Source organism: Triturus cristatus, chromosome 5_1 (genome assembly GCF_964204655.1).
Source record: "Triturus cristatus chromosome 5_1, aTriCri1.1, whole genome shotgun sequence".
NCBI lineage: Eukaryota > Metazoa > Chordata > Amphibia > Caudata > Salamandridae > Triturus > Triturus cristatus.
In genome coordinates this window covers 846996553-847068641 of record NC_140587.1, presented here as the reverse complement: position 1 = coordinate 847068641, position 72089 = coordinate 846996553, and positions in this window count along the sequence as shown.

The window sequence follows — 72089 nt, the reverse complement described above, 5'->3', positions numbered from 1 at the left end:
GCATTTAAAAAACCTTGCAAATTCACTGAAAAAACCATAGGTTTCACACATGTTATAGTTAGCGGAAATTTTACTGATAAAAAACCAATGAAATTCCCCCGTTATAGTTAGTGCAGGCAACTATAACTCACGCGACCGCAATCTTCTGCTGATGACATATGTGTCTTTATGAAAAAAAAATATTTGTAATATATGTATAGCTAAAAATGTATGGAAGAAGACATGGGCAAATAAGTGTCTAAATACAGTATTAGCATCAGCAGAGGATTGCGGTCGCGTGAGTTATAGTTGCCTGCACTAACTATAACGGGGGAATTTCATTGGTTTTTTATCAGTAAAATTTCCGCTAACTATAACATGTGTGAAACCTATGGTTTTTTCAGTGAATATATATATATATATTACCTACTGGCGGTCGCTAGTAGGTAGATATAGTTAAGACATATTATCCATAGAAAAATTGTAACATTCTTTTCCCAATAACTTTGGCGTCGGTTGATGAATCTTCGCAAAATTTTCAAAGCTCGTGGGGCGCTCCGGTCAGCTCCTATGTTAAAAGTTTCTCGGTGATTCGGCAAGCAGGGGCCGAGAAAAAAGGGGGTTCCCAAAACGTGTTTTCTCCATGTTAATTCCCATTGGAAACTTTAGACACGGCTACAGTCCGAACTGCTGAACGGAATTACACCAAATTTGGCGAAAAGTAGCTCTTGGTTCAGAAAGATCCCTTTTTGTTAAATGGTGTAAATCCGTTGAGTAGTTCATGAGAAATTAGAAAAAGAAAAAGGTTCAATATTTGAGCGGAGCCTAACGACACATCTCATCGTGAGATCTGATTGCCTGTCAGCATTTCATCCTGGAATTGCTGGAAGCCATCTTGGGACCATTATACATGATAGTACCCCATTGAAATGCATTGTAGTGAATCGAAGATTTTGAGGGTTACCAAAAGGAGAACTATAAAGGGTGATAACAGACTTTACTTACATTAGAATTCATTTGTTGATGGTACCATACTAATTTCAGGAATTGTGGTGTGTTCTAAGGTGATTTTACCCTGTGAAAAACCTTATGCTGGGATGTCATGAATCATGTTTGAGAGAAAACTGAAGCTAAAATGAGAGCATATTTTCTGTAAATTCACATTATCTTTTTCAGTCATGTGAGAATGAAATCTGTCATTCTCAGTAAATCATGTACATCCAACAAGGGCAGAGACTGTCAGTTGATTCCTTTGTGTTCTACTGCAACTTCCCAGAGTGTTCTAAAGAACAACTAGAGCGCTAACAGCCTTACTTATGACAAAAGTAAGGCACACCTGAAGCCATCTTTATTGGAATAAACTTGTAACTCTTAAAACATTTAATCTAAAAAGGAACAAGATGAGGGGGTTCATTTTGTCATAGAAATTATGGTTAGTGCTGTAGAAAGAAAAATTAGGACATGTTTCAAGTGTGATCTCATATATCTTCCTGTTATATTTCAACAGGAGCAGCCTGTCAGTTGATGCCTTTGTGTTTTACTGCAGCTTCCCAGAGTGTTCTTAAGAACAACTAGAGCGCTAACAGCCTTACTTATGACAAAAGTATGGAACACTGCAGCCACCGTGATTGGAATAAACTGGTAACACTTAAAACATTTAATTTAAAAAGGAACAAAATGAGGGGGTTCATTTTGCCATAGAAATTATGGTTAGTGCTGTAGGAAAAAAAATTAGGACATGTTTTAAGGGAGATCTCAAATAACTTCCTGTTATATTTCAACAGGAGCAGCCTGTCCGTTGATGCCTTTGTGTTCTACTGCAACTTCCCAGAGTGTTCGAAAGAATAACTATAAAGCTAACAGTCTTACTTATGGCAAAATTATGGCACACCTGAAGCCATCTTGATTGGAATAGACTGGTAACACTTAAAACATTTAATTTAAAAAAGAAAAAAATGAGGGGGTTCATTTTGCCATATACATTATGGTTAGTGCTGTAGAAAGAAAAAGTAGGACATGTTTTAAGTGAGATCTCAAATATCTTCCAGTTATATTTCAACAGGAGCAGCCTGTCAGTTGATGCCTTTGTGTTCTACTGTAGCTTCCCGGAGTGTTCTAAAGATCAACTAGAGAGCTAACAGTCTTACTTATGACAACATTATGGCACACCTGAAGCCATCTTGATTGGAATAGACTGGTAACACTTAGAACATTTAATTTAAAAAGGAACAAAATAAGGTGGTTCATTTTGCCATAGAAATTATGGTTAGTGCTGCAGAAAGAACATTTAGGGCATGTTTTAAGTGAGATCTCAAATCCTCTTCTATTTCATTAGAAAATTCTGACATGCAGACTGAAACAATCACTTTCAATACCAGCAGTAGACTTCCAGTTAACTCCCTGGTGAGCAGTAGCTTTATTACAGTGATCTAATGAGCAACTAGAGTGCTAACATTCAGGATTTATGGCAAATGTGTGACACATCTGAATGCCTTCTTGATGGAATCAAAGTAAAAAACTGAAAGCATTTCCTACTGAGGAGACTGCAGTAAATGAGGAAATTAGGAAACTTCATAACAAATAAGTCTCCCAAGATGGCCACCAGAGAAAAAAGAGCCCAAATGTAGCACAAATATCACCCAGATGTAGCCCACATATAGCCCAATGACAGAAGTGTGCAAAACACTTTTTATTTTTAGTTTTTCTGCAGTTTTATATAGTGCAGACTGGTCAGGTATTGGAGCTTTACATCTTACTTGGACCCCTTATTGCGTATTTTGCACAAAGTACATGAGATTGATCTTGCGAAACATTGAACTTTATGATTCTGTTAACCTGAAGTTGCTCTGAACCGGTCTTTGTAACACCCGTTTTTACCTACTGGTTTTAATTAATTCTCACTGTATTGTATTAGGAAAGAGGATTTACTGTTTTTATGTACACTTTTATGATCTATGTTTCTAAATCAGATCGAATAAAGTTTAATGAATTCTATGGCAGGACGGAGGCGAGGATTATGCATATCTTTCCTCACTTTATTTGCATAGAAGTTCAAAGAAAACGTAACACTACAATCATTAAACAAAAGACTACACTACCCATGAACCATTAGGGGGGTAGTCTCCAAGGCAACTATAGTCCAATCATATCACAGTCCATTGTATATAATGTCGTGACGTCCCTTCCGCTTCCTCTTTCTTCACTGCTCGTCAGTTAAGTGCATTCCATACATTCTTGGCTTAATCTGACGTTGTTGCTGTTTGTATAGCGGTTTCTTGTGCATGTTAATAGCATTATTGCCTTGGTATTGTTTCCTATTCCCTGCGCAGCAGGCTCTTGCCCGAGAGCGTTCTCCCCCTTGCAGTTTCTCCCGCTGTGCGCTCTGGGCGCGGTGAGATCTTGTCAGGCGCGTCTGGTCCGAGCGAAGCAGCTCCATCGAGCGCTCCCGCTGGTCTTTATGCGCGTTTGGGAATCCGGTCACTCCTTTAGTGTCTGCTTGATTCCCGTCCAACCCTCGCCTAATTTCGACACCGCTACTCGGTGATTACCCCACACGGCCACGTCAGTGACCAGCGCCACCTGGTGGTGGTAATTGGTATTGCACGCGCAGTCTATTCTTGTAACAGCTTCAGGGAAAGCCCAGCTGTTGGAGCACCGGCGAGGGGGCTGCCTTAAGGATTTTAAGGGCATTTTTTCTGTGCTCACACCCCCTGCTATCATGTCTTCTCCAGAACGCCATTTTTACTCCTCCTACCAGGAAGTGGAGGAGGAATGGCCTCCCAACTTCTCCTTCCAGCAGTGGACCAAGCCCTCTATCTGGCTATTTCTAGGGCGCTGGCTCCTCTTAGGGATCAGGTTGATAAGCTGGCGAAAAGCATCTCTGGGGTGTTCAGTGACCCCGATCTGGTTGTGGCAGGTCCCAGTAGCTCCCAGATGGGGAATAAAAGGGACGTTAAGCATAACATGGGGCACTTGGAAGGATTTGATAAACTTACGGAGACCTTCCTCAAGAGTGAGCGAACGCTAAAACATGCACCCTGCCGGGAGGAGGAGGATGAGGAGAAAATTGTAGACCCTGACGGCGGGTTTCCCATAGAGAGAGAGGGTGTATCGGAGGATGATTTCTCCTCCGATGAGGATAAGGGCTCGGGGCGTCCCTGGCATCCAGAGTCCCACTCCTCTCAGTCCTGGGTTGAGGACGGGGTCCACTCGGACATGTTCGAGCCTACCCAAATTTACCATCCTAGGTCGGCGGAGTGGCAGAGTATGTGGTGGAGAAAATCCATCAACCCCTTGAAAGGGAGGTCAGGCATAGGATAAGGGGAGAATGCCCCAGGACCTCACTGAAGGGGAAGGTGGCACATACGCCTGAAATTGATGAGAAACTATGTACCTTTTTCTCCAAGTATATGAGGGATCCCAAGAAAGGAATTGATAGGTCTTGGACATGGTAGGGCTCTTGACCCAAATTATTCAATTGGCAGAGCATTCAAAAGAGTCAGGATCCCCTTTGTCCACGGATATTGTGGCTGGTTGGGCGCACTACCCTAAACCCTAAAACACTACCCCCTCCACTACCCAAACACCACTGCACTACCCTAAACCCTAAAACACTACCCCCAGCACCACACCCTGCACTACCCAAACACCACTGCATTACCCTAAACCCTAAATCTACCACCAGCACAACCCCCTACACTACAGACACACCACTGCACTACCCTAAACCCTAAACACTACCCCAGCATGACCCCCTTCACTACACAAACACCAATGCACTGCCTTAAACCCTAAAACACTACCTCAGCATGACCCCCTATACTACACAAACACCACTACACTACCCTAAACACTAAATCTACCCCCAGCACGACCCCCTTCACTACACAAACACCAATGCACTGCCTTAAACCCTAAAGCACTACCTCAGCATGACCCCCTATACTACACAAACACCACTGCACTACCCTAAACACTAAATCTACCCCCAGCATGACCCCCTACACTACACAAACAACACTGCACTACCCTAAACCCTAAAACACTACCCCCAGCACAACCCCCTTCACTACCCAAACACCACTGCACGACCCTAAACCCTAAAACACTAGAAGCCAGCACAACCCCCTACAGTACACAAACACCACCGCACTACCCTAAACCCTAAAACACTACCCCCTACACTACACAAACACCACTGCACTACCCTAAACCCTAAAACACTCCCCCCAGCACTACCCCTACACTACACAAACACCACTTCACTACCCTAAACCCTAAAACACTACCAAAGAACGACCCCCTACACTACCCAAACACCACTGCACTACCCTAAATCCTAAAACACTACCCGCAGCACGACCCCCTACACTACCAAAACACCACTGCACTACCCTAAACACTAGGGAAAAAAACACCCCATGCCCAATCCCCCTTACCTCTCACTCCTCGTGGTTCCTCTCTCCTCGTGGTTCCTGCTTCACGTCGTCTCTGAGGGGCGGTGCACTTCGTTGTGAGGAAACGGAACAGCCTCTGTTTCCTTACAACAACGTGGATCATCTACATGATTTTTAGAACACATTGTCATTTACCATACATACCTTTACAACAAAATTTCTTGGAAAGGCATGCGTGGTAAATGACCATGCGTTCTAAAAAATGTGTAGTAATGACTTCACGATGTACAACGCATGGGTGGTAATGCATGCGTTGTAATGGTATTGCGAAGTAAAAAAGTTGTTGTAACGGCTGTTTACCGATCAAAGCTGGCCCCTGTTCTTCAGTGAGAGGTTTATTTGATTAATAAGGAGGAAGGAATATGTTTTTTTTTTACTGAAAAGTGCATTCCCAGCTGTTGTATATTGAAAGTGTATGTGTGGCCTGGATTCACTTCCGGTGAGAAAGTGGAAGAGTCTGTTTGGATCTAAAGGAGTTCTGTTGTTGGACAGGGCCGGCGCGACATGTCATCAGAAAACATAGCTAATGGAAAGCATCCTCCCTGAAGTGTGGAGCAGTGCCATGAGAGGTCAACGAGTGTGCGTCCCACCGCAGTATGACCGTATCGCGTGACCCATGTGCCGCCTCCAAGGTACGGGAGGCAGAAGCGGCATCGCAGGTCCTCTTGAAGACCGTTGTAGCACTAATTCAACATTTTGGTACTAGGGCATTTTAACTTTGTTGTTCCTGCCAGAGAGAAAGAGAAGATCCTGTGTTATTCAGTGCCCTTGTTACCTTTTTTGTGGGTTGTGGTGCTCGTCACTTCGCTGCCCGGCCGATGCACACGACTGAGCATCCCACCTGGGGTGCCATCTGCAGGGCCTCTGCCCTCGGATCACTGGTTTCGGTTTCTGGAGTGGCAACATAAACAGTTTCTCCCAAAGGACTAGCCTGAACACTTAGGTGAATATCCCCTGCACCAGCATTCCACAGAAATTCTTTTCTAGCTCTCCCATGTCGACGAGGACGTCATAATAGCACGGCTCCACTCGCGACACCGTATGACGTCATTGGAGCCATAAGAGGACCTCGTCGGCTTGCTGACGTCAGTTCCACCCATTTTTTCTGTGACACCGAGGCAAACAAGCGGACCGAGACATTTCCACATGTATACATAGTATAATAAATATATATATATTCGTCGAAAAAACCATAGGTTGCAGGCACGTTATAGTTAGAAATTAGCATTTAAAAAACCTTAGAAATTCACTGAAGAAACCATAGGTTTCAGGGGCGTTATTGTTAGTTGGACATTTCACTCGTACAAAACCATAGAAATTACCCCGTTATAGTTAGTTCAGCTAACTATAACTCGCGCACCAGCAATGCACTGCTGATGACGTCACATATTACATCAATCATGACATGGTCAGTGACATCACTCATGACATCACTAATGACATCTCAAATTACATCACTGATGACATCATCCAGTGATTGTGTGTTTTTCTGAAATTTAAATATGTTTTATATATGTATATCTCAAGGTTGATAAAAGAATAAATTTAGCTGGTTTTTTGAGTATCAGTATGAGTGTCTGAGTGTCTATATGGTTTGGTGGGGGTATTACTTAGTGCATAGATGCATGAATGAGTGACTCACTGTTTGTATGTGTTGAAGACAGCATGTGTGCAGGACTGTATAGGTGGATGAGTGTGTGTATGGGTGTGTTAGTGAGTGAATGACTGTCTCAATAGTGTCTTTATGAGTAACTACATATGGATTAAACTAGTATATGTGAGTATTGGTGAATATAAGTGAGTATATGTGAGAGTGAGAGATTGGAAGAGTTTCTGTTCAAATAAGTAGGTGTTTCTATAAGTGATTGTTTAAGAGAGTAAGTATGTATAGGTTTCTGTAGAAGTAAGTGTGGTAGAGTGTGCATTACTGTATATGCAAGTAAATGGATATTTGATACTTTGTTTGTATGTGTGACTATGTGTTTGAGTAACTCTATGGATGAGTGGCGGTGTGTAACAGGACGTATAGGTTTATGAGTACATATGATGAGTGAGTACATGTGTGAGTGACTGTATAGGGACTGTTGGTGAATGAGTGGATGTGTGTGTAGATCTTGGAATTACTGAATAGGAGTGTTGTAACTGGTATTGGTATGTCCATTGTTTTGAAAATGTTAGTTTGTATTTTTGAGTGTGTGTATCAAAGGTTATATTAGGGTGAGAGGAGGTGTGCCACTCTATCACAAGGATGATGTCATCAGTGATGTCATTTGAGATGTCATCACTGATGTCATGAGTGATGTCACTGACCATGTGATGAGTGATGTAATATGTGACATCATCAGCAGTGCATTGCGGGCGCGCGAGTTATGGCTGAACTAACTATAACGGGGGAATTTTTATGGTTTTGTACGAGTGAAATGTCCAACTAACTATAACACCCCTGAAACCTATGGTTTTTTCTGTGAATTTCTAAGGTTTTTTAAATGCTAATTTCTAACTATAACATGCCGGAAACCTATGGTTTTTTCAGTGAATATATATATATGTATAATAACACACGCAGGAGTAATAATCATGGTACAGTGCATAGAATGGACATGGAGTTAGTAATAGCCTAGACTGTCACCAAGGGTGCTACTTAAAAAACATTGAACCAATAGTACTAAATGCTAACAGCATGCTTGATATCTGGGACAGAGACTGCAAGAGAGGTGGTAGAACCAAAAATACCCTCATCTATCTGCATCATCGAATGAATATCCTTCTGTAACATAATTGCAGTGGTGTCACAAACTGTCCTCTGTAGCTTAGGGGCAAAAAATGTTGCACAGTAAGAACAACACGAAGAAAGACTCTGCACCAAAATACAACATGCAACCATAATCATGACAAATTAGATTACTTATTCCAGGAGCCAACCCCAACTGCCAAAAAGAGACCAACTCCAATTTCCACTCTCTATTCCCTTAACATTTTCTAAAATGTCCAGAATTTGTTGGGTAATATTCTTTTCCATGTTTGTGATGCCGACTACACACTGATCTCCTACTACAGTGCACACGCCACCTCTCTTAGCTAGAATAAAATCGACTGCATATCTTGTTTGCTCAGAGTATATGCACATACTTTCCAACTGAATGGTGATGTTACGCAAGGCTGCTATTGTAGAGTTAGACAATATTTGCAACTTACAACCAAAATATTCTCTAGCCATTCCGCCCCTTGCCATAGAGGTACCACTGAACGTAATAATGGAGGAGAATATATATCAAAAGGTGATACCATTACTATAATTGTTGACCTCTAGATCTGTGACACCATTTAACAATTCCTTTGTTAACGTTCTTTTAACCCATCTTACATTTTGCTTACTGTTCTTGCAAGGCACCCCAAGAGGTAACACCATTCCCAAAGCCATGTCCTCGGTACCATTATAGACATTGGAGTACGTACCATTGGTAGAAAATAAAAGCCTGGGTGTGCATAAAGCAGACCTTGGAAATCTACCGGAGCATAACTAGTAGTCATCCCCATGGTGCTCGGATCATCCTTTCTCACTAAAGACATCGTATTCTTGAACAATATAAGTCCAGAACAATTTATGTACAAAAAAGCATCAGAACTATTTACTATTGGGCAGCACGCAGGATAGTACCCTGCTTTTCTGGTAACGGTCAAATCTTGGTAATGCCAAACTGTCAAAGTGATATTTTGTTCCTCCATATACAAATTGTCACAATACATATTAGTGGTACAATCCAGGTATCCCATCCCTCATGGCTTTCTAAAATACGAGCAGGGACCGTGATATCCCATCCCAAACTCGCTTTTCACTTCTATGAATTGGGGTGGGTGAACATATGTATAATTTACCAGTGACAATGGGTAAGCAGTCCACGAACTTGTAACAGAGTCAATAGGATAACAAGCTGTACTTTCACTGAAAAATTTCCTGTGTGTCTAAAAATACATTGCTTGGTATTGCTCTCTAGTTGCGATCTGAAGAAACAACCTGGTCTAGGACATACGATGGGGTATTATAATAGCACTCCAAAACCCAGAACATCCCCCCTAACATCAACAGGAACAACAATATGAAAACAGCATAAAATATCTTCTTCTTAACCGACCAACCAAACCCAGTCTGCCCTGGATGTGGGGCAGCAAAAGGCTGTTCATCTTCTACAATGGGATGACCAAATAGATACATATTTACTATGAACTTGGAATGAAACCACCCGAGGAAAGGTCATGTAATGGAGACAACAATGGAGAGAGCAAAAGGAAGGGGAAAAGAAGAAAGGAAAAAAAGACCCAAAAACCCATTGTCCGTCAAAGCCTCAATGGTAGGCTTCTTTTGTCCATCCCTCAATGGTGCTATTGAGCACTTTGCGGTGGAGCTGCATTGTTGTAGCCCATCTTGAAAATGTTCAAGTCTCTTAGGATAGGGCACCCTCCCTCCTGGGAAGACACCTTCAACTTATCCTGTCCTGCGTCACGGACAATGCACCAATCTTCCTGTCCCTAATCTAACATGGGTATCACAGACAAGGGGCATATGCTCTAGTCTTCATCCATGAAGTCCATGCCTACTACTCTGACTTTTCCCTTGGTGCACTGTCCCTCTGTCAGGGACGCAAATTGTACCTAGTCACTCAAGCAACTGACTCATCATGGAAAAGAATCTTAAATTCAGAGAGGGCCGGGGACTGAGACTCAGGCTCCTATGGACCAGATGGAGGGGAAGCCTGGGCAGCTCCTATTTCTGGGGGAACTGTCGTATTCAAAACAGCATCGTTCTTCTCCTCCGTCTGCACCCAGGTCAGTGGGCATCATAAAATTGAACAAAACGTGGAACTTTCTCCATCTCATGGTCCCCTATGACATCAAGGACCCACTTGTCATAGGGAAGAAGCAGTGGGACTCACCGGATATGCGATGAATGGAACCAGTTCTCCTGGCCGTCCACTTTCACTGCAGTCCTGGTGGAGAGGAGGACCTGTAGAGGCCCTAGCCACATCAGCTCCAAACACCCCTTCCTCTGGTAGTTGGGAACAAGGATATAATTGCCAGGCTAAAATGGTGTGCCCAGGCCCCTCGAGCACTGGAGGCAAAGCTTCATCTATCTGTTGGTGAATAGAACACACATTTTTAATTAACTCGTACAAATAATCTACAAGCAGTGGGTAGTCTATTTCTGAGAAACATTTGGGCCTGGGGATTCCCCAAACATTTGTGGGGCAACCAAAACCACTTCATATGGGGGTAATCCTATTTTAGAATGGGCTGTCACTCTCATGGACAACAGGGCAAGGGGTAACTCATCTGGCCATTGCAATCCTGTGCTCTCCCTGATCATTGCCAGCTTTAGCTTGAGAGTACCATTGTACTTCTCAACTAAACCTGCTGACTGGGGGTGGTTTGCTGAATGAAATTTCTGCTTAATGTGCAACGCCAGCTGAATCACTTTTGAGATAAAATGACTTCCATTGTCACTCTAAATCAAACGGGGCAAGCCAAAGGGCGGGAAAAAGAGCCTTTGCCATTGCTATGGAGGCATTTTCCTTAGTAGGGTAAGCCTCAATCCATTTACTGAATGCACAGACAACTACCAGCACATATTTCAAGTTATTAACTTGTTCTATTTCGATGTAATCCATTTGGAGAACCTCGAAAGGGAAGGAAGGTGGTGCAAAATTACCAGAAGGTGTAGGGATGCCTTTTCCAGGATTATGCTTTAGGCAAACCATGCAGTAATTTACCAGACGGGCAGCTACTTTAGGAATATTGTCATTTTGCCATACAAGAGACAATAGCCTAAATATCCCCTTTGCACTAATGTGGGCTCGGCCACGCGCCATTGTAACTACGGGGAATACATATGTGTCCGGTAACATCCATCTTTGCTTTTCTGATTGATCTGTCCAGCACCCCTCCTCATTTAAGTGCCCTGTACTCTCCTGCCACCTTGCCAACTCCTCAATTGCCACCTCACTCTGTATCTCTTTCACATTCTCCAGTGTGTCCTCAAACATCCCAATGTCAGGCACCCATCTAGCTGGTCCCGCCACAAACATTCTCTTCATCTTAGACCTGGCCATTTCTTTAGCTGTCTGATCTGCAAACGCATTTCCTCTCCCACATCATCAGTAATCACTTTATGGGCACTTCACTTCACTATTGCCAATCGTTTGGGAAGTGTCATGGCTGACAAAAGCCTGTCTATCAGGGGGCCGTGCTGTATTTGTTTGCCATGGAAAGTCAAGAATCCCCTCTCTACCCCGAGCCGCCCAAAATTATGGGCTTCTCCGAAGGCATATTGGCTGTCAGTATAAATATTGACAGCCAACCCCTCACTCAACTCACATGCTTGCAAAAGAGAAACTAGTTCTGCAGCTTGTGCTGATTGGTAGGGAACACTTGATGTCTCAACAACAGTGCGCAGAGTAGTAATGGCATATACTGAGGTGGTAGTACCATCTGACAATTTGAAACAAGAGCCATCGACATACAGTTCCCCAAGCATGTCGGAGGAGGGAACACCAATCAAGTCAACCCATCCCTTCGTCTCCTTTTCTGTCCGAAATAAACAATCATGGACATCTCTGTACTCATCTTCTGAAGGAACGGGTAGTAATGTGGCCAGATTCAGCGTGACACATCGTTTTATGGTAATATGGGGGGCAACTAAAGTCAATTCATAGCCAGTCAGACGAGAACTGGTAAGGTGCTGCGTCTTTGTTTTGTTCAAAAGTGTGTCCACAGCATGAGGTACCATTACTGTGAGATCATGGTTACAGACGAGTGCTGCCGATTGTCAATTAGAGAGCGCCATGGCCCCGCCTGCTCTTAGACAACTTGAGAGGGCTCTAGCAACACGGTCAAGAACAGCAGTAAAATAAGCACATGACCTCTGCTTACCTCCAAAGGCTTGTGATAACACAGAAAGCGCACACCCAGCAGTTTTGTGTACGTACAACACACAAGGCTTCTGGTAGTCAGGCATACCAAGCACAGGCGTAGAGCAAAGCGCAAATTTTAATTGATCAAAAGCGTCCTGAAATTCATGCGTTCAGGGTAAGGGTTCATGCACATCTTTAGTTATTAAGCGAAGCAGAGGTTTTGTTAATAATGAGTAGCCGGTAATCCAGTAACGACAATACGAGGTGATGCCTATGAAAGCATGCACATCCCTCTGAGTCGCAGGAACAGGCCTCTTAACAATTGCATCAACTCGTTCAGGTGTTAGAGGGAAGAGAGAGGGAATCCAACTGACATTTCAAAGCATGACTGTAGATACTGGGACTTTCAGTATACCCCTGAGGAGCTCGACAGAATTGGAAGCTCCTACCAGCCAGAGTGAAGCCAAAAAGTTATCTGCTATCTGGATGGATGGGGATGCTAAAGAAAGCATTTTTCAAATCAATCACAGAGAACAATTTGGCTGTGGAAGGAATCATCATTAGGGGCCATATGTAGGTACATTTATTTTACCGACTCATAAATACCGAATTTTACCGAATCGGTATTTATGAATCGGTAAGTTATATGTAGGTAATCATTCGGTAATAATTACCGAATCGGTAACAATCGGTATTCAAGAATCGGAATTTACCGATTCGGTAAATACCGAGGTGGTATTTACCGAATCGGTAAATACCGAAGTGGTATTTACCGAATCGGTAAATACCGAATCGGTAGTTACCGAATCGGAAATACAAAAACACATGACTGGATGAATCAGCCAATCCTGTGCAACTAAACCCCACCCAACCAGGAAGTGGCCACACCTAGGCAGGTGCACACAATCATCAGACTCTGGAGAGGCTGGGAGTGCAGAGGAGAGGCAGGGAGCCAGTGCCTGATTGTGCAGCTCAAACTCACAATGTCCAGCCAGGAGACACAGAGAGATGGAGGGGAAAGGAGGAGAAAGCAGAAATTTACCCCCAAGGAACTGCAGATACTAGTGGAGGAGGTGGTGAAGCAGCACCAGAAGCTGTTTGGGAGGCAGTCCCTGCAAGTGCCTGAGTCGGAGAAGCGTAACATATGGCTGGGAATCCAGGCGCAGGTCAATGCTATTGGAGTGACCCCCAGGGACATTGAGGTACTGAAAAAGCGCTGGTACGACCTAAGGATCGTCACAAAGAGGAAGATGGGGGAACTGCAGAAGGAGGCCAGCCGGACAGGAGGTGGAAGGAACAGGGCACCTGCCCTTACCGAACTGGGGGAGCTGGTGGAGTCCACAATAGAGCCCGAGAGTGTCGTGGGGCTTGGGGATGCCGACAGCTCTGCCAGAGCCGCCACCCAACAAGGTAAGACGCATGCACAGCAATGTTGCCCCCCCTACCCCTATCCCACATCCCCAATTGTGAAATGCGTATCCCACTCCAGTCCATGTGTTAGTGCATACTGGCAATGCATTATGGGAGATGTAGTCTGGGAAACCCCAACCATGAACTGAATAGCACAGAACAACAAGGCATGGTACACACATTAGCGAAAAGCACGCAGAGGACAATGTGAGAGTGTAACAGAAATGTATTGTGATGCTTGCAATGCAGGGCTTCATGTACACTGAGCTGATGTTGCATTTCTGTCCACAGATGATACATTGCGCAGGACTGCACATGCAACAGGAGAGAGGGCACACCGGCAAGACAGTTCAGGGCTGGCCAGCACAAGTTCTGCCCAGAGATCAGTGCCACAGCCAGCATCACCACCACAGCCAGCATCACCACCACAGCCAGAATCACCACCACAGCCAGCATCACCACTCATGCTTGAGTCACCGGCCACATCACCGCCTGCATTGGTGAGGTCGAGGAGGCGTGCTACTGCCAGGTTGCGAGTGTTAGAGTCCTCATCTGACGACTGCAGGGGCCCGGAGCCAACCACTGTGCCCCAGGATGGGAGCCATGCCACTGTGCCCTCCACCGCACACACAGGTGCCAGACGGCGCCGCAGGTCTCGGGTGCAGAGTCCACCAGCACACGATGAGAGCCATGGGGTGTTGTCGGGGCTCGAGGGCAACATGTTGAAGATACAGCGCCTACAAACAAAGGCAGTGATGTCAGTTCAGCGCCAAATGCGGGGACTGAAAGCTACATTTGACAACATGGACAGGGGCATCAGCGCTATGGCGGTGGGGATGAGTGAGATGGCTGCGGGCATGCGGGACATGTCCCAGTCCGTCATGCTGTTGTGCAGCAAGTATGACGCAGACAGAGCTGCACGGCGCCGGGAACGGCAGAGGAGAGATAGTCATACGAGGGCACTCAACCGGCTGGCAACTGCCACTTCACTGCTCTGCAGGCACTCTGTGGCTATGCAGGAGGGCCTGACACACTGCAGCAGCGACGTTTCGAGGGGGATGGTGCAGGTCACCAGTGCACTGGAAGTGCTACTGACAAGCCAGGCGGCCACAACTGGTGCTGGGGATGCTGCGGAAAGCATCGAAACCAGCAGCAGGAGCAGCATTACCCCCCCGGTCCCAGATACACGCAGGAGCAGCAGGCGGCATGGAGCTGCCACTAGTGAGGATGCACAATCTGTGGCATCCCACACTGTAGTGCGTGGCCGCAAACAGTAATGCTGCACGGCATAGCCTAAGACAATTGGGTGACGTAACCCTGGACTTGCTAGTAGTCATTACACAATGTTGACAGAATGGCTTTTTCTTGGTGTTGTGGCGTAGTGCCGCATTATTAAACTACGTCATGACATCCAACAACTGGCTGTGTCCCCTTACTTACTGCTGTTGGCACTCCAGCTGCGTTGGCCTCTGGCTGTCCTGACTCATCCTCATTGTCCTCAAAATCTGTTAGTTCCACCTCTGTACCTCTCTTCGTGGCAAGGTTGTGCAGCATTGCACAAGTGGCAATGATCTTGCAACAGATGATGGGTGTGTACTGGCGTGCGCCTCCTCTTTTGTGGAGGCAGCGGAACCTGCTTTTCAATAGTCCAAACGTGCGCTCCACCACGTTGCGTGTAGATTTGTGTGCCACGTTATATCGTCTCTCACTCTGGGTTAATGGGTGTAGGTAGGGAGTGAGGATGAATGACCGCACGGCATATGCACTGTCGCCTAGGTGAGTATGAGAGAACCATCAGTCACATGCCTCAATGCACGATGATTTGCACTTAGTAGAATGGAGCGTCACTGTTACTTACCTAGCAGGTATCCTTCTCCAAATTCTCCCGCAAGCAGTCGTGTGTAGATCCTACTGTTCTGGAAGATGAAGGAGTCGTGCGTGCTCCCAGGAAACTTAGCTACGATATCAGTGATGATGTTCCCTGCATTGCAGATCACCTGCACATTTATGGAGTGGGTGGACTTTCTGTTCCTGTAGATGTGCTCAGTGGCAGCTGGTGGGCAGATTGGAATGTGTGTGCCATCAATACAGCCTATGACATGAGGGAACTGTGCCATGTGATAAAAGTCTGTTTTGGTTTTCTGCTGGTTCAGCCTGTGTGTTTGGGAAGCTGATGTAGTGGTGCATTCTCTGCATCATGGCATCCAGGAACTTCCTGAAGAAACGGGACAGGCAACTCTGGGATACACCGCCCACCGCAGCTATCACCCCCTGGTAACTGCCAGATGCGAGTAGATGTAGGCTGCAGAGCACCTGCACATGTGGTGGTATGGCATGCGCCCTTCTTGTTGGCTGGTCCAGGAGTGGGTGCAGGTCCCTTATCAGGTCCATGATGGTTTGTGGGTGTAGCCTGTACCTTTCATGTATCTCAGCCTCAGTCTGTTGAAAGAGTGTGATGCGCTGTCTGTAAATGCGTTCCTCCCGTCTCCAAATCCTCAGACCTGCTGCCTTTAGACGTAGGCGCCTTGCAATGACATACAGAGCGGCCATGTTGTCCATGCTGTTGCATTTTGGGATTGCTTATATGCACTGTTGATGCTTACCACCTGCTTTCAATCTGTGTTAATTACCGACTCTTAATTACCGAATTTCATGGATTTCTTAAATACCGAATTTACCTACATGTCTTTTCTCTTTTTACCACTTCATATTTACCGATTCGGTAAATATGTATTCGGTAAATATGAATCGGTATTTTAGAATTCAGTAATTATGAATCGGTATTTACCGATTCATATTTACCGAAAACTGGTTTTTGGCCTCCTACATCTCACTTGACTAAATACCGGTCGGTAACGGGATATTTACCGAAAATCGTCCGTTACCGACCGGTATTTGGCTTCCTACATATGGCCCTATGTGTGCTAGGCCCTGATTGGCATGTGTTCCTAACTTATATGGCATCTATCTTTATGGTGTGTATTTGTATTTGTAGTTGAATTTGTAAGGCGCGCAGCTACCCACACGGGGTCTCCCAGCGCCGATAGAGTTAGTGATTGCCCGTCACAGTTGTTAATGAAAGAAGAGCCAGGTTTTGAGGTCTTTGCAAAATTTCAGTAGAGATGGTTCAAGTTTCAGCGTAGCAGGGAGAGAGTTCCACAATTGAGGGGCAGCGCAAGAAAAAGAGCAGCCGCCCATTCTCGTCAGTTTGAAGCGAGGAATCAAAAGGTTGCCCTGAGCTGATGATCTGAGGGGGCGGGATGGAATGTAAGGTTGGACCAGGGCCTTAAGGTAGCCTGGAGCCGACCCTTGCTTGATTTTATGCAGAAAGCAGAGGGCCTTGAATTTAACACGGTTTGTTATACGGAGCCAGTGAAGATCTCTAAGAAAAGAAGAAATTGGAGTTCTCCACGGGACCTTACAGAGGAGGCGCGCAGCTGAATTCTGTACAAGCTGAAGTCTCCTCTGAAGCTCCTGGGAAACACCTAGGTAGAGCACATTGCCATAGTCCAGGCGGGAGGTGACCAGGGCCTGGACCACCTGGCGTCTTGTCCATACTGGGAGTATCCACAAAACTTTGCGGAGCCACCCCAGGATGGAAAAGCAAGTGGCTGCTACCTTGGCCACTTGATGTCGCATGGAGAGCGATTCATCCATGACAAAGCCAAGATTGCGCACCTGGGTCACTGGAAGGGGTAGTGGGCCCATTTCTGCCGGCCAATGTGCAAGGCCCCAGAGGTGCTTTTGCTTGCCCAGAATGAGTACCTCTGTCTTATCTCCGTTCAGTTTCAGGAGGTTCGTCTGCATCCACTCTGCCACTCGGCTAAGGCCTAGTTTAAGAGCGGATGGGGTGTTAGCTGCGGCCGATGAAAGGGAGAAGAGAATCTGGGTGTCATCGGCATATGAGTAGAGGGTGAGACCGGAGTCTTCCACGATGGTAGCTAGGGGTCTCACATAGATATTAAAGAGCATAGGGCTCAGCGAGGACCCCTGCGGAACACCATATGCAGATGAGCGAACAGAAGAAGAAGAGCCAGCCTGAAAGGTACGGTGAGCTAGAAAAGAGGCCAGCCATGCAAGAGCAGGGCCAGTCACTCCAGCCGTATTACAGGCTGGAATATTACAGAGCACTCGTACCCCCTCAGGCCATGTGTGCTTTATTGGGACAATCTTGATAAGCTGCGCCTATCTGTGGGATTGATCAAGAATTTCCTGCCCATGTGTTTCCCAGCCAGCCATGCACCCTCCCACCTGTGAGTCATCAATTAGGGATGATATGGTCGATTTAGGTAGGGCTCCCTTTGGAGCGATCTGTGCTCCTCCGGTGTCTGTGTTTTTTCTGGCCAAATGAAAAATGTTTGCAAAGTTTCAGTTCATGGCGTGTTTGTCGTGTGAGGGCTCATCTGTACATTGGAGAGAATAAACCATGAGCTCTTTCCCTCTGCCTTGATGGCCATGGGAGTTGCAAAGATCAGCTGGTAGGGCCCCTCAAACTTGACCTCTTTCCATTTCCTTACAAAAGTTCAAATTTGTTCTTTCTGTCTGGGCTGGGGCGTTTGATATGGTAACTTGACGTTGGTGCACTTAGTTGTGCTGTGGTTGACCTGTTTGGATAAGAACCTGGCATATTTTAATTAGTTGTGAAAGATATACATGCAATTCATCTGCCAATGCTTTGGAGCTAGCCTCAGAACTTAACCTGGTCCTAGTTTTGGGAATGAGTGCCCCCATCAGTCTATCAGTGGTGTGGTATGAGATGGTGATCACTGCTAGTTGTGTTTCTTAGTGCAAATAAGGCTTGGGGCAAACAGTGGAGCCACGTATTTTTAAGGTTAGCACATATTTTAATAATTCTGTTTTTTTAACAGGCCATTGAGCCTTTCTCTGATGCCGATACATTAGGTTTGATATGCCAATGCTAATTTATTTGTAATTCCTAGCAGGGTACAGATGTTGTCGAACATGGTGCTGACAAAGTGCATCTCATTGTCTGAATGAGGAATGTTGGGCTCCCCCACATAGGTAATACCACCCTAACCAGGAAAGTTGCCGCTGCTTTGGCGTCACAGTCGCGCAGGGGCTGGCTTCGATCCATCTAGAGTACGGACAGATGACTAAAATCAAATACCTGTAATTAGTGCATCGGTTGATCATGTCGATAAAGTTGATGTGCAGGGTCCAGTTTGTCTAGGGATGGACGATGCTATAACCTTGAGTGTGGGTTTAGGTGAAAATAATTGGCAAATTGTGCACTTGCTTAGATTCATTGTCACCACCTCCATAACGCTGGGGATAAACCAGTTGGTCTAATGTTCCACCAACATGTTTTATTTTGCTGTGTGTGCTGGGAGGTGTAATTGGGGCCATGCTATGTTGACTAATCTCTCAGGCCTCTCGTGGGTGGGTGCCGAGATAATAAGGTCTTGTGAGGTCTATGTGCAGCACTTGCCTACCTATAGTGGTTTATCATGTGGTAACTTCCTTTAATGCAACTCCCGCAGAAATGTTGATGTTTCTGTGTATGGCGAGTCCTGAGTGGGTTCGTTCTCTGCTGCCTGCTGTATGGGAAGTACGTGTGTCTCCCCAACTGCTCTGTAAGCTACCCTCTGTGTAATCTGGTCAGCCCGTGCATTTCCCCTTAATACGAAGTCCTTGCCACCAGTATACGTGGCACATTTTACGCGTTTAGGATCGTCAATGCATCAGTTAGTAACTCAAGGAGGTCCTTGTGCTGTCCAATTTCAGGAAGCTTCACCTTTACCACCTCTCTATGATGGAATGCACTGTGGTGGTGATGTAGGCGGAGACTGAGTAAATTGTTACCCTCTTCGTCGTTCTTTGGGTGAGGGCTTCAATTAATGCCATCAACTCTGCCACATGTGCAGAGAGGTGTAGTAGGAGAGTTAGCTGCACGTTGACCTATAGTGTTTCTGACAGCGTGTGGTTACGAGCTGTCGCTGTTGCTCCCCTCCCTCCTTGTTTCTTACCACTATCTCCTGGTCTATCACAGAGGAACCGTCGATGAACAGTGCCTCACTGTCTAGGATTGGATCCTCTTCTACCTGGCTGTTCCCATCAGGGGTGTATGTTTCACAATCATAAATCCCATCCCCTTCCTGAACTTTGTTGGTTAAGAAGGTGGCTAGATTTGCAAGGTGACATCGTGCTACTTTTAATGGCGGTCTGGAGAGCATTGGTTTTTAACCCAAAGTCTGTTGTGTAGTCAGGATACTCTTGCTCTTTTGAATGGCTGCAAACACTGAATGTAGACAGTGTCAGCGGTGCCCTCATTATGAATGGGTGCCTTTATAAATGGAAAAAGATGCTGCTGCCACTGCTTGCTCACATGTGAAGTAACCCTGTAGGACTGAGTGTAAGTGCCCGCTGTAGAACGCAAGAGGTTTATGCCCCAAGGGATACTTCTGAGTCAAGAATGCTGGCATGACTTGGAAATCACTGTGGTTAAATAAGAAGAATTCCTTGCTATAGTCAGGTGTACCTAGCACAGGGGAGTGTGTTATTTCCGTTTTAAGTTTGCAGAAGGTATTGTGCATCTCGGGTGTCCACGTCAGATTCTCGCTGCCGGTTTTAGCCTTTTTCATGGTCTCGAGTAGTGGGACGATGAGTGTCCTGTAGACCCACTGATGGACGTAATTGCAGCTTTTGCATGCTCCTTTTTTAATGTGGTGGTGGAATAGCTCTAATGGAGTTTGCACGTTCTGTGGTGACCTGTTGGCTGGCCCTTGAAATCAGTTGTCCTAAATAGTTATTCTTCTGCAGCACATTCTGCACCTTCCCCTTCTCCACTTCATAACTCTTCTCAGTGAGTGCAATAAGGAGAGCTATCATGTCCTTATGATATATTGCTTCAGAGGGGTTGCATATCAAAATTTCATCTGCGTATTGTATCAGGGTGCTATTCGACTGGAAGTTGGCGAGATCCCTCCTGAGTATTCAATTGAAGATACTTGGGAACTTGCAGTATCCTTGTGGTAACCTCCAGAACGGCAACTGAACCCCTCAAAATGTACATTCGGTCAGGTACTGTCTGTCAGGTTGCAGCGAGATGCTTAAAAATTGTGTTTTTGATGTCTATTATAGAAAAATGGCTTGCGTCTGCCAGTATATTAGTTAAGATGATGGAGGGTTCTGGCACTATTGGAAATTCTGGAATCACGATGTCATTGAGAGGGTGTATGGCCGGTACCAGGCGTCACTTACCCCTTTTACTCTTTTTGACTGGGAAAATTGGTGTATTGCAGGGGATACTACTATGTAGAGGGCCCCCTGATCAATCAGTGCCTGAATTGTGGGCACTATACTCTCACCGACTACCCTAGAGAGTGGGTATTGCCACACTCTGAGTAGGGTGGCCCCCTTCTCTCAGCATTAGATTCATAGGTTTGGTGGTATTAATGAGACCCACAACATACAAGCCCTTTGCCCAAAGTTGTGGTGGCACTTTTGACAAGTCCTAGTCGTTGAAGGCTGTCCGTATCGCCGTGGGCACCAGAGCCTTCATTCGGAGCTCTACCTTAAACTCAGTCGAGTCTTCAAAAATGATTTCTGAGGTTCCTTGGCACTCGCTGAATAGCTAGTCATCTGTTACCATCTGTACGCTGAGACTGGGTTTTACAAAGATGATGCACACCCACATCACGTTTGCTTGATCGATGGTCAGCAAGATCTCATATGCAGGCTGTATGTCAACTGCCTCTAAGTGGAACAGCACTTCCAATTCACTGGACAGTTTTAACTTCTGTCCCAACAATGTTGGTATGTTAGTGATGATCATGTGGACTACGTTAGTGAAGGCAGTCGGGTCGGTGGGGGACGCCTTCATTGATTGGTCTAAGCTGTGGGGGCATCTTAGGGATATGAGTCTTAGGGGTGAAACTCCAGGGGTGGAATAGCTCATTGTCCCAATGTCAGAGAAGTGAATGGTCATGTTTAGTTTGGCCCTTAAATCTCATCCCAAGCGATTTGTGGGAGATGAGGGATGATATAACAGTTGTCCCTTCACTCGACTACCTCCAACGTCTTATTCTAGTTTTTTTTTTAATGGGACCCTCATCACTGTACCCAAAAACCCCTGAGTGTCAATGGAGTCATTGGATAGGGGGATGAGCTCTTCCATTAGGCATAACTTGGGTACTGCAGTGTCTATTAGGAAACTGTACGTTTAACTATTTATTAGCACTGTTACGGTGGGTTCTTCCTCTGACTGACGTGTGATTGATGGTTCAGGGGACATGTGGGTATGTGTGTGTTCCCCACCCACTGGGTGTTGAATCGACCCTTGTTGTCACCATGACCTATCTATCTTGGGGCGCTAAAGACAAATTGCAACCATTTCACACTACTGGGAGTTATGTGATATCTGGCAACTTTTTCTGTACTACTCTCTTGGGTCTTCCTGCTACATACTTCATCATTTCTGAACCTCTGCGGCAATACCCCCATCAGTGCAACCACCTTCTTGCCATTGTGGCTACAGCCGTTCTTCCCAACACCACCCATTCCTGGCTGTTTGGCAGTGACCTAGCAGTGGTACCTTGGTTCCATCCTAGCTTCTCTCTTTACTTTCCCTCTCTCTTTCCCTACCCTTATCATGCCTGTTCTCTCATCTTGTGAGTCATAGCTGCATGTAAGGGAAGTTCCAGTTCAGATTTCCTCTGACATGTTTGATTCAATCCTCTGCTACTGCCATGTCCTCGGGCTCAAATGATTCTTACCTTGGCCAAGGCCGGTCATAATGGTCCTCTCTCCGGTGTCCAGTATGCTGACAGGTTGCAGAACAGGTACGCACAACTCTTGCCTTCCTCTTTTGCTATTCCCTGGGCGTAGGTCTCTCTTTGCCGTGAAACCATGTGCAGCAACACAGGTCTTCATCACTGCTCCCCTCTTGTGCACATTAAGGTGCTCTCCTGCTTTTCCTGTGCCGTGGGTGTGTGAGCACCAGACTGCCTTGATAGCTGATTTCTTGGTCAGCTCTACTCCTTTGACGAGCAGAAAGTGTGAGTCTGTGCCCTACTAGTAACCTTTCATCTATCTCTGTCTTGTCCCAGCACTGTCCTTTATCCCTATCTCCGCTTCCATTGTGAGGGGAGCACGGCATTCTGTGCTCTTGGTCTAATTCCCGCTTGTTGGCCCTTTCTTTCTCGAATAAGAACTCACACCTCTCTTCATTATGCAATCTGGACTGTTTGTGACTCTAAACTACGTGCTATATTGTACTGGTTTCCCTTTCATGTTCACCCTCCATTACCTCCGCAGCTACCTTGGCAAATGCTGTAGCCCCACACTCATTCTCAATTCTCAGGAGTCTGGGGCTCCCTTTCTGCCCTGAACTCACTGAACTACTGTTGAGGAGCACCACAAACGTCCGTGACACATGCTTAAGGTCACCTGCCCCAGAGGGAATGAGTATTCTACCTGCTCTTGAAGTGTCACAAGTTGTGTGAGGTGGACGAGGAATCGAGTTTTTGGGGACCTTCCCAAGGAGCTTTGGCTGTGCTGGAGGTGTCCAGGCCTGCTTAGTTTTACTTCTCTCAGACTAAGAATTGACTAACTTTCTTTTTGTGGGGGTCTCATAGGCTTCTATTACTACTGGGTTTGAGTAACCTAATGCAGTGGGAGCAGGTGTGAACATGTCCATCCCAGCATATGTTTGAGGAGGTGCTGGTGGTTAATTTCTAGCAGCATTGTACGGCTATTGCTGTTGGCCTCCTAGAAGATGGCCTATAAAGCTAATAATGCCTCTCTCTTCTGTCTCTTCTGACCTGTATGTTTGGTTATGTGTGTCTTAGTGTGCTCGCCTCAATTATGTTCATGTCAAATGTTCCCTCCTTAGGCCAGGAAAATGTGTGAGTGCCAGTCTTGGCAAACCTTATTTATACTTTTTACCTGCATGGGGAACCTATTTTCCATGTGTTTTAGTGGAGAATCCATGGCAATTTTAATAATCTTGCTAATATAATTTAAATGATGTTTTCCTAGTTCGGTTTGTCCAATAATAGCAGCAATTTATACTTCACTCTTCTAAATTTACGTAACATGAGTGCAGTGCTTGCAAGTTTCTTTAAAAAACAGTGAAAATTAGCATTTACAAGCATTTACATAAAACAGGACAAGACAGTGACACAGTATTGTAACAGAGGGCGCATCTGTAATGGGTTAGCACAAAACTTGCATGAACTCAATCTCAATACTTTGTATTTTTAATCACAGTCAATGCAAATAAAATTTACATACAACAATGCATTTCATCAATGATCGACAAAAAAAATGTATTTCGCCCAAAATAAGGTCAATGGTTCATTGCAATTTGTTCTCTAGAATAAGAAGACAAGCATGGAACACATTACTAAGTGAGCTTTAATAGTCTGCCACTATCTGCACCTAGAGAAAGGTGGTAGTCACAGATACCAAAAAGTAGTAACTTGGAATTCAATGGCTCTTCTAGGCCCCACACACGTTATGCTCAGTTTCCTGGGTCTAAGTTTTCCCTAAAGTCTGAATTACACTCTGTTTCACACTCAGGTGCCAAGTGTACTCTCTGTGTCACGTCCCGATGTCCAAGGGACCAACGCTTCTCACTCCTTTCTTACACTAATAGTGTTAAAAAATCAGTTAGTACTGAGAAATCATTTTTAACAAAACAAATATGAGACTGATAAGCAACTAAAAGCAACTATAAAAAAATATGAGACAGAGGTGCCAACTCCGCCCATACAGGATAGCTGTATCACAAAAATAGCGTCCTGAGAGCCATAAAGGACTGTACAATAAATGTTCACCTATCCTAGTGTGCTGACTATAAAAAAAAAAGGTGCTTTCCGCGTGATTGCCTCAGAGGCCGCCTTAGGACTGATACAGTTGGGACATATAAAAATAGGTAATATGCCAGACTCTGTCAGTGGCAGGGCGCTCAGGTTATCTTTTTATGTTTCTCCCTAGTTTGCCATATGGCAAATACATTAAAAGACAATTTTTCAGGTTTGGATGTGGTCTCTTTCCTTTGTGACGGCTGCTTCAGGAGGGACATCAGACCCGTGGATTCAGCAGAACTTCCAATCAATTGTGGTGTCTACCCACCTTTGTCAATGAGCAACATGAATCAATCCGGGTGGGCTCACCTTCCTTCAGCTGTAGACGGGTATGAGGTCCCAATCCTCATAGCTGGCTTGCCAAAATGTTTCTCAAGTTCGAATTCCTTAAAAAACAAAGACAATAGGCATTTGGCAAAACAGGAACCGTTTTGTTTAATTAAACAATGCGGCCAGGAGAACAGTTACAGACATGAGATCTGAGGACTGTCTCAAATTACATTGGGATCACACTAGACTTTTATAAATTTTTACATCGGACACAAGCATATCAGACGTACCATATATGGTGAGGAATTTTGGTTGCTGCCTTAGAGTCATAAATGAATGGCCCAATGGTTACTATAGATGAGTCTCGACCTTATATGGACACGGTGTGGCCAGTGGTGAATGTGTCCAAATGTCCAGCATGGGAAGAGTTTGATCACTACGTGTGCTAGGCCATGGTTGGCTATGTGTTCCTAACTCAAGTGGCATATGAGTTTCTTGGGTTTTCTGAAGCACGTGTACCCCCTCGATACGTGTGCCTTACTGGGGGCATTCTCCCCTTACCATTGTGATGTCACTGCACCTATCTGTGGGTTTGATCAAGAATTTCCTGCCCATGTGCTTTCTTGCCAGCCATGCACCCTCCCATCTGTGACCCATCAATCAGGGATCTCCGTCCTAAGTAGCAGGGCCTGCCTGATTGCATACTTGCTTGTCAAGGTAAATGCGGAGTACAGGACAAGTTATTTTATTAATAGGGATGATAGTTTATTTTCATCGATAAATGCATTGATATCTATATCAAAACCCCGTATGAAAACTGAGAATTAACGTGGAACTGTGAAAAGCTTGATCAGTAGGTCATAAGAATGGCTGTTACAAAATCTCTCTGTTTATTCAGTGTCTTATTTCTTACACCATTTGTAATAAAGTTAATGAATACAAATGTCTGTGAGTTTAGTGTCTTCTGTGTCTTTGATGTCAATATGTCTTTCTCTAATTTCGTAGGAAAATTAATTCATATTCGAATGACGTTCAGTTCAATTAGGTATAGTCCCATTTCTTTGCTTCTGGCCTCTTGACAAAATACTTCCTCTGATGGTCTTACAATGTATGAGTCATCGCAGGAAGGACTTTATACCCTCTACCCGATTTAGAGAAAAACCTGGCTGTAAGGGACAGAAAAAAATACTGACCTCCGTCGCCCTGGTATAAAACTCCCAGCATGTGGGACCATTTGTTTTTTTGTTTCTCACTGCACTGTCCTTCAAACGTTTTGTGCATAGACAGGATTCACCAGAACAGCAGTTCCTGTCAATGTACAGAGATGTCCAGAGGGCCAGGGGACAACTGTAAATCTGGCGGGTGGTTATCACCCAGGATGTTGGAGGTGTTGTCCTCTGCCATCCTGGTGGAGTAAACTCCGTCCTTGAAATCCCAACTCAGGCCATAGTTTTTCTTGCTTCTATCATGAGATTGTAATGAAGCCTCTCAATTATACTGTGTTTGTATGTTCATAAGGGGCCCTATGTAATAGTTTCAGTTTTGATAAAATCACCCTAAATATTAGATGGCTCTATGTTACGGGGAAACAACATTTCCATTTCAGGTGTTTGCTTTTGCAAATCATTGTTTTCAGGTGTTTTAATCTGATTTGTTTATTGAACTGAACCAGAATTAATAATTCCAGCACTGATTTGCTACACAAAAAGAGGTCTTTTATTAATCCCATTTCTGGCCCTGTACATTCCCATGGCTTTTTGATGAAGAGCAAGTATATAGCTTTAGAAAAGTAAACAGCTTTAAAGTGTCTTGCAAAAGTTATAATCATCTTTATCATTAGTCACATCTGCAGGTAAATGTAAAGGGGTAGAAACATTTGTGAAGTACGAGACAACTCCATAAAGGGCTTCACATGTTGCTGGGTTGTGTCCCATGGTGTAATGTTTTGTGCATTCTGTGCCATGTCTGTCAAAATACCTTGGAAACATTCAATCATTTGGGATCTTTAGATCTATATGTTAGTGCCTACATTTAAGCCATTTTTATCACTAAGAGCCTCATGTTACAAAATCACAAGGTTTATGACCACAGAAGTACTTATCATTATATTTAAAACCCTTTTTATGATTTGGAAATTTCTTTATACTAGTTAAAGGACTTTTCCAATTATTTCTGAATTGCATATAGGAGGGTTCATGAAAGAGATTACCTCCCTCCCCGTTCCAATTCAGAAAGGAATTTATTGATAGTTTGTGACTACAATTGCTGTTGCAAACCACTGTTGAGGTAACAACAACGGAGTGAGGGTGGTAACTCATTTGCAAATGAGAAGGTCTGCCCTTAAGACAGAATGATGGCAGCATGAGGGGGAGATGGTTAAAAAAACTGCAAGCCAAACAGTGCAACATCTCTCATATTAAGAAAGCGACCGGGTAACGAGTGAAATGTTTTAGCTATTTACAGAACTGCTGGCAAAACAGTGCAGTATCTCAGCTGTTTAGACAGCGAATGGGTAAATAGTGAAGACTTTCTGCAATTTACATAATTGCCAGCCAAACAGCACAGAATCTCTACTATTCAGCCAGCAGTTGGTTAAATATTTACATTTTCCTGCTATTTGCACAGCTGCCAACTGCACAGTGCAGAATCTCTACTGTTCAGCTGGCGGGCAGGTAAATCATGAAGGTGTCCTGCTATTTGCAGGGCTGCCAGCGGACAGCCCAAAATCTCAACTTTTTAGTCAGCAACAGGGTAAATATTTAAGTTTTCTGCTATTTCTACGGCCATCAGCCGTACAGTGCAGAACCTCTACCAATTAACCAGTGCCTTGTAAATAGTGACGTTTTTCTGCTATTTGAATGGATCCCGGCTAAACAGTGCAACATCACTTCTCTTAAGGTAGTGGGCCAGTCAAAAATTTAGTTATTCTTTTATTTGCATGGCCGCCAGCTGATCAGTCCAGAATCGCTACTACTTAGCTAGCAGCCAGGTGAATAGTAAAGTTTTTCTGCTATCTGAATGGCCGTGCGCCAAGCAGGTTGTTTGGATACGATATCGGATTTGAAATATCAGGAGGTATAAATAATCATTCTTAACTCATTATTTAAAAGGTAATTTGTGGAATAATTCTTAATTTTACTTATACTTTAGTTGTGGGCTATTAGATTTGTAGTGGTGGAAAGTTAAGCAATAATTAATTAATAATTTAACAACAATTCATCATTAAATATTTACTTAATTTTAAATTATGTAAAATATGGAATACTGACATTGTATTAATATTTTAGTTTAATTTAATTAATAATTATTGTGTACTTAAATATTAGTTGTAAATTAATTATTTAATTGACTTTTAGATATTTAAATCATGGAATATCAAATTATTTATTTGCATTTTCATTGCAGCCTCCTAAGTTTATAGGGGTCTAGACTGTGATGTTTATTACGTAATAATAAATTAAGAATGAATTATTAATCATCAATTAATTATTTAATTGATTTTAAATTTAATAATTATGGAATACTTATTTTTAAGCTATATTTTAGGTGCAGGCTTCTAGGTTGTTAGGGGTATAGGCAGGAAGTTAAATAATTAATAATTGAATGACAATTATTTATTTGTTCATAATTATTTTAATGAATAGTCATTTTGTAAATTGATTCATGTCTTTTTATTTGTATTACATATAAATCATATGTGTGTGTGTGTATATATATTTATGTTAACAATTTTTATAGTGAGAATTTAATATTTTTTACATTCATAATTTTACTCAATTGTGTACTGGTTTTGAAGTGAAATACATTCCCTACTCTTGGTGAGACAGCATTCACGTGCTGTTTGGAGTGGGAAGAGTAAGGACCCTATTACGAGTTTGGAGGTCTATAGAACTGTCGAACCCGTGGTGGCGGTCTGACCACTGCCAAACTGCGGACCTGCTTGCAGTATTACAACTGGGGCGGTTAGACGGCCACAGGACTGCTACAGCGACCAGTGATCCTGGATCCCGCGACGTTTACACAGCAGTTAGAGACTGAAATATGCTAGTGGTGTCGAAACAGCACCGCTGAGCATATTTCGAGTTGCCTCTCCACCACCCTTTTCATGGTTGTTAGCCCGCCATGAAAAGGGTGCCCTAACAGGGCTTCCTGCCACCTCTTGGCCTGGAGATGCATGCAGGGGGCACATGTATTGACCCCTGGATTAGCAACCCCAGTTCCTGTACTGTGCGGCATGTATTTCACACCGTGTAGTGAGGTGCAGTTGGTGCTCTGAGAGCAGTGGTCTGCATGTTAGGCTCTTCTATGAGCCTAACAGACCGCCACTGCCAGACCAGCACATGCCCACCCGTCAGACCAGGATTAAAGTAATTATCTGGCAGGCAGCAGCACCAGGGCTCTGGCAGTCCTACAGCAGACAGGGCATTGCACCATCTGCTGTAGGATCGCCAAAGTTGAACCAATGCCCTAAGTCTCACCCCTCCAAAATCCCATGCTCTCCCTAGTGTTTCACAGGCTGGAGTAACAATAGTACATTTTACATCTCCAAAGTCTAACACTTTCTCTATTGTTGCACTATTTGAAGTGGGACTGGAAAGAGAATAGTATATTTAATATTGTGAGACTACAGGAGTTTTAATATTGTTGGTTAAATAGAGTTTATAGCATTAATTATTTTACTTTTTTTATTTAACAATTATTTGTTTTTATTTAAAATTGTATTTCATGTACATAGTATTTTTTGTAAATGTATTTTCTTTTTTCTATTTTTGATATTGTGTACATTAATCAATCTACTTTATCTTATGACATATTGTGCATGTTTTATGGTTATATTATGACTATTATGTTTGACATATATATCTATATATGTATATGGGTATAATATAGTTATATGCAAATGTATATGTGTATGTGTGCATATATATATATATATTCACTGAAAAAACCATAGGTTTCACACATGTTATAGTTAGGGATTAGCATTTAAAAAACCTTGCAAATTCACTGAAAAAACCATAGGTTTCACACATGTTATAGTTAGGAATTAGCATTTAAAAAACCTTGCAAATTCAGTGAAAAAACCATAGGTTTCACACACGTTATAGTTAGCTGGACATTTCACTCGTAAAAAACCAATGAAATTTTCCCGTTATAGTTAGTTAAGCTAACTATAACTCGCGCGCCCGCAATGCACTGCTGATGACGTCACATATTACATCACTCATGACATGGTCAGTGACATCACTCATGACATCACTGATGACATCTCAAATGACATCACTGATGACATCACTGATGACATCATCCAGTGAATGTGTGTTTTTCTGAAAATTAAATATGTTTTATATATGTATATCTCAAGATTGATGGAAGAATAAATGGTATATAAGTGTCTAAATGGATGATTTGTTTTTGAAAAATTGATTGTGTAACTGACTGATTAAGTGTATCTTAGTGAATACATGGCTTAGTGAGTAATGTTTAAATATGTAAATATCTGTATCAGTCTCTCACTTTGTGTATAAGTGGCTGCATGGGTTGGTGAGTAGCTACATGAGTGTCTATATAGGTTATTAGTTGGTTTTTTGAGTATCAGTGTCTATATGGTTCGGTGGGGGTATTACGTAGTGCATAGGTGCATGAATGAGTGACTCACTGTTTGTATGTGTTGAAGACAGCATATGTGCAGGACTGTATGGGTGGAAGAGTGTGTGTATGGGTGTGTTAGTGAGTGAATGGCTGTCTCAATAGTGTCTTTATGAGTAACTACATATGTTTTAAACTAGTATATGTGACTATTGGTGTATATAAGTGAGTATATGTGAGAGTGAGAGATTGAAAGAGTTCCTGTATGAATAAGTATGTTTTTCTATAAGTGATTGTTTAAAAGACTAAGTATGTGTAAGTTTCTGTAGAAGTAAGTGTGGTGGTGTGTGTATAACTGTATATGCAAGTAAATGTATGTTTCTTTCTTTTTTTCATGAGTGACTATGTGTGTCAGTAACTCTGTGGATGAGTGGCATTGTGTAACAGGATGTATTGGTGTATGAGTACATATGATGTGTGAGTACACGAATGAGTGACTGTACAGGACTGTTGGTGAATGAGTGGATGTTTATGTGGTTCTTAGAATTATTGAAGAGGTTGTTGTAATTGGTATTGGTATGTCCATTTTTTTGAAAATTTCAGTCTCTATTTTTGAATGTGTGTATCAAAGGTTATATTAGGGTGAGAGGAGATCTGCCACTCCATCACATGGATGATGTCATCAGTGATGTCATCAGTGATGTCATTTGAGATGTCATCAGTGATGTCATGAGTGATGTCACTGACCATGTCATGAGTGATGTAATATGTGACGTCATCAGCAGTGCATTGCGGGCGCGCGAGTTATAGTTAGCTTAACTAAATATAACGGGAAAATTTCATTGGTTTTTTACGAGTGAAATGTCCAGCTAACTATAACGTGTGTGAAACCTATGGTTTTTTCACTGAATTTGCAAGGTTTTTTAAATGCTAATTCCTAACTATAACATGTGTGAAACCTATGGTTTTTTCAGTGAATTTGCAAGGTTTTTTAAATGCTAATCCCTAACTATAACATGTGTGAAACCTATGTTTTTTTCAGTGAATTTGCAAGGTTTTTTAAATGCTAATTTCTAACTATAACGTGTGTGAAACCCATGGTTTTTACAGTGAATTTGTATGGTTTTTTAAATGCTAATTCTTACTTATAACATATGTGATTCCCATATTTTTTTTTATTGATTTTGTATGATTTTCTTATTATACATTTTTATCTTAAATGTGTTTTTTTTTAAAAAAAACAAGTTTTTTTTTAACTTTTTATTCTCTTAAAACACTATGTTTTAAAAAAAAAAAATATGCAATATATCAAGTTTTCTCTTTTTTTTTTACCAAACAGGTAAGATATATTAGTATAACATAGAAAATATTTTTTTTTTTTTTTTTTTTTTTAGTGCGCGTACGGTAAGCGTACGGTAAGCGTACGGTTTACGCAATGTTTGTAATTTATCTACTCTGTTTGCGTATAGTTACGCAATTTGCGTAGCCGCGCGTACTGTGCGTGGGGCGCGTAGGCGTGTACGCTACACGTGCACGTTACGCGGAAGTGTTGTAGAGTGACTGTTTTGCGCATGCGCGCGAGCGCGTCTTTTTTACGCGCATGCGCACTTTTACCGTAAGCGCACCGTAAGCGCACCGTAAGCGTAACGTAAGCGTAACGTACGCGCACGGTGGGTCATGTGATCATGAAACACAACTTTTGATTGGTTGAAACTACTTTCAGTTCTGGAACTCTCCTACACCACACCCATTCCCCTCATTTCTGCTTGTGATCCCTTAGGAGAAGGAGCTGACTTGTCTTTGTGATACGATGGCAGAACAGCACTCTTCTGCTGAGAGTGAGGCTAGCAGCACCACCATCAGGCAGAGAAAGAGGAAACAGAAGGGCCCTTTTATATGGGAGTATTTCAGTTTTCCAGAGGGTGAGAAAAAAGCCAATGCTGCCTTGGTGACTTGCAAGCTGTGCCAGCGTGTACTTTCACGAGGTAATCCCAACAAGAAGTATTCCTTTGGGAATCACACTATGTTGAGACACCTTGAGGATGTGCATCCTAGGACACATGCACGACATACTAGGGGCAACCCTTCAGTAAGTCGAGCAAGCACAACCACAGCAGCTCAGCCGAGTCCTTCTTCGGAAGCTCAGCAGAGCCCTTCATCTGTGGGGGCACATTCACCTTTTTCTGAACCTCTGGAAATGAACCCTCGGTTTGGTAGGGTTACTATGCGGTGTTCATTTTGCCATGATCTAATTGTTCATAGGGAGACCAGTGTTTCCCTCATTAACAACAGAATAGATCAGCACAAATGTCCAACCAGCTAATGTTCCCATACTTCCTTTCCTCTGTCCCTACATGAACACAACGGCTCTTTTAAGAGCCAACCTTACCTCTCAACTTTTTGTTATTTTTTTTTTTTTAAAACACTAAAAATCAATTACCACATCTCAAGATCCTTGAGGAATTAATAACTAAATACTAAAAATCTTTTTGAGATAAAGTGGAAGAAAGAGACCTTCTAATTTCTCAGTTACCTGTCCCACCCAACAATTTAATTTTTAATTAAAATGTAATTGAAATTACTTGAAAAAAATGGTTGGGTTTTTTTGAAACTTTTCTTTCACAATCTGAAAAAAAATAAAAAAGTATTAATATTTAATAAATCAATATATTACACAGTACACGTATTTACATGTTTTTCCCCAAAAATGTTTTGCCTTTTTTTTGCTGTTTTCAGAATATATTGCATTTCACTATAAATTGTGAAAGCAATTGCATTCATCATTTAACAGTGGGCAAAAAAAAAATAACAATCTCAAAGATTGTATAAAAAAAGCCCAGAATCTCTTTTAACTTAAACATAACATTATAGAAATGCATAATATTCTAAAAAAATATCAACTAATATCAATACTTATTTCTTTAAAATACCGTCTGACATTTTTGTTTCAGAAGTATAATCACAAAAATATATCTCAAATAACTCCACAATACATCTGGTTCCATTTCCTTTAGGCCAAATAGTAATTTTAAAATTCTTTTTTGATTAAATTTCCAATGGTAATCCAATAAAATTCTAAAGTTTAAATTGTACAGATCTCACAGATTCTCTGTAACATTTTGGTTTCCGAAAGATTAATTAATAATTAAATAAGTCCACAATACAATTGTTTACCTTTCCTCATGGCCAAATAGTAATTTTAAAAATCTTTTTTTATTAAATTTCCAATGGCAATCCAATAACATTCCAAAATTTAAATTGTGCAGATGTTACCGATTTTGTCTAAATTTTTGGTTTTCCAAAGCTTCATTAAAAATTTAAAAAGTCCACATTACAATTGGTTACCTTTCCATTAGGCCAAATGATAATTTGAAAAATCAGTTTTTTTTAAAAATTCCAATGGTAATCCAATAAAATGGTAAAATTGTTTTGTACACATCTTGCCAAGTCTCTCTAAAATTTAGGTTTCAGGAAGATTAGATAGGAATTTGCTAAATCAAAAGGCAAACGTTGCTTGAAAATCAATTGGGAATCATTACACAGTGTCCAGCCTTTTTCACATTTAAGATAAACTGTGTAATGTCCAGAAGTAACAGTAGGTCCTTCATGGACAATTATTGCAACTGTTACAAAAGTTTTTCCTGAAATTGATAATTGCTGTCCTGTAAACTTCTTTATTAAAGTATCCAATTTTGAACCATCAGCTTTACATCGTTGCATTATTAAAATTACATATTGTCCGTATTCCTTTAAAAGTAACGTTGAAAACATTTCAGATTGACACTCACTGCATTCCATGTTATGATTAGCATCTTTAACTAATTTAGCAAAAGTGACTGTTTTACTTTCTGGCAATGTTAAATAAATAAACCTTTCAGAATCAACATTAGAGCCACATGTATTGTAACAGTTTTCACAACTATGTTCCCATTTATAAGAGAGACCAAACAAATTTTCAATGGGAACCCCTTCTTCTTCCAGTACCTGAAGAAAAAACATCAAGAATTCCTGTGCGTCTTGCTGTACATTTTGAGAAAACTGTGTTCATCCTGAACCTACATCTAAAAGTTTTCTAATTTCAGTAGCACTTTCTATTTGAGTTTTATCATGACTCAGCTTTTGAAAAAGGAGACTCAACTCAGAACAGAATCTTTTTCTCTGATTTACTATTATCTGCTCTTGCACACTTTCCAGATAAAATGCAACATTCAGCACTACATTAGCGTAGCAGTTGACACCAGAGCTATTTTCAAAATGACATCCTACAACCTCTTCTTCATTTTCCTTTTTCTTTTTGCTTGCAATTACATCACTCCTCTTTTTTTTCCTCTTCTCTACATCTTCATTACAGATATTCTCATTTCTCCTTTTACGAGAAACTACACGTTTCTCCAACACAGGATACTGACCTAAATGAGGAGCATAGGTTCTTCTTAATCTATTATACTCCTTTACACAATTTGTATCAGCACTAACTTTTGAGTCATCAAAGTCTATCATAAATAAACCAGATAATGTTTTCACTCGTGACAAAGCTACATAAGCCATACCTTCTTTGAACACAGTTGAACCAATGTTCACAAAAGCACAATCGACAGTCAATCCTTGAGACTTGTGAATAGTTACAGCATATGCTAGCGAAAACGGAAACTGCTTCCTACGTACATATAAGTCTTTCACAAGCATGAAACGAACTGAACAACGACAAATGTCTTTAACTTCTTGTATCTGATCAAATTTTATTTTTAAACATTCAATTCCATCTTTTTTCTGATAATTAATAAAACCCACAACTCTTCCCATAGCTCCATTAACTAAACCTTTTTCAACATCCAAATTTCTCCTTAAAAATACTCTACAGTTCATGCAAACATATAGATTTTTTTCTAATCCAGCTGTTTTGGAAATGTTCTTCTCTAGTGAATCCAATTTATTTTTCAGTGTGCCTGTTAATGTGATAGTAATTCTTCCATCCTCAATTTTGTCCACTGCTTCCAATTTCCTGATATCTTCCTTTTCCAATTTTAAAAGCTCCTCATTGAATATTGAGCATTCACGTAGAATTGGCATTAAGCAGATGACACTTTTCTTTTCTGCAATGTTCTTGTATATCTTCTCTGCAACTATTTCTTCCTTTGGAAATAAATTATGTAGCAGCCGACTCTGTAATGCTTTCGTGCCAGCTTCAGTGAGTAGTCCAATTCTGATATCTTTCAGAATACTTCCATATTCTTCATCGTTTGCTTGCCTCATATTAGTAGTAAGTTCCTTGTACTCAAAGAAGGACCAAATATTTGCATTACCGATGCTTCCCAATGACTTCTTTGTGTCTTCATGTGTCACAGTATTAAACACTGGTTGTCCTTTAACTGGAGTAAGCTGTAGAAGATCCCCAAAAACTATGACATGTTTTCCACCAAATAACACGTCATAGTCTGTCCTTAGAATTTGCTGCATTCTTAAATGCACAAAGGCAAGCATTAAGTTTGATACCATGCTCACCTCATCAATAATGAGAACTTGCATCTTCTTCAATACTCTTGAAACTTCCAAGCATGCATCTCCAGTTAGCTTGTTGTATTGTATTTTGTTCTCATGCTCCATTGGTAACATTAGCAAACGATGTAAGGTGATTCCTTTTATGTTATATGCTGCTAACCCAGTTGGAGCAGTAACCACACAAGACAAAGTAGAATCCGTTTTTTGCTGTAGGTAGCTTCTGATGACTTTTATTAGGAAACTTTTTCCAGTTCCAGCTTGTCCGCTTACATACATCCTGATTGGATGAAATGATGTGCATGAGCACTCTTTTTTTTCATGTAGAAATCCGTGATCAATTTTGCTTCTGATTTCTTCATAAATTTGTTGCTGCTCTTCATTCAGTTGTCTTTCCAAATTTTGTAAGTCTATAAATTCTTCTTGAGCTTGATTCATAGCCGTTTCCACTTCATTCATGGCTATTGATGCTTCATTTTCAACGATTGGTTGTCCTAGGGGATCTTGACTGAGTGTTCCTGAACTTTGGCTGTCTTGAGAACTGTCTCTAGCTACTTCAGCTGCAATTGTAGTTTCCTGTTCAATTTCTTCATTTAACATTTGCAGATAAGTTGTGAATGTACTGCATTGTATGCTGTCTTTGCAAGCATTAAATGAATCTTCATAGCTTTGAAATTCTCCCAGTAGTTCATCCTCTGTACGCCATGGTTTAAACAGCTGTAAAAGAGCCAAGTAGTAAAATTCCTTTTTGTCAGTAGTGTCGCAACTCAGCTTCCTGTGATTTATCAAACTTCCTTTTGTTTGCTTCACCAAACATCCTTCCTCACCAATGACTTTATATTTTCCATTGTTGATGTCTTCTGCGGCTTTCCGTGAATAAATGTAGTTCTGCAGCACTTCATAGAGACACATGTTCTCCAGATGATGACTTCTTTTTGGATAATATGTGTCCAACATGTTTGATTTCAAAATATCTGTACTTTCTGGGTCATTCTCGGCCAAATATTCAATTTCTCCAACAGATTTCAGTACCCGATTTCTCATTGCTGCAAGGCCTAAACTTGCCCAAATTATTCTTCTTGATTTCGAGTAGAGACTTGCAGAAGATAACCTATCTGAACATTCGTAGGATCCAATTTCTCGATGCAATAACATCTTTAAACTGAAACTGTACAGCTTCTTACTGACAGTCTTCTCGTGAGAAATCTCTTCCCACATTTCTTTCAATTCAGTTTTTTCAGATTTAGTAATGTAAGACGTTACATATCGAACAACAGCAATGGAATTGTCAGCTACATACTGTATATCCATGTTAGCATTCCACATGGATAAAATGACTGGGTTGTAGTCATTTATATTTTTTGATTCTTCTTTTCTTTTTAGGTTGTAGGTATTCTTAGGTGATTTTCTTGTGATAGTATGTCTCACAGATGACATAAAACTGTTTACTCTTCCATTTGAAAGAACAGGTCTAGGAAATCCAAATCGACATTTAGTGTAGTATTTGTCTTTGCTCTTGTATTTCCGTCGACAGTATTTTCCACACCGATGACTTTGGAAACGTAAAAGTTGCTCCTTTAACTTTTTCTCTTCTGTGCTTTTTGGTATAGCACATGTTGCATATTCTTCAATGTAAGATAACACTGCTTCATCAGCATCTGTTCCAAACTTTGGGGCATCCTTGATCCACAACAGCATATGAATATGAGGAGCACCTCTTGCCTGGTACTCTTTTCTCCAAAAGAAATCCACTACTTCTCCTAGAGGTGGATTTTTTTTATTGCAGATGAAGGACATCATAGCCTCAAATCTATGATTGAAATATCTGCAAACATTAACCGGATCCAATGAGCACAGTTCTCCTGCTGTCTTGTATTCGATGTTTTTAATGTTTGAATTTGCCTCTCGTAGAAAATCCAGTAAATCATCCCAAGCGTACTCAGCACAGCTTAGGGTAAGGAACCATGTTGGTGTTCCTAAATTCCGTAACATGCATTTTAATTCACCATGGCGTCGGTACCAATATTCATTTGTCCCACGCTGACAAGCCATCAGATTGATCAGTTGTGTTTCCAAATGATCATCTCGGTGCTGCACTTTCTCCATAAAATCCTTAGCAGACACATTTTGTAAATGTACTCCACTTTTTAAAATGTGATTTACTGCATAAGACAGTGCAGACAAGTCGCTTTCAAATAAAAGATGGAACAAATAAGGAATACTTTGTCGAAATCTGGGATCTTCAGCATATAGTCTTGTAGTCCGATACTCAGAAGCTGGAATCTGTTCTGGACGTTCATCGTATCGTCCTCCTTTTCCTTTAGGAAACAGCTGGGGAAAACATCGAGCTTCCAAGCTCTCCTCCCATACACTCACGGGAGTTCCTTTTGCTTTCTTCATCTGAAACAGATCAATATTGTCTCCCATAACTTCTTTTGAATGAAGAGGATGTATGCTAAAATATTCATAAATTTCTTCTTCCTTTGACTTGTCCACTTTTTCAATTTGTACAGTTGATGTTTCTGTGTCTTCTTGTAAATCTTCTTCTTCTTCTTCTATATAAATTGATTCATACCATTTGTTATTCCTTTTCAAATACAAATTTGCTCTTTGTACTTTCCGTACATCTACCAGCTCCTGCCAAATCTTCTTATTCTTTGTAGGTACACCATTAACCAGAATAACTAATGGTTCAGTTTCCAAAGTATCCGCATCAATAGTTTCCATATTTTTTTTCAAATCCAAGGGCAAATACACCACTCTACCTTTTAAACCTCTCAGTAAATCTGAAGGAGGTAATTTACCAGTTTTGGGCTCCATACGTACTATGGTCTGGAACGGATGAACACATTGAATAAGTATAGACTCATATGTATTTAATTCAGAAAGTTCAGCAGGAATAGCATCCAATTCTAAATTATTATGTACAGCTCTGGTCGGCATTCTATTTTCCTCTAACTTGTTGTAACAGTATTTACAAATACGCTGATCTTCACCCAATTCAAAACAATTTTCTAGAAATATATATGTGGCAAAATCTTTCCACTTATAATTATCTTCATTTTCACTCTTTCTGTAGAGATCAACATTCCTAGTTTGTTTTCTATAGTGAGTTCTGCGGCAACAAATACAAGTAATATTTGGTCTTTCATTAGAGATTTTTTCAAATTTTGTTATGTGATCATTAAATGTCTTACTTACAGAGGGTTCTACATTCTCTTCCACTTCTTCCTCATTTACTGTGTCCTTTTCTGCACTGTTTTGTTCAGGACCAAAGTAACAAAACTGAATTTCATCAACAACCTTCTCTACATCTGATACCGATCCACGGAACAGAGCCCTATTCAATTCATCTAACTTTATTGCTGGACTTTTAGCAAAATACAACCGTCTCACAAACTTTCTCATTTCAGTATGATGAACAGCCAGCATCCTAAAATGATGGAAAACACTATTACACACTTTTCTAGATAGACAAGCCAGAGAATGACCCTGCAAACCAGTATTCTCTCTCACTCTGCATGGATCTAGACTTTGAAGCACCTTAATCTTCTGTTTTACACTTTTTTTTACTATATTCTCTTAGAAACTCACGAAATTTATCAATAGATTCCTGACGCACAGTGCAAATACTACTGCAATTCCAAGTGTACACTGGGGCTTTAGGACGTCTCCCCATAGCCTCATCCGCCATCACTTGTACCTCATCTCTTGGAACCATTATCTCCTTCTCCATTATGCAACCATTTTTCACTTCATAAGCACGACCTCTGGTGTCAACTGCATGCAGCAAACTATTACTTTGAAAATAACTCTCTTCATTAAAAAAAGGTTCACTACTTGAACTATGCATCCATTTTCCTAAAAACACTTTACAAAAGTTTGTTCTGTTCACTACTCTTTTCCTTTTGCTTTGTGATTTCAGTACATTAACCATTTTATCTAATGTACGCATCCTATTCAAAATTAAAATGAATAGTTTCCTTTTTAATTCTAATGCCTTTGCTGCAATGGCTTCAATTTCTTTTTTTCTCTTGTAAAATTTTGCCTTTTGCTTATATTTCTTCACATCCTTTATCAAATTGGACATAACTCTTCTCTGAAACATTTTTCTACGTATCTCTTTAAGCTGTTTTTCTGTTTAAGTTAATCTTTGTTGTTGCAGAAGGTATATTTGCATTAACTAAATTCTCAATTTTTTCCTGTTTTTTTCTATTGAAAACATTATTTCCAGTACAGACATTTTGTACATTTTTCCTTTTTTTGAAGATGTTTTTTAAAAAATCTTTTGTCTGCTTACCAGAAGATTTGTTCTTTTTCCCAACATGAGCATCTCCAACTAACTTAGGTCCTCCAGTTGTCTTCAAATATAGGTTTTTTTTGTGGTCTTTCTTTAGTCTGGATTTTGTAGGCATCTTAAATTTTGTTCACTGCTCTTTAGCAATACCTGAAAAAAACTAAAAAAAAATTCCTTTATTTTATTTAAATATATTACTACATTTTTTATGATCTTTTCAAATCTTAAAATACTATGTACCCCTTTCCTACAAGTGAAAATCACAATAACACCATCACAAATTAAATATCTAAAAACAATTCCTGTGTGCACACAGAGTCATGGTTTGAAATTAGGCAGAAAACAAAATTTCTTTGCCAATTGCAAAGCATACTTTCTACTACTTTTTTGGCAAGTGATAAGTACTTTTACAGTCTGACACATTTTGAATCCACTTTTCAGATTCTGAAAACAGCACATGTCCAAACAGCTTTTTCAGACCAGCAACATGTGTAACCTGGGTGACTGACTACACTCCAGCAAGGACAACCAGCCTTAGTGATGCTGAATGTATTTGCATAACTGATTAAAACCTCAAACCCCACTCGGTTGTGAATACTGTGCTTGATTCCACAGGATAAGCAGCTGGTTGTGTGCTAAGAGTCTGCTTCTGCATAAAAAAATAACACCCCCTTTCCATCTATTGCAAATGTAAAATCACCAGAGCAATACCAAACACCTTTCTGAGACCAGCAACATGTGTAACCTGGGTGACTGACTACACTCCAGCAAGGGCAACCAGCCTTAGTGATGCTGAATGTATTTGCATTACTGACTGAAACCTCAAACCCCACTCGGTTGTGAATACTGTGCATGATTCCACAGGATAACCAGCTGGCTGTGTGCTAAGAGTCTGCTTCTGCATACAAAAAAATGGCTCCCCCTTTCCATCTAATACAAATGTAAAATCACCAGAGCAATACGCAATAAATCTCTGCCTGTAATTCCTATTTGCACACAGAGTCATGTTTTTATATTAGTCACAAAACGAAATTTCTTTGCCAATTTAAAAGCACACTTACTACTCTTTTTTTTGGCAAGTGATAAACACTTTTACAGACTGACACATTATGAATCCACTTTTCAGATTCTGATAAAAGCACATGTCCAAACTGCTTTTTAAGACCAGCACCATGTGTAACCTGGGTGACTGACTACACTCCAGCAAGGGCAACCAGCCTTAGTGATGCTGAATGTATTTGCATTACTGACTGAAACCTCAAACCCCACTCGGTTGTGAATACTGTGCATGATTCCACAGGATAACCAGCCGGCTGTGTGCTAAGAGTCTGCTTCTGCATACAAAAAAATGGCTCCCCCTTTCCATCTAATACAAATGTAAAATCACCAGAGCAATACACAATAAATCTCTGCCTGTAATTCCTATTTACACACAGAGTCATGTTTTCACATTAGTCACAAAACGAAATTTCTTTGCCAATTTGAAACCACACTTACTACTCTTTTTTTTGGCAAGTGATAAAAACTTTTACAGACTGACATATTTTGAATCCACTTTTCAGATTCTTAAAAAAGCACATGTCCAAACTGCTTTTTCAGACCAGCACCATGTGTAACCTGGGTGACTGACTACACTCCAGCAAGGGCAACCAGCCTTAGTGATGCTGAATGTATTTGCATTACTGACTGAAACCTCAAACCCCACTCGGTTGTAAATACTATGCATGATTCCACAGGATAACCAGCTGGCTGTGTGCTAAGAGTCTGCTTCTGCATACAAAAAAATGGCTCCCCCTTTCCATCTAATACAAATGTAAAATCACCAGAGCAATACGCAATAAATCTCTGCCTGTAATTCCTATTTACACACAGAGTCATGTTTTCACATTAGTCACAAAACGAAATTTCTTTGCCAATTTGAAAGCACACTTACTACTCTTTTTTTTGGCAAGTGATAAACACTTTTACAGACTGACATATTTTGAATCCACTTTTCAGATTCTTAAAAAAGCACATGTCCAAACTGCTTTTTCAGACCAGCACCATGTGTAACCTAGGTGACTGACTACACTCCAGCAAGGGCAACCAGCCTTAGTGATGCTGAATGTATTTGCATTACTGACTGAAACCTCAAACCCCACTCGGTTGTAAATACTATGCATGATTCCACAGGATAAGCAGCTGGCTGTGTGCTAAGAGTCTGCTTCTGCATACAAAAAAATGGCTCCCCCTTTACATCTAATGCAAATGTAAAATCACCAGAGCAATACGCAATAAATCTCTGCCTGTAATTCCTATTTGCACACAGAGTCATGTTTTCACATTAGTCACAAAACGAAATTTCTTTGCCAATTTGAAAGCACACTTACTACTCTTTTTTTTGGCAAGTGATAAACACTTTTACAGACTGACACATTATGAATCCACTTTTCAGATTCTGATAAAAGCACATGTCCAAACTGCTTTTTCAGACCAGCACCATGTGTAACCTGGGTGACTGACTACACTCCAGCAAGGGCAACCAGCCTTAGTGATGCTGAATGTATTTGCATTACTGACTGAAACCTCAAACCCCACTCGGTTGTGAATACTATGCATGATTCCACAGGATAAGCAGCTGGCTGTGTGCTAAGAGTCTGCTTCTGCACACAAAAAAATGGCTCCCCCTTTACATCTAATGCAAATGTAAAATCACCAGAGCAATACGCAATAAATCTCTGCCTGTAATTCCTATTTGCACACAGAGTCATGTTTTCATATTAGTCACAAAACAAAATTTCTTTGCCAATTTGAAAGCACACTTACTACTCTTTTTTTTGGCAAGTGATAAACACTTTTACAGACTGACACATTATGAATCCACTTTTCAGATTCTGATAAAAGCACATGTCCAAACTGCTTTTTAAGACCAGCACCATGTGTAACCTGGGTGACTGACTACACTCCAGCAAGGGCAACCAGCCTTAGTAATGCTGAATGTATTTGCATTACTAACTGAAACCTCAAACCCCACTCGGTTGTGAATACTATCCATGATTCCACAGGATAACCAGCTGGCTGTGTGCTAAGAGTCTGCTTCTGCATAAAAAAAACCCTCCCCCTTTCCATCTAATGCAAATGTAAAATCACCAGAGCAATACCAAACAGCTTTCTGAGACCAGCAACATGTGTAACCTGGGTGACTCACTACACTCCACCAAGGGCAACCAGCCTCACTGATGCTGAATGTATTTGCATTACTGAGTGCAACCTCAAACCCTTAAAGTATTCCTTATTTTTACCAGTACACCTTAAATTTTCGTGAAAACATAGTCCATATTATTTTACATGTTCCTCACATTTAAATTTCTCCCAAAACAGAAAATAATAAACACAACTTCAACAAAAGGAATTCCAATTCTATTATTCATTTCTTAATTTACCATATACATCCCCTCTCAAACTCTAAACTCACCTTTAAAATTAGTTAATTGTAAAAGAAATGTGGCACTCAAACAGCAGATTATCAGAGCCAGGATCTCTGTTCTCTACACCTCTCTCCTCTCAGCAGAACCAGATAATGGCAAAGTTTCCCTCTCTTTTTCCACACATATACATGTAAGTTTCAAATCTCAGTGCTTCCCCCTTTTTTTTCAAATGTAATCACACATTTCTATTGGTTGAAAACCAACCCTTTTCCAAAAGTACCCTTCCCCCAACTTGACTTCTGCCTAGTACCCTTCTCCCAACTTGACTTCTGCCTGCTACCATAGCAACAGCTCTTGAAACACTGCTGTGTAGAGTCAGGTCAGAAGTTCACCAAACAATGTTTCATTTCCAAAGAGCAGGAGTGCTTGACTTTTCAAACCTAACAGCAAATCCATAGTACTGTTCTTTGGTAACACATTTTTCTGTACCAATACAAAACATGCTTCTATAAATTTACACATACAGCCTAGTTTTTAGTGTAGAATGGTATGAAACAGCCAATCAGTTTAAAAAAATAAAATATGTATGCCTCCATTTCCAAACTGTCTTTCATTTCTTTTTACCATTCTACTGAATTACACCTCCTGAGTGCATCCAGTTCTCCTTTGAAGATGTTCACAGTGTGGATTGTAGGGCACAGCTATGTCTTCTGGAGTGAAAAGTATGCAGAGAAAACAGATATGGTGAGAGACCTTGCTTTACCAAATGTAGACATTAAATGGATTGGTCAGAGAGGGTTAAAGTGGCACCAATTGATGCCATTGGTGAAATCTTTCATGCAAATCCAACACCCTGACCTCATAATAGTGCACTGTGGTGGCAATGACCTAGGCACTTTGACTGGGGTAGGTCTGGAAATGCTTATGAAGGAGACCTTTGCACAACTGTTTTCACTTTTCCCTAAAACTGCCTTTGTGTTTTCTAACATATGCCAAAGGCAAAAATGGAACTGGTCCAATCATTTCTGTCCACAGATTGACAAAGCAAGAAAGCACGTCAACAAATCTGTTTCTGCTTTCCTCCGAGACTATGGTATGGGTTCCATTTACCACAACAACTTGCGTTACGACATGCAAGACATTTATAGAGGAGATGGTGTGCACTTCAATGATGAAGGGAACAGAGTCTTCCTCTTGAACCTTAGACTCTGCATCGGTACTTACTTGTAGGTACCACTAAAAAATCACTTCATAAACACAACGGCTCTTTTTAGAGCCCCCTAATATCTAAACACTTAAATCTGAATTTTATTTCTTTTTTTTTTTTATTTTTCTACCGTACGCGTACGGTAAGCTTACCGTAAGCTTACCGTACGCGTACCCCGCGATTTTTTTTTTAAATCAATAAATGTTTTTTTTGTACTTTTCTGTCCTTCTTTGACCCCCTTTCAAATGTTAGGGGGTCTGTAACTCTCCTCCTTGCCCCCTTTTCAAGTTATCACCCTTTTTTTTTCTGTGTGAAACACACAAAATGGCGGCCGCCGCTTCCTGGTTTCGACCGATTCGAATGTTTACTAAGATCTAACAGCCAATCAGAATCGCGCTCGCGCACGTCACCGTACGCGTACGGTAAGCTTACCGTAAGCGCACGGTAAGCGCACCGTAAGCTGCCACAGATATATATATTGATTTAAATGCTATTTTCTCAGGAACTACTGAACAGATTTACACCAGACCTACAAAAGGCACTTCCTTGACCTGAGGACAACCTCTCTGCCAAATTTCAAGGAACTCTGTTCAGCCGTTCGGGCTGTAGCTGTGTCTAAAGGTCCTATGGAAAAATGCATCGGAAAAACGCGTTTTGGGACCCCCCTTTTATCTCAGCCCCCGCTTGACGAATCCCCCCGAGACTTTCAGGGTAGGAGCGGAGCGTAGCGCCCCACCTATTTTGAAAAATTCGCGAGGATTCGTCGACCGGCGCCAAAGTTATTCCAAATAGAATGTTGCGGTTTTCCTATGGAAACGTGGTCCTAACTATAACTACCTACTGGCGACCGCCAGTAGGTAATATATATATATATAAAAATATATAATTTAGTTTTTCTCATGTCGAAACACATCTGCCTGCAAATAAATTGGATTCTGACTAACTCAAAGACTGTTCCTTTGTTCCTTGTGGACTTTTGTGAATGGAATTATCGTGTGCAGTCACTAGCACGTATGGATGCACCCGTTCTGAAAAGTGTTCAGCGGTTAAATTGTGACTTTGTGAAGGATTTTTTGAAAACCGCTTGAACCATCGTTTGCTAAGAAGTTTAGCACACCAACTGATACTCAGTCGACATTACTACAATAAAACGCGTGAGATTCTAAACAAGCTCTTATTGATGTGTATTCTATTGATATGGCATTTGAAGCTGACCGAGGGTAATGGGACATTTATTTTGTAACAGTTGGATCTCTGCCATTTGGCAAATGCATTGACTCAAGCCAGCACACAGCAATTCAGTAAAGTGCTTTGAAGAACTCGTACCCAATGTGGGTAGAATATCTACTGAAGATTAATTGTCCACCGGCATCATAATGGTGATCAGTAAACCTTTGAAACATGGCGGTATGCTTGCAAAGGAATGTTTAAGACTATATAGTCTGTTGTTTATTGTCATATTCTATTAACCAATGGGATGTGCATTATGGATATATAAAAACAGGTGATCATAGTCTACCCATGAAAATCGGCATTGATAAAGAAATTCTTATGTCCAAACATGTCTGCCTGCAAATAAATTAGATTCTGAGTAACCCGAAGAGTGCTCTGTGGTTCCTTGTGAACTTTTGTGAATGGAGTTATCTCATGCAGTCACTAGCACATATGGATGCACCCATTCTGAAAAGTGTTCAGCGGTTAAATAGTGACTTTCGTGAAGGATTGTTTGAATACTGCTTGAACCGTCGATTGCCGAGAGGTTTGGCATAGCAACCAACACTCAACATTACTACAATGGATAGCATGAGTTGGTAAACAAGCACTTGTTCATGTTTATTATACTGATATGGCAGTTGCGGCAGAACAAGGGTAATGGGACATTTATTTTATAACAGTGGGATCTATATATACATTCACTGAAAAAAAACAAAGGTTACAGGGACCTTATAGTTAGGCTCAGGTTTCACTGTAACAAAACCAGTAAATTTCAGCAGTTTTACTTACCTGAGCTAACTATAACTCGTGCCCCTGCAATGCACTGCTTATGACCTCACATATTACATCACTGATGACATCTCAAATGATATCACTGATAACATCACTGATGACATCATCCACAAAATCACAAATGCACTCACTCACACCCCCATAGAACCTTTCATACACCCAATCCCACTCAACCATTCACAAACCCATTCACAGACCCATACCAGCACTTATACACCCATTCACTGATTTATAGATAAATACACACATCCGCTCACTCACCCATACAGCCAGTGAAACCTGAGCCTAAGTTTAGCGTCCCTTTAACCTTTGTTTTTTTCAGAGAATTTATGGTGTTTTTAATTCCAATTCCTAACTATAACATCCCTGTAACCTTTTGTTTTTTGCTGTGAATTTCTATGGTTTTTAAGTAGTAATGGAGTTTGCAGAGTGATGGAGAAAGGGGGTGGGGCCTCTGGCCAGCTCTCGTGAAATCCTGCTTTCTAGGACTTACATAAAAGTACCAAAAGAGCTTCTTGGCTCCCAAGGTCCCTCAGCATCCATGAGGACTTCATTCCCTAACCAGAAGTGTGCCAGGAGACATGCTTGCAGAGTGGTGAAGAATGGGGCGTGGCCTCCGAAGACCTCTTAGCAATCCTGCTGTGTGGGACTTACTGAAGGTAACAGGAGGGATAGTGGGCCCACAAGTGTGCCTTGGGGGCTAACGACTGTGCCTGTTACCTCCAGTAAGTGCCACACAGCAGGATTACTGAGAGGTTTTTGGTGGCCATGCTCCCTTTCTCTGCCAATCTGAAAACACCCATACTGGTGCTCTTCTGGGTGGTGGATGAAGTCCGATTGACTCTTGAGGCGCTCAGGACTAAGGTGGACATCTTCCCCCTACCAGTAGTGCACCAGGAGGCGCGTTTGCAGAGTTGTGGAGAAAGGAGGTGTGGCCTCTGATGATCTCTCAGCAATCCAGTTGTGTGGGTCTTACTGGAGGTAATTGGAGGAGTAGCTGGCCCCCAAGGACCCTCAAGAGCCAAGGGGACTTCATCTCCCAAGAAGTAGTGTGCCAGGAGAAATGCTTGCAGAATGGTGGAGAAAGGGGACGTGGCCACTGAAAACCTCTCAGCAAACCCACTGTGTGGGACTTACTGGAGGTAACATGAGGGGTAGGTAGCCCCCAAGGACCCTCAATAGCCAAGGGTACTTCATCTCCTTAGTAGTAGTGCACCAAGTGGTGCGTGAACAGAGTGGTGGAGAAAGGGGGTGTGGCCTCTGACAATGTCTGCTAAGAATAGTAATCAATAGCATTGATTGACATTTGCATGCAAAAAAAGTTTATGTCAAAAGTTCATGCACCTGCAGAGTCAAGTGACATTTAACAGTATAATGAGAAAACCGTGATGACTGACACAAACCAGGTGACTCCGCACAAAATCAAAGTCACTAAAGGCATGAAAAGTTGCAGAAACTAGCTTTGTGCTGATACTGGTGCCAAAAAGGAAAAAGAACAAATCACAACCAGAAGGGAATACCCAAGATACAAGTCCTAAAAAAAGAAGTAGTAGGACTAACCAAGTGAGGCAAAATGCAAGTGACATCGTGGTGCATGACAACACAGTTAAACAAAAGGGAGGAACCGGGAGCTTTTTTAATAGGTCCTGCACTGTGCTCCTGAAAGGTCAGTCAGTAAAGTGGGTGTGCAGTTCCTGAGAGGGGAGAAGAAGGGAGTGCACAGGTCTCTTATGGAATGCCCTCACACACCCCGAAGGATGTCATGCTTCATCATTGGGCTGTGCTCCTCGTCGGGCCGGGTCTACAATGCCTGATGGGCACCCATGAAGGGCTCTTTGCCGGAGATCTTTTAAGAGACAGCCGTTGGGTGCGTGAGGGTATGTGATCAGGTTAGTGGATTGAGAGTACAAAGTGGGATAAAATAGGTTTAGTACTACCCTGTATGGAACACATTTTATTCTGGGGGGTGTTAACCTAACTAATAATAGTCTTATTTATTACCCTTCCAGGTCTCACCAATCCGGGCCTTCAGCCCTGGAACACCAAGAGCAACGCTGGTGACAAGATGATTCTCAGCACCAGCTTTGCGGTAGTGTCAAAGTTAGGAAAACTTTACTCCTTTTTTTTAATAACACACCGGTCCTGAAGAAATGCCGATTGATCCGTTAGGGGCAGAAGGCGAGAAACATGGCGACCACCTACACTATCTAGACCCTGTAGGATCATAGTCTCCAGACAGGGCTCACTTATTTTAGTTAGGTTAGCACACCCCCAGAATAAAATTTGTTCCATTCAGGGTGGTACTAAACCTATTTTAACCCACTTTGCACTCTCAATCCACTACCCTGATCACATACCCTCACGCACCCATTATGAGATTTAACAAATTAGATTTTGCATTGGGGTTATGCTAAAAAAGTAACACCACCACAATGCAAAATGTAGGCCTCAGTTTATAGATTTCTTTTTTTTAACATGGCAGTAAGTCTGTTCTGCTCAATTGGTTGGAAAGTCTGAATTAAAACTATTTTAAGGGAGTAAGGCACCTACTGCAAAGATCTTTATGTGCCCAGTAAATCTCAGGGAAAAATATTAGTGGTGAGATAACTCTAGGGGTTAATGAATTTGCTGGAGAGATCTGTTTTTGTCTAGTACTATTTTTGAATCAAAGTAGCATAGAGGGTTAATGTTTCACCTGCTAAGCACATCATGTAACATGCACATTACAGATTATTTTATGTAGATAGGTATGTGGGCTACTGCTTTTAACACAGAGATCCTTTTTTTATATTTTCAGTTTATAAATTGTAATCCTTGTAATATAGCACAATGAGCTAGGAAGGATATAGAACTCCTACTCCTTTACAATCCTAACTGTTTTATGTAACACATCCTGTACATTGATTTACATACTTATATGATTTAATGTCAATGTGTAATGTGTACGTGTGATGTAAAGCACTCTGACACAGAAGAAATAAAACAAAATAGTGATATTTAATATTTTTGTTAAATACTCGGCCAGACCAGCACATCTGACATTCCTACAGCTCATGCATATCTCTTCTAAACAGGAGCTAAGGAAAGACAAAATCATGCCTCTCTTAAGTAATAAAAGCTGTGCACGTGAATGCTGTCTCACCACCAAGAGTAGGGAATGTTGTTCTACATTTGAGGCTCCAGATAGCTCCTAGCCAGGATACTGAAACAAAAGGAGTCCCGATGTCCCCTTAACTTCGGCTTTTGTTTTGGACCAGCTGGAATTTAAATGAACGCTCCCTCGCCGCCTGAACTTGCTGCTCCAAACAAAAGCAGACAACCTGCAGGCACTGCTGAATGTGTCCTTATCTGAAACGAAAACCGGGAAGAGCTCTGCTTATTTTAGTGGGGACCGACTTCTTGGCTGGGTGGATGCCATCCATCCACCCTGTGAAAATAGTGGGTAGACGCCCTCTACCTGCGTGTGCCCCCAAATTGTGCCCTGGGAGTACTAGGATACATGCACACAAACATTATGTAATTTTTATGAAAATTGTACACATTAAGCAACTTACAATTGAGCAGTTATCTCCCTCAAGAGAATTAAAGAAGGATGCCCCATTAGAACACAAGCCATGAAATACAGCACTCTCTTTGCAAGGTGGCACAATGCTAAATTGTGTGCACCATGACTAAGCAACATTACCATTACTTGTATTTCGTAGCTGATGACATCATTGGTATGAGACATGTTGTTAATACGTTGCAGGACAATGTTTGGCTGTTCATGCAAAACTACGTGGGAGATTTTCATGCAGCGTTGCTTTGCACGAATTTTTAATATAACTATCGACGTGTGAGCTATGAGGGTACGATGAACCGACCAGGAGGCAGCACATAAAATATAAGGACTTTACTAATTCTGTTTTATTAAGCAGCAACATTTTTCTGCTGACCCGAGCTCTAATAGTAATGCAAATCCTTTATCATGTCTCCACACACTGGTAGGCTATCATTTTACTTTACAAGCAAATTTCACATTTTATTGTTCCGAGTAGCAGTTAAAATGATATGATCGTTATAGGTGCTTTGCACGAAGCAATCAAACTATTATGGGAAAGTCCAACCCGTGACCGAAACTCTTGGTCCCATTACTTTAAAAACTCTTTAGACCTTGCATTTGCTTTTAAATTTGAAGTTCGGTGTTAGCACTTGTCAAGTTTTATAAACTTGAAGTTTTGCATCAAAATGAAACGATAGGCAAATATTCTGTTCCTTGAATTTATTTTCCAGTGAGTTGCACTTCATAAAGGACGCCACCATATGTTTTTCTTAACATGTTTTCACACATACATAATGACCTTTTGGAGCAATGCTTCAAGATTTGCTGAATATGTCTCAGGTCTTCTAAGCTCCTTGTTAATGATATTCCTCTTGTCACATACATACTTCAAAAACTACTGACATTTATTTCTTTTCAACGTAATCCACGCATTCCAGGGGCGGCTCCTCCATTAGTGCGGAGGAGTGTCGCCCCACCGCTTTCTTGCAGTGTGGGAAGCACAAACATAAAATGATATCTTAAATACCACTAGCGCTGCGAGAAAGCAAAATGGTATTCCTGGTTGGGGGTGGGCGGGTCGGGGAGGGGTGGCTTGCCCAATGCTGTGGGCCCTGACTGTTTGGTAGGCCCTCTGGGGCCGACCAAACTGGTAATGCGAACTCCGTATTTTCCCTATGTGTGCTGCATGCACCCTACATAGAGAAAATGGCCTACCTACAGGCGCCTGGCTGGGAGCCATCTGCACCAATCACAACACCTCAAATGCAGCACTGTTATTGGCTTGGGGAAGGGGAGGAAGGATGCCTTCTTCCTGTTCCTGCTGGAGGCACAAGAGCAGGAAAGCAGCAAGAAAACACGGGCACTGGACACAGCCAGGAGCGGAGGCAGTGCTAGAACTGCTAAGGCAATTTTTTTTAATCCCCCCTGCACCATCCCCCGCGCGACCCCCCAACCGCCCCTCCACCCGCGAGTCATGCGAGCTGCGACTGGCATTGACCTGCAGACTTGAAGAGTTTTGCTTTAATTTTCATGGCTACTATTAATCTGGTGACAAAATGCTGTTTTCAGTGCTTACTTGGTTTGAAAATAGGTGCCCGGGCTCTCGTCAGGAGGTCTCTGCAGCTTGCACAACACATTGCCACGGTCAGTGCTGCCAATGGAAGTACAGATACACCTACGAACATCTCAGTGTGGCACTTTAGACTATTCCAGGCCCCCGGAGCTGTAAGAATGGTTTGGATGTCAGGTGTTAATATGAAAATCGATGTGTTTATCAATAAAAATGGAATCTCATCCTTATTAATAGGATTGCCCATTCTGAACTCCACATCAACCTTGACTTGCAGTCAAGCAGGGCCTTAGAACTTGCCCCGGGGTAAATGATTGATAGGTCACAAGTGGGAGGGAGCGTAGCTGACATACAAGCACTAGGGCAGGAAACTCTTGATCAATCGCACAGATGAGCACACTTACATTACAGTAGTCAGGGAAGATTGCCCCAATAAAGCACACATGACCGGAGGGGTTATGCACACTCCTAACAACACTATAAAGTCAGATGCCATGTGAGTTAGGAACACACAGCCAATCAGGACCTAGAGCATGTAGTGATCACACACTTCCCATGTCAGACATCTGAACACGGTATCCACTGGCCACACTGTGTCCACGCGAGATCGAGACACACCTGTATTAACCATTTGACCATTACTTTATGACTCCAAAGGCAGCAACTAGCATTCCTCACCATATATGGAATGCTGGAAACGTTTATGACCTGTTGTGTTTTGTATAAAATAGGGACATATATCAATTGTAAACTGAAACAGTCCACAGAACTTGTGCATCTAACTCAAGCTACACAGGTATTAGTCATTTTTTATGTATATTGAATTAATAAACAACTGTTGTTGTGCTCTTCTCAAAATAAATCAAACAACGTCACCATATGACAAACTGTCATAAGTGCCGGTGTTGGCAATTAATTTCTGGTGCCTAGCACTGGAAACCACTGACTCAAATTAAGCACTGGCTATTTTGCATTAAAACCTCAAATACTGTAGTGTGCCCCCCTCCCCATACTGCGCAGATGACACCTAAGCCTTCATAGCTTGTTTTTCCATGAATGGTTCCCAGGCCAAATTTGCGTCCTTTTTTGACCCCATGTTGGGCACTGACAAACTACTAGCAGCCTGATTACGAGTGGGTCGATTAATTCTGACCCGTGAGAAATCCCTGTTTACAAATGGGTTGAAATTCCAAATTAAAAGTGGTTACCATATCTGATAATTATAAGATGCATTAAATACCTCAAGCTTCATTACATTTCGGTAGGTAAAACTTGCTGAAATTTGAGTGAAATATGTATGATATTTGCATACAAAACACCAAAATCTGCATGTTTCTCCCCACAAACTTGCAATAGGGTCTCTTTATGGCACCCAATAAACAACATATTAAATGGTATCGCTATTTATCGGAAGTGATAAATAGCACCTACACATTTAATCAGTGCATCAGATTATGTGGTCCCCTAGACAGCACCGAGAAAATAACAATATGTTGAAATATAATTGTTGAAATGTGCTGTGAAAGAAAGTATGTTCTTTTCAAACTAAAAGTTTGCTGTGTTAAGATCACTGTCCTCTTAGCTGTCAGAGTTTAAAAAAACATTTCTGTTCACCATATTTATAGCAATTTCTACATGATAATCAATATTTCCTATTTTTGCAGTGACCTACTTGCAAATAGTGGAAGAAAGAGCTGTGAAAACCAAGGATGAATCCAGGGACCTATCCATATCAGAAAACTAGAAAAACAAATTGCATTTCTACATGGGTTGCTTGTTTACGTAGCTCAAGGGTTTCCAAATAAAGTAATCAAAATAAAATAGCAAAATAAGTAACAAAAAAAGAAAAAAGATTTTCATTTAAAAGTTTTTGCACTGAAAGCTAACCTACAGAAGCAATATTCATTTACATCTGTCAGATGTTTTGGGTCGCAGGTCTATATCATTTTTCACAGTTTTTTAAAATAACTAGAGCCATCAACTGAGCATATGTTTTTTGTCAGTTGTCTGAAATACCCAGAGTCATTAATACATCTGGGTCTTACAATGGTTTTGCATTGTGATGTGACCATGCTTCATTTCTTTTTTTTTTTTTTTCTGTAAACAAATTTTATTATTTTGCAATAGGACAGTGAGAAACAGCCCACAGGGCGTTGTGACAGACATGATGATAAACACAATATGCAACATGGTGGGATATAAAAGCACCAGATAAGTCTGTAGTGTCAAGTGCCAGTCCACCTGTTCGAAAAATATACGAATGCACATCTCGGGCCAATGCCCTACCGCAACTCGGGATCCAGTAGGACTTGTCGATACACTCTATGCGCCCTAAATTCCCCTTAGAGTCCTTATGCAGATAACAGCTTATAGACCCCCAACCCCCCTCTTAACTTCCTCCAACTCCCCCCTACCCCCCTCCCTCCCCACCCCCCAGGCATGTCACTGAGCTTCAAAGTATCTGTATTCGAGTAACAGTCAACATAGTCATGGAAGAGTGGCTCCACATTACCTGCCACTGGCAAGTGGCATCACCTGAGGGGACGAGTACCGTGTCAGCCCACTTGACCAATGAGGGAGGACAGCGTTGATTTTATCTGACTTCCCTGCCATTTTTTAAACTGCATCTCATGTGATCCTCTTGCAATGCCTGTCTGACTTAGGGGTTTGGGGCTTGGCACTTCTCTGGATTAAATAGTTCCTGGAAAATATTGGACAAATGCTCTGGCTGACCCCTTCCTCCTCAGGCATGAAGACCCTCTTGATTGGGGTGACACAGTTTGACATAATTGATCATCTATATGACCCCGTTGGCTCTGCTAGTTAAATCACATGGACTTAAGGTTGTATATTATACCAACAAGAACCAGCTACTTCTGTCCCTTGATAAAGGATGAAACCGTTAGTGTTCCCCTCAAAGTCTTGCTCTTTGTGGTCTTTGACTAGTTGCGCTCTAGTCATTGGCATGCAACACGGAGAAGACCGCGATCCCACTGCTTGGATCTTGTCAGCCTAGTTGATTGTAGAGTTTCTGCTCTGAAACTGTGCCTTCTCCAACTTTGCCGGCAATGGTCATCAAGAACCTGGGGAGGTTTGACACCATGTCGTCTTTTCAACCATATGTATCTTCAGTGGCTGGCACATGCTTTGGGTTGCATTGAAAACAAATATTGTTCTCCTTCCGATGAACTATAGTAAGACAATTGTCCATGCCCTCATTACTATGGCAATATTCTGCACCTGGCTCTTCCTGAATATTGATAAGTAACGTAGATTACAGGTCGCCAAGAATGTGACAGCCTGTCTGTTCCTTAAACTTCCTCATTGAACGTCTATTTCCCCTCACCCAAGATTGCTACAATGGGTGCCAGTAAAGAAAATAATTATTTTCAAAATGTTAGTTCTGGCACATATTATTTCTATATTAGATTTTTCTGCTGGCCTTCATTACATTTCGGCTAGTCTGCAACACTATTCTCCACCAAGAGTTTTGTTTCTTCCATGTCTTCTTCTGTAATCGTGCCTAAAATCTAGCATGTCAAAATGGTCTCTTCTGTTCCTATGTGGCAATGAAAGCATGAAGCCTGCTCCTTGCTCCCTGTTGAGTTATGCATTTTGAGCTCTAATCTGTTTCTTAGAAAGAATCTTACAACCTGATTAGTTGCTTTGTCTTGACTGGTGCAAAAATAACAGTTGATGGACAGAATGCTGATCAATGTTGAACATTCACCCCATTACAGAGATCTAGGTCTAAATCCATCTTGACCCTGTTCCCCATGGGTCATATGGCTGGATCTGAACTGGAAAGGCATGGGGAGCAAAACAACAATGGATTGAGGCCCAGTTTCTGTACTGGGGTGAGTGTCTGACATTGTGCAGTATTCTATACATCAATTGTTCTTTTTGCATTTGTCACCCCGAGTGGGACGCGTATGCCCAGACGGGGGTCCCATGCTCTCTATGCCACTGGAGTCAAGCTAGCCTGGCAGATGAGGGTTCATACACTGATACCGGTCGCAGGATGCTCGTTTCTAGTCCAGGGAGGACCTGGCCTGGCAGTTTGGGCTAGACTGTTCCCATAGTGAACAGGGTCGAGACCGCATTCTATCCATCAATTGATCTCTTTGCATTTGCCACCCCGTGTGGGATGGGTATGCCCAGACATGGTTCCTTTGCTCTTCATGCCACTGGAGTCAAGCTAGCCTGGCTGATAAGGGGTGATGTTCTGAAACTGGTCCCAGGATGCTTATTTCCGTCCAGGGAGGACCTGGCCTGGTAGTTCGGGCTGGACTGTTCGTGGGGGGGACAGGGTCAAGACTGATTTGCATATGGCTGGGTCTGAACTGAAAAACATGGAGAGGAAAGAAACCTGTGGATTTAGACCCAGATCTTTGTACTGAGGTGAATGTTTGACACTATGCAGCAGTCTATCTATTAATTGTTCTTTATGCATTTGTCACCCCAAGTGGGACGTGAATGTCCAGACGTGGGTCCGTGCTGTCCATGCCACTGGAGTCAAGCTACCCTGGCTGATGAGGGATGATGCCCGATACCAGTCCCAGAATTATTGTTTCCAGTCCAGAGAGGACCTGGCCGGGCAGTTCGGGCTGGACTGTTCCCAAGACTAATTTGCATATAGCTGGATCTGAACTGGAAAGTCATGGGGAGCAAAAAATGATGGATCTATGCCCAGATCACTGTACTGTGGTGAATGTTTGACATTGTGCAGCATTATATCTATCAATTGTTTGATTGTTTGCATCCTCCTGAGGCCTGAGCCGGGAGTAACGCGATATTTGCCTGATACTTTTGCTTATTTGCACAGTTCATCCTCTTTTTAAAACTTTTAAACCTCAGTCTTCTTACCTGTTGTTAGTGTGTTGCTGGGTGTTATTCCTGTCCTCCTGTGGTGATTCAGCAACAGCGCAGTAGCGTGGAGACAGAGTCTACGCTTTGCGCGTGCGCGCTGACACTGGGGGCTACAGAGGGGTGTGTGATGCTAGGACCAATCACGCAGCACCAAGGGCTTCATAATCGCAGGCAGGCCCGAACACACAGCGGACGCGCGCAGCGGGCGTGCCGCTGGTGCGCCAAAGGCGTGCCTAAGGCAAGCCCGTCTGCGCCCGTCCGCGCTTGTGCCATGCTCAGCGCCGGCCATACTGCTCGATGCCCCCCCAGGAGAGTAGGATCTGGTCTAGAGACCAACTGCTGACTTTGTCCAACTCTAACTGCAAAGTGCCTACCTGTTTTTCGTTAGATAAGTTGTTGATAGGAGGTGGAAGGGACCCTAAGGCGCAGTGCAGTTCCTGCAATTTTACTCTAAACAGTCTTTCCCAGACAGAAACTAAGGGCCTTAATACCATTCAAGAGCTGCCGGGTGTTGACCCCCCATGTAATATTAACTATGAACAACACATTAGGGCTGCCCTGATCAACTGCAGATCCCTCCCTAAGCATGCCTCTGAAATCTGGTTGCTCTTAAAAACCTATGAGTGGGATCTGCTATTTTTGACAGAAACTTGGCTGAGAGATAGCTCAAACCCGGATATCAGTCTCGCCGTTCCCATGGGTTACAAAATGGCTACTGCTAACAGAGCAGATAACAGGCTTGGGGGAGGCCTTGCCATAATTCTAAGAGAGGACTGGGAAATTTCCCATAAGAAAATTGAAGATCTGGGTTCGATAGAGGCTATGTCCTTCCATATTAAATTCTCTAAAAATCATTCGATGGCAGGGATTGTGATATATAGAACCCCAAACACTGCGGCCTCACACTGGCCACTACTGTTTGACTGTATTGCTAATCTCTCCCTATGTTACTCGCATCTCACTGTGCTAGGAGACTTTAATGTACATATGGATATGTCAAATTGTCCCCTTGCTACCTTATTAGGTGATGCTCTAAAAAGTCTGAACCTGGTACAAAAAGTTCAATCCCCCACTCATGCTGCTGGCCACACTTTGGACCTTATCTTTACTAATAATAGGGCCATCATAGTGGAAGAGCCTATACCGGTAACTTGGTCCGACCACATGCTGATCTTGTTCACGATTGAACTGAATCGCTCTGTTAATCACAGTAAGCCCACTGTAGAAAATAGAAGAAATTGGAGAAAGGTTACTCTTGCCTCAATGAGCAATGAATTAGTCAATACCTCTCCGGCTCCCTCCGGAAATCCTACACATGATGCTTCCCTTTTTAACTCTTGGATAACGGCAGCTCTTGATAAGATAGCCCCGATTAGATCTTGTAAAGTGCCGAGGAGTAGGCCCTCAGCTCCTTGGTTCACCACCGAACTTCGGATGGAAAAAAGCCATTGCAAAAGGCTGGAGCGAATATGGAGAAAGGACTATGAAGCTCCAGCTAAAGAGATTTACAAGGCGGCACTGAGGAAATTTCATAACTTAAAACGTAGGACCATGAGAGATTTTATGGCTAAACAAATTGTAGAGGCAGAAAACTCTCCAAGGGAAATCTTTAGGATGGTGGAGAGTTTCATGAAACCACAGCCTTTAAAAAGTACGGTCCCTCCGTCCCCCATTTTGTGCGAGGAACTGGCCTTGTTTTTTCACAACAAGATCATGACCATTTATTCAACCTTCCCTGTTACGGATAAGCTGGATGCGACGTCAAACTGCACTTCAGTTAAATGGTCAGATTTTCTCCGATTTGAGAAGGAAGCATCCTTGATGGAACTAAGGAAAGTCAAGTCTGGTTGTCCGTCTGATCCTTGCCCGGAAAGAGTCCTTAAACTGCTAGCCCCGTTAGTTAATAACACCTTAAACCCCATCTGGAACACCTCTCTAGATACTGGAATCCTTACAGCAGACTGGAAGAAAGCATTCGTTCGTCCTATCCTCAAAAAAGAGGATGCGGACCCTACAGAGCTGAAAAACTTCAGACCTATTTCTCTGCTTCCGGCCCCAGCAAAAATCTTAGAAAAAGAGGTCCAAAGGCAGCTTTCGGACTTTCTTGAATTCAATGACCATCTTCATGACTCTCAGTCAGGTTTTAGGGCAGGGTACAGCACTGAGACGGCTCTGCTAGAGGTGGCAGAGTCCATACGTGAATCGATGGATGCAGGAAATTGTGCTATGCTCGTGCTGCTAGATCTTTCGGCGGCATTTGACACGGTTTCCCATAAGATCCTTCTGAATAGGCTTAACCTACTGGGAGTGACGGGGACCGTGTTACACTGGTTTCAGTCGTTTCTGGAAGACAGATCACAACAGGTTTGTCTCCATCCTTAATTCTCCAGCTCTAGGGCAATGCTACAAGGGGTCCCGCAGTGTTCCGCTCTCAGCCCGTCACTTTTTAATGTATATCTGGCTCTGCTGGCATCTATTGTGGAAAAATCGGGTGTCCGTGTCGTCTCGTATGCAGACGAGACCCAACTTATTTTTTCCTTTAAAGAACAAAGCATGAAGGCTTTTACGAATTTCAGGCAGTGTCTTCTAAATATTTCATCGTGGATGACAGACAACTGCCTGAAACTTAATACTGACAAGACTGAGATCTTATTCTTTAACCAGCCTCTTCCTCCTCAATCTGAGCTTTGGTGGCCGGTAGAACTTAATCCACCGCCTATCCCGGTTAAGTCTGCTAGGAATTTAGGCTTTAGGTTTGACACCCAACTGACAGGCAAGGCACAAATATCTCACATCTCCTCTCAGTGCTTTTGGAAATTGAAGGCACTATGCAGATGTCTTCACTTCCTCCCTATGAATTGCAGGAAGATGGTGGTCTATGCTCTCATTACCTCTCAGCTTGATTATGCTAACAGCCTCTTCATTGGTCTCCCTGACTATCTCATGAGGAGACTTCAGAGGATCCAGAATGCAGCAGCCAGACTCATCAGAAATGTGCCCCTACGCTATCATATCACCCCTCATTTGCAAAGTTTGCACTGGCTGCCTGTGAGAAAAAGAGCTATGTTCAAGGTTCTGGTCCTAGCCCACAAAGCTCTAAGAGAGGTGGGCCTGCTCTATTTGAAGCATAGACTCCAGAAATACCAGAACACCAGAACCCTAAGATCCAACAATCTAAACCTCTTGGTTATCCCGCGCTTTAAAAAAGCAAGGATGGGAGGGCGTGCTTTTACTGTGAGAACTGCAACCTTGTGGAATACAATGCCCAACCACCTGCGGCAGATAAGGGCGGAACTTCCTTTTAGGAAGGCCCTTAAAACATGGTTGTTTAGCCTCCCATAGTTTCTTCCCAAGCTCAGTCCGCCTCTATGATTGGATGCAAGCGCCGGGACACCTCTGTTGGAGGTAGCTGTCGCGCTCTGCAAATGCTAATAATAATAATAATTGTTCTTTTTGCATTTGTCATCCTTAATGGGGTGGGACGGGTATGCCCAGATGTGGGTCCTGTGCTCTCCATGTCACTGGAGTCAAGCAAGCCAGGCTGATGAGGGGTGATGGCCCGAAACCGGTCCCAAGTTGCTTGTTTCCAGTCCATGGAGGACCTGGCCTGACAGTTCGGGCTGGATGTTTCCCATGGGAAACAGGATCAAGACTCATTTGCATATGGCTGGGTCTGAACTGGAAAGGTGTGGGGAGCAAAGAAACAATGGATTTAGGCCCAGGTCTCTGTACTGGGTGAATGTTTGACATTGTGCAGCATTCAATCCATCAATTATTCGTTTTACATATGTCAACCTGAGTGGGACGGGTATGCCCAGATGTGGGTCCCGTGCTCTCCATACCACTGGAGTCAAGCTAGCCTGGCTGATGAGGGCTGATGCCCCCATACCAGTCCCAGAATTATTGTTTCCAGTCCCGAGAGGACCTGGCCAGGCAGTTCGGCTGGACTGTTCGCATGGTGAACAGGGTCAAGACTAATTTGCATATAGCTGGGTCTGAACTGGAAAGGCATGGGGAGCAAAAAACGATGGATCTATGACCAGATCACTGTACTGTGGTGAATGTTTGACATTGTGCAGCATTATATCCATCAATTATTCTTTTTGCATTTGTCATCCTTAATGGGGTGGGACGGGTATGCCCAGACGTGGGTCTCGTGCTCTCCATGTCACTGGAGTCAAGCAAGCCTGGCTGATGAGGGGTCATGCCCCCAATACCAGTCCCAGAATGATTGTCTCCAGTCTAGGGAGGACCTGGGCTGGCAGTTCGTGCTGGACTGTTCCCATGGTTAACAGGGTCAGACTAATTTGCATATGCCTGGGTCTGAACTGGAAAGGCATGGGGAGCAAAAACATTATGGATCTATAACCATATCTCTGTACTGTGGTGAATGTTTGACATTGTGCAGCATTATATCCATCAAATGTTGTTTTTGCATTTTTAACCCCGAGTGGGACAGGTATGCACAGATGTGGGTTCTGTGCTCTCCATGCCACTAGAGTCAAGCTAGTCTGGCTGATAAGGGGAGATGTCCCAAAACTGGTCTCAAGATGCTTGTTGCCAGTCCAGGGGGGACCTGTCCTGGCAGTTCGGGCTGGACTGATCACGGGGAGAACAGGGTCAAGACTTATTTGCATACGGCAGAATCTGAACTGGAATAGCATGGGGAGCAAAAAACAAAGGATTGAGCCCCAGATCCCTGTACTGGGGTGAATGTTTGACATTGTGCAGCATTCTATCCATCAATTGTTCTTTTTGCATTTGTAACCCCAAGAGGGACAGGAATGCACAGATGTGGGTCCTGTGCTCTACATGCCACTGGCGTCAAGATAGCCAGGCTGATGCCACAAAACCGGTCCCAGGATGCTTTTTTCCAGTCCAGAGAGGACCTTGCCTGGCAGTTCGGGCTGGACTGTTCTCATGGGGAAAAGGGTCAAGACTGATTTGCATATGGCTGGGTGTGAACTGGAGTGGCATGGGAAGCAAAAACACAATGTATTTAGGCCCAGATATCTGTACTGGGGTGAATGTTTGACATTGTGCAGCATTCTATCCATCAATTGTTCTTCTTGAATTTGGTATCCGAAGCGGAGCGGAGCGGAGCGGGTATGCCCAGACGTGGGTTCTGTGCTCTCCATGCCAATGGAATGAAGTCAGCCTGGCTGAAAAGGGGTGATGCCCCGAAACTGGTCCCAGGAGGATTATTTCCAGGCCAACAAGGACCTTGCCTGGCAGTTCGGGCTGGACTGATCACGGGAAGAACAGGGTCAAGACTTATTTGCATACGGCAGAATCTGAACTGGAATAGCATGGGGAGCAAAAAACAATGGATTGAGCCCCAGATCCCTGTACTGGGGTGAATGTTTGACATTGTGCAGCATTCTATCCATCAATTGTTCTTTTTGCATTTGTCCCTCCCAGTGGGATGTGCATGCCCAGACATGGGTCCTGTGCACTCTATGCCACTGGAGTCAAGCTAGCCTAGCTGATGACGGGTGATGCCTCGGTAGTCACAACTGATTTGCATACGGCCGGGTTTGAACTGGGAAGACATGGGGAGCAAAACAATGATGGATTTAGGCCTGGATCTCTGTACTGTGGTGAATGTTTGACATTGTGCAACATTCTATCCATCAATTGTTCTTTTTGCATATGTCATCCCGAGTGGTACGGGTATGCCCAGATTTGTTCCTATGGTGAACAGGGTCAAGACTAATGGTGGGGTCTGAACTCGAAAGGCATGGGGAGCAAAACAACTATGCATTTAGGCGCAGATCTCTGTACTGGGGTGAATGTTTGACATTGTGCAGCATTCTATCCATCAATTGTTCTTTTTGCATTTGTCTTGATTGGTGTCATTTTAATACTGTTAAAGGCTTTTTTATGAGAGCCCTGTGTCACTTTTGCACCACATAAAGTATCTCTCTCTATCTTTGCATCTCTCTCTCTCTCTTTCTCTCGCCCTCTCCTATTCCCCTTTCCATGTTGGAGTTTCCCCTCATCACTGGCTTATAAAATCTGTAGGTTTACCTGTGCCATCAAGGAGCAGGGTGGATTATCTTCAAACTCAATTTGTATCCCAAAAGTGGAAAAAAGGGCCAGAAGGGCACCTTTGAAATAATTAAAGCAATGACAAGCATTAAACTGCCTGAAACTGCTTTCAAATATTTGTCCAAATTCCCCCATTCATATGAATGAAGTCTGCTCTGTCCATCAAAACATCAGAAAATAACAAAATAGCAGTTTTTTGTGTGCAAATATTATATTAATATTGAGGTACATTAATAGTATAATAGTGAGCATATTGAGGCAGTGATAAGCAAAGGAACCAAGAAGCATAAAGAAACAAGGGACCTAATTTACTTCGTTTTGGCATGCAGCAGCGCCCCAAATCTCCTACCCACAGCAACACCCATGGACCACCTCGTTGATGTAGTGTAAGTCAATGCAACATTTTGTGCTGCCTTGATGTATTCCATATCTATGAGGCAATAGAAAGCCACACATTGTGGCTTTGCGTCACTTCATAGATATGACTGAGAGGCCTGCACCACCAGAGTGTCATAAAAAATTATGCTTCTGCAGCGCAGACCTCTTGTCAATGAGGCCCAGAGTCTATATAATTTAAGGCATGCAACATCACAATGCGCTATACCCAAACAATTTGAAGGATAAATGGAGGAGACCATGGTAAAAAAGAAATGGATGGTAACGTGGGGGTATATTATAGCCCGGCGTAGCGGGCTATACCGGCTATTAAAGGCCCGCTGCAGCGTTAAAGGCCCGAGCCGAAGGTGAGGGACTTTAACAAAGCAGCAGGACTATAATAGCCGGCAAAGCTCAGCTACGAAGGGCTATAAGGCTATTAGAACATTCTGCCACTAGAGGGCAGAATGCTCTAACAAATTAAACAAAGCCTTCAGGGAGCGCGAGGGGATTCAAATCCCCTCAGGCTCCCTGAAGACTTGTGATGTGAACAAAGAAACATTGGAATGTTGGAGCTCCGGGCTTATACCAGCCATTATAAGCCCGGAGCACTCCATTGTTTTCAATTGAGCTTCCAACATTCCTATGTTCTAATACAAATTAGTGGTAGAGAGTGAAGATGAGAGTTGTCTGTTGGGGTGTTGCAGTTTGAGATCCTTCTTTCGCTGTAAAAATGAAGGTTAAATACTTAGAAAGTTGGTGAATGAATCAGATAGAAAAGCAATAAGAGCATTGTAAAGTTAAGAATGATGATTGAAACCACATGCAGTCATTTAGTTGTAGAAAAGTAGCTGATAACACAAATAAGGGCAGGCATGAGTGAAGGTGGAGGATTGGATTTGATGAAAGTAGCATTAACAGAACAGATATAGTAATATCTTCTAACATTTAAATGAGAACTTGGAGAGCACAGCACCAGAGAGGCCCATATTAGAATAGTTATCAGGGGCTTATGAATATTAACTGTATAAATTATATATTCAGTGCAAGATGGATGAGTATAGAGAAAAAATGAGGGTGAACTGTTGAAGTCATGAAGTTAAACATGTAGGTGAGGCAGTGTAAAAAATGACTTCCATCCATTTAATCACCTCTGAGTTTTCATGCACTGACTGCCTGATTTTGGACTTTTACTGTGAGTAAGTCCCACAATGGAGTCTCACTAACGGGTACATTTTGTGGAAATGGACTGAGAGTGCTAAGCTCTAGTGTTCATCATTTAAGATAAGGTCACTGCTGTGCAGCTAGGAGATAAGAGGCTCTTAGCTGGTTACACATGAGCATGTGTGGACACGTGTGTGTGCACGTGTGAGACTCCTCTCTCCCGCAACCCGGTATCTGCGCACAGGTAGCCTGTCACAGAAAGTACCCTTCAAGGACTGGTACTGCAGTAGGCCATATAACATTAAGTTATCAATCTTAGGATAAACATACCTCCCAGTGCAGAGTACTGTCACCTTCATCATATCTACACTCATGGCACTTTAAGAATGTTCATATTTTCCTGGCTCAGCTGTAATCAGATTCCAAGCCTTTGCCACCCTATGGGGCCAAGGTAATTACTCTGCTGGCCAGCAGTAGGATCAAAGGTCTCATCACACAATAGAGCTATTGACAATGCTTGACACAGTTCCTTGGAAAGAAATGTGTGGGGAGGAAATCTTCATCTGCTAATTTACTCTTTTCACTGCACCTGGCCTAGAAGGGCTCTGAATTTGCATTATTACTATAATGGTGCCCTAAGCAGTGCAGGGAGTGTTTTGGGGTAATTCAAGGAAAGCCGAAGCCCCACAGAATCTTTCTGCGTAAAAGCAGCGATGCGTCACTTCTCAGTGCGCCCTCCTTGCGACATAATGGATGCGTCATATTTACTGTATGATCTATCATGTCACAAGGAGTTACAGATACGTCAATATTTCTGATTTATCTGTAGGCCCAAAAGTGACGCATTGCTGGAGTGTGTCAGAAAAGTGACGCAACTCCAGCAATGTGTCCTTTCACATGGGGCAAGCCCCATGTGAAAGGGCCTGCGTCAGTCTTATGCCTGCCATGAGGCAGGCGTAAGATATTGACACATTTGCGTTCTAGATGTGGCGCAGTGAAATCTCGTAGATTTCACTGCGTCACCTCTACGAGGCTTACTTACGTGGGAACGCCCCCCCCCCCCGAATACATTATACCTGGCACAGGTATAATGTGACTCAGGGGTTTACAAAGTGACGCATCTAGGTAGATGCGTCACTTTGTAAATATGGTTCAACAAGGCTCACTTTTTACGCCACTGGTGCGTCACAAAAAGTGACGCACTGGCAGCGCAAAAGTGACGCAGGGGCTCATAAATAAGCCCCTCTGCTTTTACTTTGATCTCTGCAGTGCTGGCATCTCTGTTGTTATGTTCTGCTATGTTAATGTTAATATTATTTGCTATAGCGCATGTCTCACCCGGAAGCATTTTGGTGCTGTTGCGGATCCTGCCAGGAGGTGCGAACAAGGGAAAACCAGCATAAGTGGGCTTTTAGCAATTTCCTAAATTTACAGTATGTGGGAGTTTTCGGAGGGTTAGAGGTAGTTTGAGCCAATATCTTAGAGCGGGTTAGGAGAAGGCCTTTCCCCCGGTGCGAATTTGACAAATTTGGGGCACACACAGTAGGACTAGGTTGCTGGATCTGAGATTGCGGCTAGGGATATAAGTCGTTAGTTTATTTTGAGATACCGCGGGCCTTTGCCTTTTAAGGGGTTATACGTGAGGATACAGATTTAGAAATTTTGGTGGGTTCTAAAAGCAGTAGTACTGATATAAATAAAAGAGAAATATAGAAACAATACACTGTGGCAGGTTTTTCAATGTTATGTTTTATTGACAATGCTGATACCTCTCAATAAAAAGTTTTGCATTATCAGGAATAGTATAGAATGCTGGTAGTGTTCCCATTGATTGAATGGTGTTTTAATGGTGGAATATACATTTCTTCCTGCTTTTATTAATGTGGTGACACCTTGTCATTGCCAGTAGGCCTTCCTTATTGATAATGACACCCCTTTTATTGTAATATTACATTTAGTATAGGTTGGGTATTGTGGTTATATGGTTCAAGATGTACTAGACCTGCAACCTGTTTTGAGGATGTCACCAAAGATATTTTCATCTACCAGATCATACATAATTACATTATGTAATGTAATGTGTAGTGTCTAGCAATGTGTGTGTAGTAAAAGTACATTTCCTTTTTATATATAAAAAAGCACTGACTAGAATATTATTTATTGAGTATTGTGTGTACAAGTAAGCAACTAGCCCTCCTCACTTTTCCTGAGTAAACATTGATCCTGGGGCCAGAAGTAGAAAGCATTTTTCCAGTCGTAAACAGTCCAATTCACAGAATCTTGCCATTTGCGTCCGGAAAAATGCTTTTCCAAATGTACAAAATACAATTTAGTAACATATGATTGGGTATTTGGAAGGGTCATGTTTAGGGCGTCTCTTCCAAAATGCCAAATTTGTATGATGTGTATTATTTTTTGCAAACAAAATTCCTGTCATAATTTACCACCAGTTTAAAACTGGTGGTAACTCTTTCGGAAAGAGGAGGGTTCCCCAAGGGACCCTTCCCTTTTGAGAATGTAAATAAAAATATTTTTTAAGAGCAGGTGGTGGCCCGACAAATCACTTTCTACTCTTTAAAATTAAACTTCAAGGTTTCATTTTTTTCTTTTTAAATGTATACAATTTTCCCTAAACCCCTTCTATGCCAAGGATGTGGCGCTGCTGTTCTGCTGTGCCAAGGACGTAACCATTATGTCCTGGCACCTATCCACGGTAGAAGTGCTATTTTCACCCCCAACTGGGCATGGCAGCAGAAGCGCTTCTTCTGCCACCCCCAACCCCACTCTAAGTGAGATGATGACGTCAGCACTCTCACGGCACAGCAATGTCATCAAGTGAAGCTGGGGATGTACTCAAAACCATTTGCTTCCAGTGCATCCAGGGAGAGGTTGTTCTTTTGGTAAGTCCTTCTCCAGGGGGTGGGGGGTTTGTAAGAATACAGACACAGTGGGAAAGGACTTTCTCCTTACCTCTGTATAGAGTGGATTTCTTCTCCACGATCACGGGTGGGGCCGCGATCGTGGAGCAGGAATCCACCCACTAGAGTACCAGGCTTTGTTTTTGGGCAACTTTGGGGGGAGTGACCTCGTAGGCAAGGGTGCATGTTTCGGCCCAACCTGGGGCTGATTTAGCCTTTTTGTAGGCCAATCAGCCCACCTGGGAGGGCGAAACCAGGGATATTGTTTATTGAAATATCTATGGGAGTGACATTTTGGGAGAGGGTTGCTCCCCTTTGGGGATGGTTTTTTAGGAATCAGCCATTTTTAAGCCAATCTGCCATCTGGTAAGGGGCAGACTCCCACTAGGCACCAGGGATATTTTGTTGTATCTGTTGGGGAGTGGACCCTTGGGCAAGGGTCCCTCCCCTTTATTGGGGAAATGTTGTGGTCATGTTCTATCCCCCACCCGGAGGCTGATCAGGCATATTTTTCAGCCTTTCTGTCCCCACGGGTGGCAGAAAAACATCATACCACCCGGTATTTTATTGCATATGGTGCAACATATTTTGGGGAGTGGCCCCTTGGGCAAGGGTCACTTCCCTTTTGAGGGTGAATATTTTGGCTGGTCCTGCCCCCCTTGGTGTCAGATCAGGCATATATTTTGGGCTGTACTGCGCCCAAGGGGGCAGAAGCCACCAGACCACTAGGGATGTTCTTATATATGGCCTGTTAGAAATGGGATTTCTGGTTGGCTAAGGCTTGCGCCAAAGCCAGGCAGAAACCACCATCCTAGTCAGGGCAAGGGAGTTACACACCGAAGATAACCCCTGCTCACCCCCTTGGTAGCTTGGCAGGAGCAGTCAGGCTTATATCAGAGGCAATGTGTAAAGCGTTTGCGCAACACACACACAGCAGCAACACACTAGGCACACCACAAAAGAAACTCCACACAAGGTTATATAAAAAATAGCCTTTGTATTATCATAAACACATTAGAAACGTAATCACACATTTACACTGTGCCAACCGGCACGGGCAATATTCACAGGGGAATTAAATACAGGACCAGGCCAATCGGGCCACGGTGAGAACCATCAGAACAGATAAGTAAGTATAAACCACATCCAGTAATTACTGGTACCATAATGACCTAAGCATTATCACATTAGACATAAACCCACACTAGGCCCAAACCTCATCAGCATAAACACAATGGGCCTCACCAGCATAAACACATTATGCACTAACCCCATAAGCGTAAACACATTACGCAAATAGATACTACCTCAAAACATCCCAACATGACAAGAGGCATCACAAGCATAAAGACATTATGCAATAATAATATTAGGCATTACCATCATAAACACAGTGTGCAATAACTCACGGTGCACAACATGACACCCAAGCCAACTGGCCTGTCGCTGGGGCTCAAATGCCCTCTGTCCCAAAATGTCAGGGCGGAGTCCACACTTTGCGCAATTACGCTGAGGCAGGAGTGTCTCTCACTCCTGTCTCCTACCAAAATGCCCCCAAAGAACTGACAGCCTAAATGTAGCAGCTGCCCGCTAATTGCCGGGCAGCTGTGATGTAAGGAAGGCCTGGCACTCACTGTGTCTCTCCAGTCCCACTGGGACTCTATCACAAAATGTGGCCAACTGGGCACGGGCCCCGCAGGGCCCTCAGGACCCCCACTGGGGCCCTAAAATGACTGTGCCCCTCGTTGGAGCCACACGGGCTCTGGAAACCATATGGCCCCCAAGTCCCACTCAGGGACTGCTAGAAATAAAATGGCCTCCTCGTTGCAGCTGCCCACTGCCAGGCGGGGCAGCTGTAAAACTAGCATGGGCACTACAGGGCCCTCAGTATGACCACCAGGGGCGGGCACCGACAATGTGCCCCGACACCACCCCCACCAAGTTAGGACTGAGATCCACTAACTGGGCTCTCTGGAGGACTCCTCGCACTGCTCCAACTCGTGGGGACACTCTCCTGTTGCTGCTTCTGGGCATCTGCGGACTGCACACTTTGCCCGGTCCCACCTCCTGGGACCGGGACATGGCCATAGAGCCTGCATGGCTCTCCAATGCAATCGGAAGGGGGAAAGGCACTGGCAATGTGCCGCATTGGGTCCCCCTGCACCTGGACAACTCCAGGCTTCTCGACAGCATCTGCGGTCCAACAACCACGCGGAGCTTCCCTCTCCTTACAGGAACCCCGTCGGACCACAGGCTTTCTTTCGCCAGCCTCTCCTCTTCACCCGGGCCCCCTCCTGGGACCCGGGACCTTGCTGTGGAGCCAGCGGGGTTCCAGGCGGATTTTCCGGCGGCGGGCGGGACTTCCTGTGCATGTCCCACCCAATGCCAGGCAACTTGGACTGACTTCCTCTTTTCGCCCGGGCCGGAGAGGTGATCCTCATTTGGGTCTTGGCGGCGATGCAGGGTGGGCACACGCTCGTCCTTTAAGAAATCAAGGCGGTGTGGGCACCAGCATATTTCAAATAGCGGAGACGCGGGGTAGGCACCCGCCAAAATACAGCATAAGCGGGGTGGTCACCCGCATATTTCAAATAGCGGAGACGCGGTGTAGGCACTTGCCAGAAACCGCCAAAAAGCAGGGTGGGCACCCGCCACAATAAAGGCAAGAAACAGCGGGGTGGGCTCCTGCTCAATCCCTGCGTTGTGCAGGGGAATCCCCATGCCGAGGTTCCCTCAGGACACCTCTGCAGCCCAGTGCTGCGAGGGCCAGGGCTCCTCTTCTTTGGGAAACCAAAACACGGCGCTCATGAGGCACTAGATGTCCCAAGATGTAAAAGCAAAGTTCAGGGGCACAGCGGGGCCCAGGGAGGCCAGCACACAGGGCTCTCCAGCAGGGAGGTAAGCCCCCATGGCGGTTCCTCCCGGGCCCCAGCAGCAGCAAGCCGCCAACAGTCCAGGAATAGCACCTCCTCATGGGTTCACAACCCCAGTATTTATACACTTTTTCTCTTTGTTCTGCAGAGCACAGGGCTTGGGGGGACCAGTTCCAACTGGTTCTGGGGGGTGTTGAAGCACTTTGTGTACAGTGCTCACACTCTCCTTTGTCAGGTGGGGGCTCGTCATTAGACACACCACAGGGGGCAGAGCCAGGATTCACTAGGGCAGGCACACTCCCATTCAGAGACCAGGGACTTCCCCTCCCACTACTCACAATGCAGTTGTCCCTATTCAGCCTAGCGCTGACTCACCCTGCCCCTCCTGGAGCCACAAACACCTCCAGCTCCTGCCACTCACAAGCCAGACATGCAATTCACATCAGGCAGGCAGACACATAACACACAGAAATGCCAACTTCTAAAAGTGGCATTTCTCCACCAGTCATCATAAACCTGCGCACACCATTGTGCAGCATTTATTCTCACGAGTTCATACATACTAAACTTGCCCCTGCCGCTCCTCTCATACCAGGAATTACCATGGACACACTCATCCCCAAAGCATTCCTATGGGTCGGCAGGCCAACCTTACAGAAAAAGGCTAGGAGAACGCAAAAAGTTTCGGGGTGAACCTGCCAAAAGGGCCAAGTCCAACATGGCCCATAATGTTTTTGGGAGCGCCCCCTTGGGCAAGGGTCTCTCCCTTTTCTGGGGAGAATGTTTTGGCTGTTTCTGCTCCCCTTGGTGGAAGGTCAGCCTTATAATTTTAGGCCCACTTGCCCCAAAGGAGAGCAGAAGCCACTAGACCACCAGGAAGTTTATTATATGTGGTGCATCATGTCTTGGGAGTGGTCCATTGGGCAAGGATCTATCTGCTTTTGGGGGTAAATGTTTTGGTCATTTCTTGGGGCAGATCAGCCATATATTTTAGGCCCATGTGCCCCCAAGGGGGGCAGAAGCCACGAGACACCAGGGAAAGTTTGTGTGTGAACTGTAGTTTCACTGATGGTCTGTGTGTTGTGGTGTTTGTCTGTCTGTGTGTGGACTGGTGCTTGGCTGGCATGGACAGACTTCATAGCATTTTTTAATGTTAGCTATTTTATTTTTATGTCTTCATTTGCATTTGTGATCATAACATTTTGTTTCTCCTTTGTAATCTTGTGCAAAGATTTTGTCGAGCTTTGAGTTTAGTGCTTCCGTTTTCATCACTAATTGATTTGCAGTTTGTGTAGTTGTATCTGTTGTGTACTGTTTACTCCAAATGAGTATCACTGCCCTGCATGAATGTGTTTTTTTGTAAATGGTGTAACAACAGAATAGTTAGCTTCTGTTTTATTGTGTGTGAAATTATCCTGGTATTTGTGCAAGATGTATATTGTGTTGTTTTTTAGTGCATATCGTTGGTCTTTGCTGTGTTTTTTACACTTTGGAACTCATGATTTTCTGGTAGTCCTACCAACAAATATTGTTTAGTCTTGATCATCCCTCTACATTGTCCATCCATGCATCTATTTACTTAATAGTGGCATAATCGTTTATGACTGCATCATCTTTTAGTTCTGTGTGTTGTTTCAATTGTAGGTACGTTATAACTGAGTTTCTTCAGGTCAGCGAGAAACGGTTTTACAGATCATTCTGTTTCGCTCAGCTAGGGTAAGTTTTATTTTCTCTATTCTGGGCTAAGATCAACATACAGTCAACTTTACAGCACGTTCTCAGGATGGTGCTTTGCACTCTCAGGCACCATACTTTCCTAGCGTTGTAGATTGCTAAGTTCTTAGGGTTTCCACAACCTGGTAGAGGAAGGAAGATG